General features: G+C 38.1%; 3 protein-coding genes across 3 annotated transcripts; 2 read left to right on the top strand and 1 right to left on the bottom strand.

The window, feature by feature from the left end:
* The first annotated feature begins 13036 nt into the window (after window positions 1-13036).
* Window positions 13037-14987, top strand: LOC114301501 (crocetin glucosyltransferase, chloroplastic). The gene has a single exon (XM_028246451.2). It carries the CDS (start codon window positions 13362-13364, stop codon window positions 14721-14723), a length of 1362 nt encoding a protein of 453 aa, XP_028102252.2. The 5' UTR covers window positions 13037-13361; the 3' UTR covers window positions 14724-14987.
* A 10136-nt stretch (window positions 14988-25123) lies between these two features.
* Window positions 25124-27077, top strand: LOC114301500 (crocetin glucosyltransferase, chloroplastic). The gene has a single exon (XM_028246450.2). The coding sequence runs from the start codon at window positions 25553-25555 to the stop codon at window positions 26930-26932; it is 1380 nt and encodes a 459-aa protein (XP_028102251.2). The 5' UTR covers window positions 25124-25552; the 3' UTR covers window positions 26933-27077.
* A 14514-nt stretch (window positions 27078-41591) lies between these two features.
* LOC145793713 (uncharacterized) lies at window positions 41592-44528 on the bottom strand. Its single transcript, XM_082876582.1, has 5 exons — window positions 43724-44528; window positions 42959-43355; window positions 42659-42875; window positions 42280-42562; window positions 41592-41674 (listed from the first exon to the last, which is right to left on the bottom strand). The coding sequence occupies exons 1-5, from the start codon at window positions 44526-44528 to the stop codon at window positions 41592-41594; spliced, it is 1785 nt and encodes a 594-aa protein (XP_082732708.1).
* Between the last annotated feature and the right edge of the window lie 27561 nt (window positions 44529-72089).

Genomic DNA, 72089 nt, shown 5'->3' with positions numbered 1-72089 from the left:
TTTCATGCATATAGTGAGTAAGTAAGAAGTTGTGCATTCCGGAATATGTATATGTGTTTGTGTAATACGTTTCAGTATTGAAATTAAGAATTAAGAACTAATGTGGACTTTTGATAATTATAAGGAAACCAGATATGTTTAATAAGTTTAGTAATGAGGCTAAAAGCTAAGAATTATTGTAGGATTCCCAATGCTACAAGGAAATCAGAATTTGTGACATGAACATTGGTGAGTACAAGTTTGTTGATTTGTGGTCGTATTATGAGGGAATTAGACTCTTTAATGGAAGTCATGAAAGCTATATGGGTTATATGTCAAATTAGACTATGAGAATATTTGGGAAATTGAGGAATTTGATGATCAATGAAGTATGTGAAACTATGGTAAGTGAGGATGAGAGAGTTATTTGATATGTAAGACAGTATATTTTGGCGGGAAACCTATTATGTGAAATATTAAACTGTAAAGTCTCATGCCTTTGTTGAATGACCTTGAAAGTTCGATTGGAATCACGTTTAGCCAGCGTAGCTTTGAATCGGAAATTCTTGTTAAATTCCATGGGAATGAATAGGTTACCCTACTATTGTCCTTATATCCCTATATGTGTATGTCTACTTGTATATAAGATGTGCTTTGTGTTATAATTTTAAATCAGTTAAATTAACCCAAGTGTTATTAACCATTTTCTTGTGTTTAACCCTTCTCTTCTGTTATTAGGAAAAGATAATGAAAGGGGCCGGGCCAAGTCAAGTTTGCTGTGGTTACCATTAATTACTTCACCAAATGGGTGGAAGCATAACCTCTTACTACAATCACTGAACAAAATGCCACCAAGTTCATCTGGTAATCAATTGTGTGCTGATTCGAAATGCCCCAAGCCATCGTCTTAGATAATGAAAAACAATTCGACAACACCAAATTCAGGAAATTTTGTGAAGAGCTTTACATCAGACCATGTTTTTCCTCTCTAAGCCATCCCCAAGCTAGTGGTCAAGTCGAAGTCACCAATCACTCCCTTTTGAAGATCATCAAGCCTAAATTAGAAGCCACCAAAGGACTCTGGGCTGAGCAATTACCAAACGTACCCCCAAAGGAGAGACCCTTTTTCACCTAACATACGGCGCCGAGGTGGTCGTCCCAGTGGAGATCGGTCTACCGACTCCCTGGGTACTACATCCGAACCCAAAACTAAATGAAAAGCTGCGACGGGCTGACCTGGACCTAATCGAAGAGCTCCGAGATTCAGCTACTGTCAGGCTGTCATCATACCAAAAGAGAATGAGAACATATTATAACCGTAGAGTCAGATCCCGAGAATTCGCAGTAGGCGACTTAGTCTTATATGAAGCCACTCTCGCCACCAAAAACCCAATCGAGAGCAAGCTAGAAGCTAAGTGGGAAGGACCTTACATCGTCACAGCCAGACCCTATCCGGGCACTTACCGTCTCCAAGACATGACGAGCAGAGACCTCCCTCATCCATAGAATGCAGAGCACTTGAAGCACTATTATCAATAAAACGGTTTCTGCTGCCTTTTGTATAGTTCAACCTATTGTATGGTCCATTTTGCTATTTAGAACACTTGTTCATTTTTGCTTTTGCCATATGATGTGTAAATCTATAATTGCAGGACTATGCTTTAATAATAAACATTTTAAACCTGCATTTTTGGTGTTGTACCCCTCTTTCTGAAGAACAAGCCTCAGCTAGACTGAGCACCATAAGCCTTAGCCAGACTGAGACACATAAGCCTTAGACAGACTGAGCACCATAAGCCTTGGCCAGCCTGAGCCTGAAGCGCTCGACCAAGACTAAGTCTCACGCTCAGCCACATTTGCGCGTGCGACATTTAACTCAACATCAAAAATAATTCGTGACTGGCAAATTCAAAGGCAAAACCAACAAAGCGACAATTTATAACAAAAGCAAAGTTTTATCATTTCATTAATATTGTACAATTTTTTATCAACACAACATAAACCTTTATACAAATACCACCAAAAAAAAAAAAAAAAAAAACAGTAACATAACGCAATCCACCCCAGCTCAGGACGCGAGGTTTGGGCGATGTCCTCCTCTCATGGCTTCACCAAGTTAAAGTCTACGTCTGGAACAGCTCCTGCACCATTTACTTAAAGCTTGTCCAATCACTATCCCAATATGTGCTCAGTTCATACTTGTAATAGTCGGACTCTTGGAAGTTTTGTATTATCTCCACTTTGGTCTGCCTTTATATCAACTTCACCACCACGTTCGAAGCCCAACTTCCCTTCCTCCCTCCCTAGCCAGATTTGTGGCCACAACAGCATCAATGGCTATTTGGAACTCTGGGGTCTGCTTGTACTGCTCCACCGCTGTGATGTACATATCTAGGTAGGTCGCTCTCTCTGCTTGTAAAGTCCTGGCCAGATCCGCTGACTTCTTCTTCTCATCTTCTAATGACCTTTGTGTAGCAGCCGGTGCCATTTTTAACTCAGCTATTCATGCATCTGCCTCTTCCTTGTCCTTCAGAACCAGACCACGCAGCTCTTCGTTATTTACCAGGGCCTCTTCCAACCTCTCCTTAGTGGTGGCACAAGCTTCCTAGGCTTCGTTAGCTTTCTTCTATTCACTTGCCAATTCAAACTCCATCGACACCGCCTTATGGTGTGTCACTTCGAGCTCTGCCTTGGCGATTGACAGTTTGGCGACAACCTCAGTTTGGTCTACTGTGGCGCGCTCAGCCAAGTAACTTTGCACCACCGCTAGCACTTCCATCTTCTTCACTCTTTAAGCATATGATAAGCCCTTCGCACAAGCACTCCTCGCCGCCTTCCTCCAACCTGCTGTTTCCGCTTTTATACACTGCAACTGCTCCTGTGCCTCCTTCAATTGGGCCTTAAACGGCTCCATTTTCGTCATCGCCTCCATTTTCTTGCCCAGTAATGTAGCCGCCAGGGTTACCACTTCCATTTACGCAGCCCTCTCATGAGGTTTGCTTTTGTGAACTGTGACACCCCTTTCACTTCTGCATCCTCAATGGCCCCTAGCACGCGGTTTATAGCAGCCCTGGCCTTACCACCGTCACCAATCGAGCGGCTGACCACGGTGCACAAATGATGAGTGGCGGTCCCCAACGACCCCAACTTCTGCCTTGGGGGCTCTTTTCTTGAGGGCACGTCCTTGCATGGCAGGTCGGTTGATTGGTCAGCCTTTGGCGACCCCTTTTGCTCGTCCGTTTCACTTGTTACTTGGGCGACCGGGGGCTCAACCAAACCTCCCTCTGCCTCTGCCCTAACCCCAATCTCTTCTCCCTCTACTTTTAGGGGCACTTCCACTACCCCCTCTTTGGCCTTCTTCGGCAACGGTCTTTTTTCACTCCTCTCCGCCACCACATCCTGCTTCTTTTTCTTCTTCACCACTAACTCTATCTCCTTCTTACTCCTCTCCCTTAATGAATCCTCCAGCGCCCACAGGGGCACAAATGTTGCTATGTCCTTGTCTCCCAAGGGTTGGGGTTGTGGTCAAACAGACCTTTTTGCGACCAACTTCAACGCTGGACCTAAATTTTTCTCCTTGTACTTGTCCGCCATGGCAAACGCCCGTGCATCCTCTGCCTCTTGCGCTTTCCTCCTTGCCTCCACCTCCTCTGGGGCAAGATATTCCCCAGTCGGTTGAAGCCCCAGATTCAGAGCAAACAGGGCTGAGGACTGGACAAGGTCGTCCCGTTTTAACCGTTCATTCTCTTACCACTCCTTCACTTGTTTAACCCTTCTCTCCGCCGCAGCGTCTAACTTTGGTTCCAACGACTTAGTGGGGACCTTCCAAATCGTGCGCACTCCCCCTTCACCACTGGCTGACAAAAAAAACCACTTTGGCAACCAACCCTTTACTGATGAGGGTAGTCCCATCACCAATCCCCATTCCCGTTATGGCTTGAAGAGTCACCCAAGTCTCTTGTTACCCTGACGCCTTATAGTAGAAAAAAAATTCGTCCACTATCATTTCCTCTCCTCCCGTCGCCTGTGGCCACGCGATTGTGCAGGCAAATAAAATCTTCCACGCGTTCGGCATTAGTTGTCCTGGGGCCATCTCCAAGTGATTCAGCACGTCGACCATTAGCTGTGCGAGGGGCAACCTCAGACCCCCCCACAGCGCTTCTTTGTACAAAGTGAATTCCATCGGTCGTGCATCAGACGCCCTCTCCTTCGTAGTGGGCAATCTTAACCCTACATCGGCCGAAATCTGGTATTTGTAACGTAACTCCTCCAGATCCTTTGCTGTTACCGTGGATTTGTTCGCTTTGGTATGCTAGTGGTCAGGCACCACTTGGCTAGTCGACTGGGCTGCCGAGATCATCATTGACGAGATAGGTCGCACCGGTCGCTCCACACCCCTTTCCCCATGCCTCTCTGCTCTGTACTGTTCTGCCCGAGCCACTCTGTCATCCTTTCTTAACGTATCTGTCGCCATGGTAGGCGCTTCGTCTTGTGACATCCCCCTCACATTTCTGTATATCACTTCGATTACGAGGGCTAAGAAATCTGCAATATGAAAGATGGGTGAATCCCCCGAGATGTAAGAGCTAAAATCTGGAATGTGCTAATTTTTCGTAATTAGGTAAGAAAAGCGCACAAGTCCGAATCCCTAGGGTTTGCCTATGTTCCAAGGGTCGTGGTTAAACTTTGCCAGTTTGAAAATCACACAAAAGTTTAAAATTCCCGCCTCTCCCCGTATCCACCATTTCCCCTTCTATAGCCAATTCGACATTCGTCACTAGCGACTTCAATTGCTCCACGTGTACGACCACGATCCCTCCCTTTTCCACTAATGCTCTTTTCCCTCTCCTGTCTATTCCATTTCACATCACCACGTGCTTACCTACCCCTCGAGCCCTGTGCACCATCAATGCGCTTACGGTAGCCTTCACAGTCAGCCAGCCTGACTATCATCTTTCACGCTTGGCCACTTTCACGATCGAGCAGCCCGACCATCATCCTTTACGATTGGCAACCTTCACGGTCGGCCAGCCTGAATGTCATCTTTCACGCTTGGCCATCTTCACGGTCGGCTAGCCTGACTGTTATCTTTCATGCTCAACTACCTTCACAGTCAGCCAGCCTGACTGTTATCTTTCATGCTCGGCTACCTTCACGGTCGGCCAACCCGGCCATCATCCTTTACGATCGGCAGCCTTTATAGTCAGCTAGCCTAACTGTCATCTTTCACGCTCGGCTACCTTTATGGTCGGGCAACCTGACCATCATCCTTTACGATTGGCAGCCTTTACGATCAGCTAGCCAGCTTGTCATCTTTAACGCTTGGCCACCTTCACGGTCAGCCAACCCGATCATCATCCTTTACTATCGGCCACCTTCATGGTTGGCCAGCCTAGCTGTCACCTTTTACGCTCGGCCGCCTTCACAATCAGCCAGCCCGACCATCATCTTCAGTGCTCGGTCGCCTCCACGGTCGGCCAGCCCGACCATCTTCTCTCGAGTTCGGCCACCTTTCCGGTCGGCCAGCCTGACCACCATCTTTCACGCTTGGTCTCCTTCGAGGTCGTCCATCTTGGAGTTCAGTTAGCCTTTTCTCATCACTCTACCACCCCCTCGCCCCACCCTTACCCATCCCTGGCCCTTCAGGACTCCCGGCACCTTCCTTATTCTATTCGTTAGACTAAAGCTGCACTTGGAAATAGAGGACTATTGATACTGCTGGACACCTAAGAAAGCCCAGCCCACGGTCTGGGTAATACTGGACCAGGACTAACAACATAATGGGCATCCAAGAGGGCCCAGTCCGCGACTTAGGGCCCATCCCACAGTCTGGGTAATGCTAGACCAGGACCAATAGCACACAAACACAGGCAGGAAAATAGCCACGTAAGTAGACAAAGATCTTGCAAAGTTATTACACTTACACATCAGTCATTTAATGAGATCCTCGCAGCATTAAATGCAGCAAGCTCTTCGCGTCATAAGGGGGTAGACTCACCACGAACGATGTAAACTAAACTATAGACTTTCGGCCAACAAGACAGTCTAGAATGGACAAGGAAATGAAGAGCAAAGGATATAAGGAAGCTTTCGAGATATGTTAAAGGTTAAGTTCTTCCTCCATCACTTCTATCTATCAATAATCAATCTCCCCTAACCTAACTTGGTTGTCGGAGAGTCCGTCAAGGGATCCCTTCCTCCTCTAAACCTTTTTGCAGGCTCGTCTGGGAAACACCGAGGTTAGGAGATCCGTTGGAAGCATGAATCAGTCCGACCCATCCTCCATTGAAACCGTTGCATCATCAAAGGGTTTTGCGTTTTTTGATCAGAAATATTTCTGATATCATCAAAAAAAATATTAATTGACCAAATAGGGATGAAATTTTTAAATTTGAAGAGATAGGGATGAAAATTTTTAAACCATTTGAACAATTTGTATATTAAATAAATTTTAAAAAGTGTATTTATAATTTGGAGGAACACTACAAGAAAAAACACTTTCCGTGACCAACATTTTTGGTCGCGAAAAGTACCATATTTGGTCTCTAAAATCTTTTCGTGACCAAAACATGTTGGTCGCGAGTTGGTCGCTAAAGCCTCGTCACAGATAGTTTTCTGCGACCAAAAAAATCTTTGGTCGCTAAAAGTGACCATTCGCGACCAACTTTTTTGGTCGCGGACAGTCCAATTCATATTAGCCAAAAGTAAACTTTTAGCGACCAAAGATAAGTTGGTCGCCAAAAGTCAGTGCCTTGACCCAAAAAAAATAATTCTTTTGTGCTACCTGGGACTTGAACTCCTGACCAAGGAATCACCATGCACCAAATCCACTCTACCAATACCATGCTTTTTGTCCATATTTGGCAAAAAATATATATAACCCATAAAAATTGGGTTATATATTATTTTATAAAACTTTTAATGCCTAAACAGAAAAATAGCATGTAATTACAATAGTATCATTTTTTAAAAAAATTTATCCCGCCATAACTTTCCACGACCAACTTTTTTTTTTTTGGTCACCAAAGGGTAATCTTCTGCGACCAAAAAAGCCTTTGGTCGCCAATAGTATACTTTCCGTGACCAACTTTTTTTTTGGTCGCCAAAAGGTGATCTTCTGCGACCAAAAAGCCTTTGGTCGCCAATAGTATACTTTCCGCGACCAACTTTTTTTTTTGGTCGCCAAAGGGTAATCTTTCGCGACAAAAAAAGCCTTTGGTCGCCAATAGTATACTTTCCGCGACCAACTCTTTTTTTTGGTTGCCAAAGGGTATACTTTCTGTGACCAACTTTTTTTTTTGGTCGCCAAAAGGTGATCTTTTGCGACCAAAAAAGCCTTTGGTCGCAAATAGGTATACTTTTCGCTACCAACTTTTTTTTTGGTCGCCAAAAGGTGATTTTCCGCGACCAAAAAATTGTGGTCGCCAAAAGTGTTTTTTCTTGTAGTGGAAGATCCCTTCGAGTCCAAAAGCTGGACTGGAGGGCCCCGTTTTGATGACTCGAGTCGTTCATTTTGTCAGGGATTTCGTGTATTTCGTCCAAAAAAAAAAAGTATATCCAATAACTGTAACTTATTCAATTTATTATGTTTGTCATTAAAAAAATGTATGGTTTATTTTTAAAAACACAATTGTTGTATTTTTTTAGTGAAAAATTGAATAAGTTACAATTATCGAATCGACCTAATTTTTTGTGTAGATAAAATATACGAATTACTCAACAAAATGAAAAGTTCGAATTATTGAAACGAGCTCGTGGTGGAAAAAAATAGTTTATTTGGTGAAGGTTTTTGTGATCAAATATTTAATTGTTGCGCCAAATGGATTTTTAGTCAAAAAATTAAAAAAATTATTAAAAAAATTAATTCATTCTCTTTATTTTTTTGTTAAAAAAAATAAAAAAATCACTAAAAACAAATTAATTTCGCAACAAAACTTGAGTGACAATTCATATGTACTAGAATAATATTGTGTACATCAAACTAGTAGTACAAGTTAAAAATAATAATACAAAAAAATCAGGAGCTTGACTATCAAATAGGATTTTCAGTAGATTTGAATATAAATGTGAAATAAAATAAAATAAAATAAAGAAAATGACATTTTATGTTAAGATCAAAATTAATTTTAAAAAAAGAAAGAAAGGAAGATTGAAGTTGCTGGATTTGTCACATAGGCTCTATTTGTTTTGACGTAAAATATGTTACACAAATTAACTTTTTTTTTTTTTTTGTAATTTGATTTTTTAGAAAAAAAATGTTTTTTTGTTTTTGTTTTTTGGCATTTGGTTCATACTTGAAACAAAAATATTTTATTACTTAAAAGAGAAATTTTGATTAAATAAAGTATCATTTATGATTTTTTAGTAAGCTAAGATATTTATTTAAAAATGCTAAATGTATTGAAAAAATAGTAAGTGAGAATTAACTTTGTAAAAATAGACTTACGAATTTTTTTAAAATACGTCATTTTTAAAAGAAATGGTGTAAAAATATTTTCTTATAAAATGTTTTACTTGATTTTTGTTCAACCAAACAGTGAAAAATAAATACAATATTTTTGACAAAAATATTTTAGTCCAAATAAACGGAGTTTAGGCATAAACTATACACCTAATTCAGAAGATAAAGTAATATTCCTAGTTTATCTTTATTAATATACATCTACAAGCATTCAAAATTAAAAGGATTGTTCTATAAGAATATCATTGTTTATTACTATGTAACCCCCAAAAAATAAATATAATTGATTAATATACGCCGTAAGACGTGAAGTGTCGGGTTTGAAGGTGTCCAACTCGAGTTTCTAATTTATTTTTGTCAACAGAAAAATAGTTTACGTAAATTTTTTTTTTATTTTAAAAAAAAGGGCTTAATGAGAGTTGATTGTGAAACTAGCGTCAAAACATAATTCATATGGAGATTAAATTATGGAAAATTCCTTTTTTTGGTTTCAAAAAAAAAAAAAAAGGCACTACAGCATAAGCAAAACGTGGGCTTACTGTAATTTTGTTCCTATCCACTCTAGTAAAACTATATAATCTGTAATTTTATTTTTATTTTTCTTAATCATCAATTAATTATCTCTTCTTATACATAACTGGATCTAAAACGTGAATTTTAAAAACAATAGATTTTTCCATAATTTTTCTTTCACTTTTTAGGACAAGATTTTAAGACTATTTGTATTTTTAGTTTTAATATTTTTGATAAATTATTTTATTAGGAATCTTGTAATTTAGTATAAATAATTTAGAATTATTAGGTTTCTTAATTTTATTATTTTAGAATTAGATTTTGACTAGGATTTTAAATAGTTAAGAATTCTAGTTTCCTATTCTCCTAGGTCTCCTAATTTATGTTGATTTAACTTTCCTAGTTTATTTTAGAATTATTTTTCCTACAAGTATTAGATTTAGTTTATTATAAATAGCTATGTAAGCCTCATGGCAAAGACAACTTTTATACAATTTTTATTCATTCATTCAATAATATTTCTCTTCCTTGTGGATTCAAGGTTCTATTTTTCTCGTGGATTCGAGAGCCCCTCTCGTCTACTAGAACGATATCTAGTCTCCGTGTATTCCGCTGCGTCAAGTGGTATCAGAGCATGGATTCGTCTAGCTCAATTACACAAGACAATGGAGCACACACAATCCTTATTGACGTTGATCGTAGGGTGGAAGCCATATGGGATGCGATTGAGGAACATCGACTAGAGGTGCACGAACTTCGCAATGAGATTTGTAATCTACTTGCCGATTTGGGACTAATCGTCAACCAGAGGCAACCAATAGTTGACAGCAATTGCGCCGAAGGATTCACCCGAGGCCAACCTGTTAGCTTACGTTATTTTGCAGAAATTTCATATTTTAACGGTTCAAGTAAGTTTTAAAAAGAAGATTTTCTTGATTGGTTGCTTGATCTTGAAAATTTCTTTGAAATCATGAAGATTCCTCATGAAAAGAAGGTTATATTTGCATCCTACAAACTTGATAAAATTGCATTGAAGTAGTGGAATGGATTACAAGATTATCGAGTTTGCAAAGGTAAAGACAAATTTCATTCATGGTTAACAATGAAAAAGTTTTTGGCAACAAAATTTTACTTTCATGATCATGAAGATATATTGTCATATACAAATCAAGATACTTCTATGGAGTTGGTAAACATTGCCATGAAATTGTAGTTGAAAAAGAAAAAAATTTGCATCAAAATATTATTTGTGGTGATATTGGTTGTAAAACTAATAAAGAAGATACAAAATCTTGTTCGAGTGTTAATAATGCATCAACACATGGTAATTTGAATATTGAGGAGAAAGTTTTACAAACAAATCATAAAAATATTAAAGAAGAAGGAGATCTGATTGAGACCAGTAACAAAGAGAAAACAGATGAAGAGATAATACAACCGTTGTGTGCAAAAAAGAAATCGGTTGATGCTACACTTGATATTCCAAAGTTGATAGTTGAAGGATCAATTGAATCTGAGATGGTGCAACATCAAGAGAGCATACAAGTTCTACACAAAGTAAATTTGGTTGATTTTCTTGGTATAGAGCAATTTAATTTGATTTTCAATGCTTGTTTAATTAATTTTGTCAACCAGTTGAAGCATAGAGAAGAACCTTTAGAAAGAAAACTTTCCTATATACAACTTTTGGAAGAGGGGCAAGCAACAGAAAAATTCAAAATATCTGTTTATTTGGCATGGAAGATGGCAGATCTCTAATATGAACTCAAGGGCGAGTTCTTTCAAAGAAGAGGAGACTGATGTAAGACGAGATTTTAAGACTTTTTGTATTGTTAGTTTTAATATTTTTTATAAATTATTTTATTAGGAATCTTGTAATTTAGTATAAATAATTTAGAATTATTAGGTTTCTTAATTTTATTATTTTAGAATTAGATTTGGACTAAGTTTTTAAGTAGTTAAGAATTCTAGTTTCCTATTCTCTTAGGTCTCCTAATTTATGTTGATTTAACTTTCCTAGTTTATTTTCGAATTATTTTTCCTACAAGTATTAGATTTAGTTTATTATAAATAGCTATGTAAGCCTCATGGCAAAGACAACTTTTATACAACTTTTATTCATTCATTCAATAATATTTCTCTTCCTTGTGGATTCAAGGTTCTATTTTTCTCGTGGATTCGAGAGCTCTTTTCGTCTACTAGAATGATATCTAGTCCCCGTGTATTCCGCTGCGTCACCCACCCATGAATCATCAATTGTAACCTCGCACCCTTTTCGTTGAAGCCCTTCCCCTCCAAAATCCATGGCTGAGGGTCTTTAAAATAAATTATGTGTTTAAACAGTCCCAGCTTAACATTAAACTATTAAAGTCACTAAAAATGACAATTAACTTTCATGTTGCTCGAGTTTTGAGAGTGGCGAGAGTGAGGGATTTGAGAGCAGTTTAATCGATGAAAATGTATTTAATTAAGGTTGTGTTTGGTTAAAGGATTTGATAAAAATAAGAAATAGAAAGGAAAATAAAAATAAAAATAAAAGAGAGAGAGAGAAAAAAAAAATTGATAGGATTCGAATTCGAAACTATATTTAGTTGGGTTGGGAAATGAAGAAAGAAAATAGCCTAAGGCTGTGTTTGGTTTATAAATTTAAGAAGAGATTTAGAATGTGAAAAGGAAAATATATGTAAAATGTAATTATATTTCATTCACATTTCACTTATTTTTTCACTTTCCCTTTTCAAACTTCTATCCAAATCTATAAACCAAACATAACCTAAGTGAACTCAAAAAACAAAAAAAGAAATTGCTTTTTTCCTCACTTTCTTTTTCCATGTGTTTTCCTTTATTATCAAATAAAAAGTGAAATTACATTTCATTTTTTTTTTTTATTTCTTTCATCAAATCCTCTAACTAAATCCAGCTTCAACGATTTAAATTCTCTCTTGCGCACTAAATTATCAAACCTAAATATTCTAAAACTCATTACTGTCGAATTCTTACTCCTCTCCTCTTACAAATTTTGAACTAAAGACAAACCAAACTCAAAAAATTTAAAAGAAAATACATATCAACAAGATTTTGAAAAAAATATTACAAATTAATAGTAAATTTTATAAATATTAATAATTAAAATCATAATTTTTTTTATTGATTTATAATAATTTTTTCAAACACCACTTGCAAATATTTTCCTCAAAAATTTATATGGATTCTGGTGGATTAGCCACGTTCGTATGCCAAGTAAATCATTAGAGGAGCCAATGTGTGGATTTCATCTCTCATCACTTAAAGATAGAACGATGAGAATCTCATATTCAACGACAATAGTATTATAAATTTATTTTTATCAACTTAGAATTTATTTTAAAAAAAATATTAATTTAAATTTATTTTACTCATAAATTACATATTTTATTAAATTAATTTCTATCACACAAACATTTGTCATCCAAAGCTGAAAATCCACGCATTCGGCATAGGCATTAGGTAGACGACAAGAGACAGACCAACTCCATTGAATTATTGCCCGTTTGCTTATCATCTTTGGCTAAAAAATTAAAAATAAATAAAAAATAAAAAAGTCAAAAAATTATCGAAAGACAAAAAAAAAAAAAAAATTATCATTCCAAAATTAAAAAGTCAAAAAATCCAAATAAGAAAACCAAATAACTAAAAAAGTCTGAAACTAAAATAGTTAAAAAAAAAAAAAAAAAACTCAATTAAAAAAATCATTGGGAAACGAGCTTAATCAGCAATTGTCCATTAAACTTGTTCAGTAATGCTAGGGATCATGAAAAATATATCATGAATATTATCATGAAAGATTCTCAACCTTTGGATTACCCATATAATAAAACACCACACACTAATCAAGACTAATCAAGAGATAAAAAATTTTCATGATATATTTCATAATATATTTTTTGATCCCTAACATTACCCAAACTTGTTTGCTGTGTTTAGCTCCCTCGTATAAGATTTGTCAGAAAAGCAATGTTAGGTATTATAAAAAATCTTTCATGAAAATAATCATGAAAATTTTGTGATCCTTGGATTACACTTAGAATAAAGTACCACACATTAATCAAGATAATCCAAGAATCATAACTCTTTCATGATCATTTTCATGAGAAAATTTTGATAATCCTTAACTTTTCTCTTGTAAACAAATATCATCAAGCCGTGACAATTCGTCACCACTAACGTCATAGACTCCATGAATGTCAATCAACCTCCTTGTAAATTTCGTCACCACTAACGTCAAGTTTCCATCCCTAGCTCTAATCTGCATGCATATAAAAACCTCTTTAACTCAATTCAAATTCACTCACCCATCAAACACTCACTTCTAATACTCAAACGAGTTCCAAGAACTTGTATACTGATATATCGTCTGATATTGACTGATATGGATCATCATTGGCGAATACTCATGGTGACCTTTCCCGGTCAAGGCCACATTAACCCATCTCTCCAATTCGCCAAACGCCTCATAAAAATGGGCGTTGAGGTCACCCTCCTAACAGCCTTCTCCGCCCTCAATCGCATGTCGAAAACCACCCCTAATCCACAAGGCTTAACCATGGTGGGTTTCTCCGATGGCTATGACAATGGCTGGACCGACAAATATGATATCGAACACCTTATGTCTGAGCTCAAGAGATGTGGTTCGGAGGCGGTTCGAGCCCTCGTCACTTCTAGCTTCGACAAAGGCGAACCTTTTAGCCGTGTGGTGTACACCACTCTCCTCCCATGGGTAGGCAAAGTGGCTCATGATCTTCAAATCCCATCAACATTTCTATGGATTCAACCAGCCACAATCTTGGATGTTTACTACTATTACCACAATGGTTATGCCGATTCGATTAGAAGGCTCGGCAATGAGCCCTCAAGCTCAATTGAATTACCCGGATTGCCACCTCTCGCTAGCCGAGACCTCCCTTCTTTTCTAGTTGTTGCAAACGTGTACAATTTCGCTGTTCCACTGTTCAAAGAACACCTAGAGGTACTCGATGAGGAAACCAATCCGAAAGTACTCGTAAACACGTTCGACGCATTGGAAGATGGACCCTTGCGAGCTGTCAAGAGGCTCAACTTGGTCGGTGTGGGACCGTTAATCCCATCCGCTTTCTTAGATGGAAAAGACCCATCAGACACTTCTTTCGGAGGAGATTTGCTTCAGAAATCAAGCGATTATATTGAATGGTTAAATTTAAAGCAAAAAGAATCGGTTGTTTACGTATCGTTTGGAAGCTACTCCGTGTTGTCGAAGCAACAAATGGAGGAGATTGCACGAGGATTGTTGGAAAGCGGCAGGCCATTTTTGTGGGTGGTGAGGCCGGAGCAAAATGGAGAGCAATTGAGTTGCAAAGAGGAATTGGGGAAACACGGGATGATAGTGCCGTGGTGTTCGCAAGTTGAGGTTCTTTCGCACCCGTCTTTGGGATGTTTCGTCACTCACTGTGGGTGGAATTCTTCGTTGGAGAGCTTGGTTTCGGGGGTTCCAGTGGTGGCTTTTCCACTTTGGACCGATCAAGGGACGAATGCGAAGCTGATTGAAGATGTGTGGAAGACTGGGGTGAGAGTGGTGAGAAATGAGGAAGGGATTGTTGAGAGTGATGAGATTTTGAGGTGCATAGAATTGGTGATGGGAGGGGAAGAATTGAGAAGTAATGCTAAGAAGTGGAAGGATTTGGCAAGGGAAGCTGCAAAGGAAGGTGGATCGTCGGATTTGAATCTTAAAGCTTTTTTGGAAGAAGTCAGAGAGTGACAGAGTTCTGAAGTGGATTGAACAAGTTCAAAGAAAATAGTCCTGTTTGATTGATAAGATGGGGTTCATTAATGGTTCTATACTATTTTGTTGTGTTTTGTAATTTTTTTGGTATCACTTTGTGGGTCAATTATTCGATAGGTAAGGTACGTGTAGGGTTTGATTTTCCTTCTATATCATATTGTTGTATTACTTAGAAGTGTCAATTGGCACACTATAGATTTGTAGTCTTTGAAATTTTAATGAAAATAAGATAGTTATTAACTTTTTATAATTATCAAAAATTGTGTTGGACGTGTTTGGAGTTAGGAGTTAGGATCTTCTAGAGTTTTTTTTCTCTTAAAGTTTCTTAGAGTGGTGTGTTGTATGGTTGAGATTTAATGACAAGTCAGATTAATTTTTTAGCATTAAATCTCACCCATACAATACACTACTTTAGGAAACTTTAGGAAAAAAAACTCTAGAGGATCCTTGGTGTGGAGTTAGTTGGTTACTACATACTAGATCCCTTACCACATGTAGACTCGTAAAATTGCAATTAAAATTATTTTCTTTTTCTTATTTTTTTTTATTTGATTTAATTTTAATAATTCAATTGATAATTAATGGTCTCAAAAGTGAAGTGCACATGGTCCAATTATGACGTGATAGTGTGTTTAATATTATGATTGAATTATATGATGTCATAATCGTAATAAAATTATGATCTAATATAGATATCGTCAAAACATAACATAGACCATGTAATGTTACATTCGTTCCAATATCGAATGAATAAAAATAAAAGGATAAATTATGATTACTCCTACGTGATAAGATTTAATTATTTAACAATTTTATACTTTTTTAAAGTACTACTAAGTTTTAAAATATTTATTTTATCTTAATTTTTTTAAAAAATATTAATAAGTAAAAAAATTAGTGTGACTTATAGATAAATAAGACTAATAAATACGAGTTACAATTACTACACCTAATATAAAATCAAGGATTTCTGGGTATAATTCTAAGGCCCAATGTCAGGTTCAGGTTGTGTCCACAAGGTGTGAGCCCAATTCATAATCAGTAACAGACCCAAATGTGTTGGGCCTAATTGCCCGTTGGTTTCCCCTCGGTCGAGCTTCAACATTAAATACTAAAGCCTTTTGTGGGTCATGTACATGTTTTAAAACCATCTAATGGGTTTTGGGTTAGGTTAACCTTTTTCTCAAGTTCAGACCGATGTGTTGAGGCCCGTGAGATCTGTCACGGCCTATTTTAATGATCTAATTTATTCATTTTGTAAAATTCACCATACGTAGCGTTTACAAAAAAAAATTAGATTTACTTTTTAAACTTAGTGATGTGTTAAGAAGATAATTAATTGACCAATCACTAGGTCTAGAAAGTGAGACTAAAAATTAAATGTGTATCATTTTTTCTATAGCATTTATGTACAAAAAAAATAGATGATAAATGTATTTTTGAAAATAAGCCATATTTTTTTAACTTATATTTTATTCATATTTCACTTATCAAAATTTTTTTCTTCATTTTTTTTTAGTATTGCTATTCAAGACCAAAAAGTGGACCAAATTTCCAAGCCTAATGATGTGGTAATTAATTAAGATATTAAAGGTAATACTTTCTCTCATATTTTATTTATTTATCAATTAATCATATTACTTACACATCATTGAGTGCCGTTTTGGGAACCAAAATAAAAGGCCACGTTTTTTATCTTTGGTCCAAAAACGCAAGTGGCAAAAACGTAACAAAATTGGTTTGGGAAGTTATAAAAACGCAAGTGTGAAATTACAAATTAGGGCGTATGACAAAAAAAAAATAAAAAAATAAAAATTTTATGTTAGGTAAAGATATTTTAGTCATTTTAATTTGATTTGACACCATAAACAAATATTAAACTAAAAAGTCAAAAGTCAACTTTTTACCAACTTCTCAAATCACTTTTCAAAAAGCTAAAAAGCTTGGTAAAAAGTCAAAAATTAACTTTTTACCAACTTCTCAAAACATCTCTAAGTCTAGAAAATAGGTCTAGATTTTGGGCTTGTACATCATTTTCTTTTTTCAAATCTCTATTCAAATTAATAATCAAAAGACAACATAAAAATCATGTGTCGAATGGGGATTGTGATTTGCTTTAAAATTTAAATAATTATAAATTTATATTCTTATTTCATAACTACTAAATTTGTAATAAAAATTCTCCATTACATATATAGGATCGAACTCCGTAAGGCTGAGCCTAACCATATAGCAGTGGACATACACCAGCAATGCCACTAGTACACAACAACATATAAAAATTTTAAATATTAATTTTTTTTTTCTTTCTTGAAAGTATAAATTTTGTTATAAAAAATATTTGGACATTAATTTGAATTATTGCGAGAACAGTCACTAAAAAATCGTCACGAAAAGTCAAAAAATAAGCTTTTAGGAATAAAATTTTGAAAATGTCGTTCATAAATACACTTTTAGAGACAACATAACTTGGTTAAAAAATGTTTATAATTCATCACCAAATAACTAATTTTTTTACTAAAAATAAAATAATAACACTTTTTACGACAAAAATATTTTATTTTTAAAAATTGATTTTATTTATAAATTTTTGTCTCTAAACTTTCTTGCATTGGTATAAGGTTTGATGCAACAAAAACAAATTGCAGTAAAGATATACTTGTATAGCACTGGAATTATTTTTTGGTGAATATATATAGCACTGAAATTAGAATAATCTTGGAACATTTAATATCACAAGCTAAGTCGTGATCGTTGAATTTTTATCAATTGTTAGGTATCATTTAGAAAAATTTCACAACATTAAACAATGGAAGAGAAACATTTGATGCTTTCCTCCTCTACTTAACCAATTAAAATAAGAATTAAAATATTAAACAGTGGCAGAGAAACTATTTCTTCCATCTTCTAGATATATGATTTATAAAATAACAATTCATCAAAGAAAAATGAATGGAGTTAGTCCATAAGCAGCAGCCACCAATTATTGACATTAGATTTGGATGAGGATTGTGCATTTTATTCTACGTGAATTCACTTTTCCAAGTAAGAAAATTAGAAATTTGGCCTATTTGGTATTCGTTTGAGAAGTGGATTGATTTTTTAATTATTTTAATTTGAAATTAAAAAATTTTGTTTGGGAAAGATTTTTAATTTTTTTGTGAGAGGAAGAATATAATGATTATGAGTTAAATGTTATATTTTGTCTTATTAGACTAATTTTTTTTAAAATTTTTTGTGACTAAAATATCCAAAAAAATCTCAAACTTGACTTTCCAAACGAAGCATTTGACAACATATAGTTAAAAGTCAAATTTTTAATTTTTTTTTTTTTAATTTTTTAAAATTATATCACCTCGTTATTTTTTCAAACATTTTTTCAAAATAATAAAAAAAGACAAAAAATTAACTTTTAACTTACATTTCAAAATAGTCCAAAAAACCCATGTACTCATGGTACAAAATAGAAAGTATTCCGGATCTCAAATCTGTAGCTTATGGGCTATTTTAAGAAGATGATTAAAAGTTATTTTTTATTTTTTAACGTATTTTGGATTATATTATTTCTCTATTTTTTATATGTTTTTTTTAAAAGGTAAAAAAGAAAAAGAAAAACAAAAACAAAATATTTTAAACTAATTTTTCAAAACCACCCTATGGGCTATTTTGGGAAGTTGGCTTTTAGTCACTTTTTTTGGTTTGTAGCAAAAGTCAAAAGTTGGCTTTTTTCTCTTTTTTTTCATTTGGGAAGTTGGTTTTTAGCCAACGGTGAAATTACAATTTTACCCTCATGAGTCAAAATGTGTTACATAGGTGAAGTTGTAAATATTTTAAATAAATAGGGGTAGTTTGGTCATTTTATTATGATTTGACATCATAAACAAACATTAATTAAAAAAGTCAAAAAGTCACTTTTTACCAACTTCCCAAATCATTTGTCTAAAAAAGCCAAAAACTTGGTTAAAAGTCAAAAAATTACTTTTTACCATCTTCCCAAAATAAGTATATAATTAAAGTTGTTATTCGTATCACACTGTCAATAAATCTTAATTTTGAATTACAAATTTTGAACTATTTTTGGTGCAACCTCGTGATACATTTCATGTCAATTGATTTTTTTTTTTTTTTTTTTGTTAATTTTGTATGTCTGAATATAATTATCATTACCTTGGAGTAGGGCCTTTTGAGAAGTAAAGTTTTTAATTAAAGAATTATTATAAATTATTAAATTACTTATTTTATTTTATTTATTTATTTGTTTCGTAAGAAGTAAAAAAAAAAAAAAAAATAAAAAATAAAAAAAAATAAAATTATAAAGCATCTCTAACTTTTAAACATAAGTGTTATACACTCCCACACTCTACGACCTCTACGCATCCGTGAGGCAGAGGGGAGAGGAGTGGAAAAAAAATATATCTATACTATATATTAAGTAAAAAAGGATTTTTAACCCTAAGGTTTGTGGGAGCTCCAATCTCTTAGTCCTAATTTTTTAATTTTTTGATTTAAAAAAAAAAACTCAGTATTTATTGACTTCTCCCAACCCAACCTCAGCATTTATTGACTTCTTCCAACCCACAATCCCTTTTGACTTCTCTCATAATTATTGCAATACCATTTTCAATTTCTTCCATACACTATGGTTACACACAAAAATAAAAATAAAAAAAGATAAGAATTTAGTTATAGATCTTAAAAAGATATAACATCTAAATTTGCATTATGATTTAATAATATAATTATGTATTTTTTTATGTATATCTATCAAAATTTTAAATCACTTAATCGGACAAATCAATCAATTTTCCAAAACTATTGATTTTTAATTTACAAAATAAATTAAAAAAAACTATTGACTGATTTATTTATTTAATAACAAAAATATTTCATAATCTCTCCCTCCTAATCTCTCTCACAAATTTTCAAAAAAAAATATTAAAACTTGCATTCCTTTTCTCTTCTCCAAAATATCAGATAATATTTTTTTATTAAAATTGTAGATATCTACCTATATTTTATATATTATATTATAACATAACAAAAAAAAAACTAAAAAACTAAAAAAACAATCTTTAAAGTTTATTAATAAACTTTAAATCAATAAAACTCACATGTCTATCACATATCTAACTCACATCATAACTTACATAAATAATAATAATTAAAAACAAATGGGAACCACAGATAAATTAAATTTAAAAAAAAAAGATACCCACAACGCCATCTTAAATAAATTGAAAAAAAATATCCGAATAGAAACCACACGAAAATAAAAAGATATATATATCTATCTATCTATACTCTATATTAAGCAAAATGAGATTTTTAATCCCAAGCCTTGTGAGAACTCCAATCACCCAATCTAAATTTTCTAATTTTTTGATTTAAAAAAAAAATCTTAACATTTATTAACTTCTTCCAACTCCCAAGTCTTACCCTCATAATAACACTTTAATGCATTAAGAACAAGCATAAAAAAAATTATTTGAAATCCAACACATAAATTCCTTGAAAAGTCCCAACACATATGATTATTATCCCTCATAATAACACTTTAATGCATTAAGAATAAGTATAAAAGAAATTTCTTGAAAAGTCTAACACATCTATCTATATCTATACTATATATTAAGCAAAAGGAAATTTTTAACCCCAAGGCCTGTGAGAGGTTCAATATCCCAATATGAATTTTTTAAATTTTTTATTAAAAAAAAAAAACTCAGCATTTATTGATTTGGTCAAAATTCTCTGATCACTATTTATTAACTTTTTTCAATTCACATGTTTTTCCACATGCCTGCATTTATTGATTTGGTCAAAATTCCCTGATTAGCATTTAAAATCCCCTCATACAAATAATTATAGATACAATCTGTGTATAGTTACTGCAGTATCCTTTTTAACTTCTTTTATACACTATAGTTAGTGATAAGATTGTTAAATTATTTTTACAAAAAATCTTAAAAAACATAATTTATATATTAAAAAAATTTAAAATAAATATAATTATTTATAATTATCCTATGCATAGCACGGGTGATGGGCTAATATATATATATACATAATGGAGTGATGATCACTAGACATCATGAGTTCACAAAGTTTGGGTCTCAAGCTTCATTGATTTCGAAATGTTGATTCCAAGTAGAACGAGGTCATGGCATGCGATGGAGTGATGATCACTAGACATCATGAGGTCACAAAGTTTGGGTCTCAAGCTTCATTGACTTCGAAATGTTGATTACAAGTAGAATGAGGTCATGGCATGCGTCAGCAACATCAACATCAACATCAACATCTAACATCATGATCTTCTGTACATTCATAAATTTCATTGGGAAAACCATTAAGCCTCCGTTTGGGAAGTGGGTTGGCTTTTTGGCTTTTTGGCTTTTTTGGCTATTTTAGCCTGGGCTTAAAAGCTTGGTTTGGGAAGGGCTTTTTGGCTTTTTGGCTTTTTTGAGTTTTTTTGTGAGAAAAGAATGTAATGATTATGGATTGGATGTGATGTTTTGTTTGTTATGGCTAAAATAGCCTATTTTGTTTTTTGTGACTAAAATAGCCAAAAAAGCCTGCAAACCCACTTGCCAAACACAGGCTAAGGCTAATCAGACCAACATGTGCGAAGGGTTGTTTTCGCAACATCGTTAAAAATTAATTTTAAAATTTTAAAATTTTTTCAATCAAAAAAATTATGAAAAAGTTAGGTCTTGTTTGGTTTATATTTCGAGAGTAATTAAATTGAACAAATTTATTTTTAAAAAAATCTCAAAATTTTGTTTGATTACTTATTTTTCAAAATCATTCTCTCTCTCATACACATCAAATCAATCACTTTCTTTTAAAACTCTTTCCCTAAAATAATATTTCAAAATCATTTTTGAAAAAAGGCAAACCAAATAAGTTTTTGTATTTTTTATCTAAAAAATTACTCTACAAACACAAACCAAACACACTCTTAGTTTTTTTTGGTATAAAAATACAAAAAAATTAAAAAAATCAAAAAATCAATTTCTAATAACTATCTTTTCAAAACATTCCGAAACATAGGGTTCTTTTTGAAAAGAGAAAAAAAATAGGGGAATTTTTTTTCAGGTCCCTGGTATTAAGACTTTACAGCATAAATGACACTTAATATTTTCATAATGTCTAAGGTCCCTCAAGTTGATCCAGAAAAAATTGGTCCAGAGAAAATTGATCCAGAGAAAATTTGTCCAGAGAAAATTGGTCTAGGAAAAATTCCTCAATATTTTCATAATTTCTTCACCTGTTTGAATTTACAGCATTACCACCATGGGTTTGTTTACATGGTCCAGAGAAATTCTTTGGTTTAGACTGAATTTTCTTTGGTCTAAACTGAATTTTTTCTAGACTTTCTCTGGGTTGATCGAGAGAATTTCTCTGGTTTGGTTGGTCTGAATTTTCTCTGGATTGTTGGACTAAAATTTGAGAAGCTGATGCATACTTACCTTGATTGAATTATCCATGAGATTTGTGATGATTTGACGAAATCTATCTGGATCTCCATAATACTGAAATTTTTGAATTGGGAAAATTCAGTTTAAAAACTAAAGAATTTCTCTGGATCAACCCTGAGAAACTTCAGTAAAACCAAAGAATTTCTCTGAACCAACCCAGAGAAAATTCAGTTAAAAAATCAAAGAATTTCTCTGGTTTCAACCTAGAGAAAATTTAGTTTAAAAACCAAAGAAAATTCAGCTGAAATCACCTCATCATGCAGAGACAATGATTCGTTTGCTCGTCCATGCTGGGCCATCCCAACTATAATTGAAGTCCAAGAAACTATATCTCTTCGGCACATAGTATCAAAAATGGTCTTTGCTGTTAGTATGTCACTACATTTAGCATACATATCAACAAGTGCATTACTAACAAATAAACTAGATTCATAACCAAGAGATAAAACTAAGCAATGAATCTGTTCTCCAAGCTCCAATGCTGCTAAATTAGTTGAGGCTCCAACAATGCTTGAAAGAATAAAAGGGTCTACAATATCAACCCCTGCTCTCCTCATTTCAATGAAGAGATTAAACCCATCAATCCATTGTCCACTCTGTACCAACCCAGATATCAAAGCCGTCCAAGAAAACAAATTCTTCTCCGCCATACCACGCAAGAGTTTAATAGCTTCCGATTTTTATCCACTTCGGGCATACCCAGAAATCATAGCTGTCGAAGAAACCAAATTCTCCGCCAAACCAAAGAATTTCTTTGGATTAACCCAGAGAAAATTCAGTTCAAATCATAGAATTTCTCTAGAGCAATCCGGAGAAAATTCACTTTAAGCCAGAAAATTTCTCCAGACCAACCCAAAGAAATTTCAATTTAAACTAGAGAATTTCTCTGGTTTCAACCTAGAGAAAATTCAGTTCAGGTGATCGTGATTTACCATTTCTTTCTGATAATGGATCATCTGAATCAGCTTTTCACTGCCACTGCAAACCTGCCATTCCTTTGGTTCTTCATGTGAGGATTGAGCCTTAAAAGCTTCAGATACTTCTGGACCACATCCTTGGCGAAACGCTTCGACGAACCGTTCTCAAAGCTCTGCTTCCGTGAATTGCTTCTCAAACTGTTCACTCTCGCAAGCAGTGAGAAAATCGAAACTTCCTCAACCTTACATTTCTCAGCGAAACGCTTGCTCTGCTGGTGAGTCGCTGGCGACGCATCGGCGGACTCGATTTTCTCTAATTTCGGCTTCTTAAACAGCATAAACACACGAAACTTCGGCGGAGATCTCAGGAACGAAATCGGAGACAAAGGCTTGGTTCCTTTAAAAAACATATCGTTAGGAGATTCAACGAAATCAGACTCGATCACGCCGTCCTTTTTGTAGCCAAATCGTTGTACGAATCTTCGTAGTGTCCGAACCATCGTCCTTGTCTTCCTTCTCGTCAGAACCTGGCACAGCAAATTCCAAATCGAAGAAACTCTCTTCTTCCTCATCGGATTCAACCGGCTGACGGTGGTAGAGCGGAGGGAGGAGTCGGAGGAGAAGGTGTTGAGGAAGATGTCGTACAGGATGGGGGAGAGGAGGGTGGAGGAGCAGAGAAGAGAGAGAGAGGAGAGACAAATTTCTCTGATATATGTTTAGGGACCTTAGACATCAGAAAATAATTTTGTGGATCTCTTTCATTAAGAAAAGTGGGAGAGGACCCTACACTAATTTTTCCAAAAAAATAAATAATAATTAAAAATTCATTTTTAATTCATTTTATGTCATATATTTTTTTATATTTTTTCAAAAAAATTAAAAAAATTAAAAAATTAACTTTTAATTATCTTCTCAAAATAAATCATATAGTTAATTTTAGTAAGTCGGAAAGAGCTTATGTTTGAAAATCAAGCTACCCAGCGTGCTATACCACAAACATCCTACTATCTTTGTAAAATTATAGCATTTGTTTATTTTACCTTGCGTAGGTTTATCTCTATGTTATAAAAATGCACATTCATTAAGAGCTTGTTTGGAAAGTCTTCGTTTGAGATTTTTTGGCTAAAATAATTAAAAAAAATAAAATATATTTTTTAGTTCAATATGACAAAATATCACATATAAATCATAATTATTATATTCTTTATCTCATAAAAAAGTCAAAAAATCTTTCTCAAATGAGACTTTCACTATAACAAATATGAATTTTAGAGACCAAATATTTTGGTCTTTAAAAATGAAAATTTTGTTACAAAAAATATTTAAAAATCAATTTCTATCGTCATGAGAATAATCGCTAAAAGGTCATTCCAAAAAGTCCAAAACAAGGCTTTAAGCGACAAAATTTAAAAATGTCACTAATAAATAGACTTTTAAGGACTAAATAATTTGGTTTCAAAATGATTTATTTTTTAGACAAAAAATTTGATCCCAAAAGGATAATAATTCATCACAAATGTCTAATTTTTGTTGTTAAAAATATAATAACGATACTTTTCGCAACAAAAATATTTGGTCCCTAAAAGATAATTTTGTTCTTAAATTTTGATTTCTAAAACCTTAATTTTTTATAATATTTTTAGCTCCAAGTTAAAATAGCTAAAAAGACAAAAAAACTAATCCACTCCCCCAAATCAACACTAAATTATGTCATAATTTTCAATATTTAACGGTTAGAGTTGTTTTGAGACAAAGGATCCTTAGCTAGTTTAATCACAGAGAACTAAATGTTAGATTTCATGAAAAATATTTTATGTAGACGATTATGAAATAGTCTTCATTCTTGTATTATATCTTGTAACTTATTACATATGAAATCTATAATAAAAAAATATTTCATAATCATCTTCATGAAATATTTTTCATGATATCTAACATTAGTCAATCACAAAATTAATTGTTAACACAATTTTAAGTAGAATAATCTCTTTATGTTGTGTTTAGACCAAAAATTACACAAAGTATTTGTGAAGGGAAAACAACAATGTAAAGAAAATGAAGAAAATGAGGTTAAAAGTGAACAAAACATATATATTTTTTCACTTTTATTTTCTCTACAAATCATTTTCAAATTTTTTATCCAAACAGACTCTTAATAAAAGTCCTCACATCTAATGTGCATTTTTTGAATTACCTTTTGCAATAATGTTGGGCATCATCAAAGTTGTCCAATCATATATTTTCCTTTTGTTACTAATTTTGTGACACCAAACTGATTCATGTATATAAGAACACTAATTTCACACTCACCTATCCCTTACTCCTAAACTAAACACGCACAAACAAGCAAGTACTTTAACATCATCAAGTAGTCCCACCCCACCACACCCCACCCCACCGCACCGCCGACATGGACCACCAGCCTCACATACTCCTCGTAACCTTTCCAGGCCAAGGCCACATCAACCCATCCCTCCAATTCTCAAAACGCCTCATAAAAATGGGTGTCAAGGTCACCTTATTGACTGCCTTCTCTGCCCTCAATCGCATGACCAAAGCCATCCCAACCCCACAAGGCCTAACCATTCTAGGCTTCTCCGATGGCTACGACGACGGTTTCAAACCCGGTTACGACCGCCTTCACTTCTTCTCCGAGCTGACTAAACTCGGCTCACAAGCAGTCACAAATCTCATCACAGAGAGCTCCAACAATGGCCGACCTTTCACACGTCTCGTCTACACTACCCTTCTCCCCTGGGTAGGTCAAGTGGCACGTAGACTAAACTTCCCTTCCACATTTCTTTGGATTCAACCAGCCATCACTTTGGATATCTATTACTATTACTTCAATGGTTATAGTGATGATATTCAAAAAAATGGAAATGATTCTTCGTGGTCGATTGAGTTACCGGGACTTCCACCACTCTCTAGCCGTGACCTTCCTTCGTTTTTACTCCCTTCGAATCAGCTCGCTTTCGCAGTTTCTTTGTTCAAAGAACATATTGAGTTTCTTGAAGCAGAAACAAATTCAACAGTACTCGTGAATTCATTTGACAAGTTGGAACCAGGGGCTTTGCGAGCAATTGAGAAGCTTAATTTGGTTGCGATTGGACCCTTGATTCCTTCTGCTTTCTTGGATGAGAAGGACCCATCGGACACTGCTTTTGGGGGTGATCTCTTCAAAACATCAAGAAATTGCATTGAATGGTTGGATTCGAAGGAGGACTCATCTGTGGTGTACGTATCATTTGGAAGCGTTTGCGAGTTGTCGAAGAACCAAATTGAGGAGATTGCACGCGGGTTGTTAAAAAGTCAACGACCATTCTTGTGGGTGATCAGAGCGACAGCAACGAATAGTGAGAATGAAGAAGAACATAAATTGAGCTGCGAAGAGGAATTGGAAAAACAAGGGATGATAGTGCCGTGGTGTTCTCAAGTGGAGGTTCTTTCGCACCCGTCTTTGGGATGCTTCGTGACTCATTGTGGGTGGAATTCTACGTTGGAGGGCTTGGTTTGCGGGGTTCCTGTGGTGGCGTTTCCACAGTGGTCTGATCAAGCAACGAATGCGAAACTTATTAAAGATGTGTGGAAAACAGGGGTGAGGGTGACTGTGAATGAAGAAGGGGTAGTCGAAGGTGAAGAGATTGAGAGGTGCATAGAGATGGTGATGGAAAGTGAAGAAATGAGGAGGAATGCTAAGAAATGTAGAGTTATGGCAAGGGAAGCTGTCAAGGAAGGTGGATCTTCGGACTTCAATCTTAAGGCTTTTCTAAGTGAGATTGGAATCTAGACGGTTTACTTGATACATGTGGGAATGGTGTATTTTGTTTGGGGCTTGGCTTCTTTTTAGTTGCCCATCTTAACGTGCGAATATTTGGGTTTGGTAGGTGTATTTTGAGACTAATTTTAATAATTTAAATCGTTTATTTTTAGAATTTTTTGAGTAAAATATTAATGTAAAAAATTAAGACGATCGGACATAAGTAGTTATATATTTAAATTAAATTTGTATTATAAAAAATAGATGGTCATTTTTAAAAATTATACTTGTCATCTATTTTTTTAAAACAAATATAATTCAAACTTATAGTTACTGATATTCAATCATTTTGATTTTTTTCATGAATATTATATTTAACGAATTTTAAAATGTGAACGATTTGAATTACTAAAATTGATTACAAAATAAGATTATCAAGTCTAAATATTCTCTTAAATTAAGATAACAATTTAAAAGAACGGAAACTCATTTGTTAAATAATAATGTGTTAATAATGTTTCATATCAGATTTCTACTCATACGAATAGTACCTTCAAAAACACCTATGTCACATAATGTTTTTTAATGTTATAAGTTAATGATACCTCAGTTCGTGTAGTGGTTCTGTCATAGTTTCTTGCAGTGGTTCTTGTAGTGATCTTTAAAACGACGTCGTTTTATTTAGTAATTTTTTTTTTTAATTCAAAATTTTGATTTCCTTCTCTTTTCACTTCTCTGTATCATCTTCTTTGCTTTGCATCATTGATTTGAGTCAATGAACCCTAGCACAGAGAGAGAGAAGCATCGCAAGAGGCGACTGAAAGTCAAAGTGAGGAACTAAGAGAGAGACGGAGAAACGAACGCGATATATATATATATATATATGATTCTTGGGTTAAATTTGTTATTGATTTTTGATATGGGTTCACTGGCTGAAACTGGCCATATAGTTTTGAAGTGGGTTTGATGATTGATTTGTTGTAGTTAAATTTAATGTTCTCTCTCTATATATATATATATGTGTGTGATTTAGATTTTCGGGCATTCATATATAAATTATATTTGATTCTTGGGTTTGATATATGTAACAACTCGAAAATTTAAATTGTCCCTTAAATTTTATACTAGTATTATGGTTGTATATGATAATATATTATTAAATAAATAATAATAAATACAGAATCTAATTTGGCATTGGATTATCAAATATGAGATTAATTAGAGATTATTATTTGGGGCCAAATTAACAAAAATATGAAATTATAATACTAGTTGGGCCAAATTAAAGTTAAAGATAGTAAATAAATAAATATAAAAGTAAGAGTAAATAATAATAATAATAATAATAATAATAATAATAATAATAATAATAGGTGTGGTAGTAAAATAAATAATTAATCTTCTATTGGTATACGATAGAGTGTAATTTAATTAGGGATTAATTTATTTATATAGTTATATTAGAAAATTGGGTCAAAGTGTAATTATCTTAAATATTTATTAAGATAAGTATAAATCTATGTAATTTATGATCAAATCTGAGAAGGGATTTGAGCTACCACATGTTGGACTCAGGAGGCTTTTACCTCCCCATAAATAGGGAGGAGTTGATCAACTCTGTGGAAAAGAAAAGGAAAAAAATAAAAGGAGAGAGACACGTGCTAGTAGTAGGAACTTATAGTAGGAAGGTTGTGATAGTGTAGTAAGGTTAAGGGTCAATATTAAGGTGAGTTATATTATAACTTAGGTCACCATAATATATTTTATGAATGTTTTGAGTTACCATAATTTATTTTATACAAGTTGTATTTTATCAGTTATATTAATACAAGTTATGTTTTATAAATATTTCAGTTACGTGGATTAATTTCTGAATTCTATTTGTTTAAAATGAAACTCATGAATATGTTTATTTAAATTTTAAAGAATATTTAACTATAACCTTATAAACAATTATGTTTTGTAAGTACCACCATGGGAGTCCTACGCCTTGGGGGACTTAAATAACCATCGGCTTCTGTTTGGTCAATTTGTGCCCCTCTATTGTCATGGATCTATTGACCTCTGTTCTGTGCGGAGATAAGCGCTACACTATTGTGGGAGCCACCTCTATAATCCGGACGAGCCACCTATTGAATCCGTACCTCTATTCTGACTGTCACTTATGTGACCTCTGTTCTGTTCGGTACCGTGGTTATGGTTATTTATTTACATAATCTCAGTTTTGCTACTTAAATGATTATTTGTTCAGACTAAGTTATCTTAAATATTTTAGTTTCATAACTATCCATGATTATTTTGTGTCCCTTATACTCTTGACATAATATTTCTTACTTTGCCATGTGCTTATAGCTATTTACCAATTTTCAGGAAACAGTACAATTCATAGATAAATTTTGGAAAGTCTTAGACGCAGGGCTGCGGAATAGACACACACAGCATTTTTATGATATTTTTATATGTAAATATCGGTTTTTTTTGTCAATAAATTTCTTAATAAAAATAGAAGCTTCGATAATTATTTTGATACCCTCATTTAAATATTATTTCTGTTCGCGCTTATTAATTTGTTCAAGAATTGGCCGGAGGTAACTTCAGTTACTAGCCATCGCGATGCTTAACCCTTGGGTACGGGGAGCGGGTCGTGACAATATATTTGATTCTTGGGTTTGATGATTAATCTGTTGTAGTTAAATTTGTTGTTCTATATATATATATATATATATATATATGATTCAGATTTTTGAGGATTCATATATGATTTATATTTGATTCTTGGGTTTGATATATTTGATCCTTGGGTTTGATGATTGATCTGTTGTAGTTAAATTCAGATTTGTTGTTCTATATATTATTTTCTGTGTTGATAGATAGTGAATCACATTTATTTGTTAGATAGTGAATCACATTTATTTGTTAGATATATAGTAAATAACATTTATATGTTAGATAGTGAATCACATTGATCTGTTGTAGTGGATTCATATTTGTTAGATAGTGAATCACATTTATTTGTAAATATTATTTTTGGGGTATTCATATATAATTTTCTTCCATTATATATATATATATATATATGATTCAAATTTGTGCAATTCACTTCTAGTACCTGTAATTTAGTATAAATGTGGTTAAACCTTGTTGTTATATATATACGAGAGAGATGTGTAAAAAATAGCAATAACAGAGAAATTGATTATTAATGACCTAGTTATTTGTGGAAAAAAATAGCAAGAACATAGATGGGTAAAATTTGTTATTTGTATGATACTGAATTGTAGGCAATGGAAGAAAATAATATTATTGATGAGTTGGCCAATTATGATTGGAAGCCGAAAGTAGAAATGTCATTTGACTCTGAACAAGCCTGTTAGACTTATTTATTTTAATGATTTATTTAATTATATTTTTAATTTATTTGGAAGAGAAAAATAGAATCAAAAATTTATTTTGATGTTTTATTTGAAAAAGAAAAATAGAATCCAAAATTTATTTTGATGATTTATTTAATTATGTTTTAATTTATTTGAAAGAGAAAAATAGAATCAAAATTTATTTTGTCCCATTATTTCTTACCTAATTTTTATCCTAAATATTGTTTGAATGTATTTAATATTTGCTTAAATCAGGAGTTCATTTCAACCCAAAAATAATGCCCAAACCAGAGGTTCAAACAATATTTAATATTTGATTAAATCAGGAGTTTAAATAGCCCAAAACAGAGGTTCAAACAGCCCAGCACAGCAGCAGGTCAAAAGGTTTAAGTGAAAGATAATCAAATTAGTAATGATGAAGTGGAAGATATTCGAATTAGTAATGATGGAGTACAATGGTTATAAATTCAAATGAATACAACGGCTATAAACGGCTATGAGTTTCATTATATATACCAAAGTCTCAAATGTAAACAAGTTACAAAAACAAAAAACCAGAAAATATTCTTTAATCTATAATCAATCACTTCTATTCTCTAAAAAATTCTCTGAGGAGTGTTCTTCAATTTTTGTTTACATTCTCTTTCAGAAATTATACACTGAGACGTATAGCTTTAAGCCTATCTTTCTTGTGTGAGGTTTACAGAAAAACTAGAGTTTCATTTTGTATATCCATCTGGGAGAGATATTTATTGTAAGCTTTCTTTGAAAGCCAAAAATACCATTTCAACTTGTAAAAGTGTTGCAAATACTGTGTTCTTGAAATCTTGAGAGTGATTGTGAATCATCTAAGATTTGCAAGGGTTTGGGTATGTGAAGCCTGTGTAAAATCTATGGAGGATTGCTCTATGTTTATGAGGTTGTTAGCACCCCTGTGAAGCTAGAAGATAGTGAAAAATCTCAAGTGAAGCTTAAGGAGTGGATGTAGGCTTGGTTGAAACCGAGCCACTATAAATCTGTTTGTCTCCTCTTCTCTAATCTCTTTACTTTCTTACTACTGCTATAGCTATCTAATATTCATATGTTAATCATTTGATTTACCCTGTATGTTAGTTATACTTCATTGTTATTTTGCTTGATCATTTACTGCTAAGTTCATCATTGTGCTTGTTAATAATTTGTTGTACTAGTTGTTAATTTTATTGGGGTATTATTAATTTTAATTTGTCGAAGACTAATTCACCCCCCTCTTAGGTTGCTTTTTGGGTAACAAAATCGCATATGACTTTTACAACACCTATGGGGGAAATGTGGGCTTTAGTACTAGAAAGGCCTATGCAAACAAGAACAAATATACAAAAGAAATAACATCATGAACGTTTGTATGTTACAAAGAGAGAAGTCGGGGTATTGACAAATGAGATTCACTTGTCAAAAATCCGAGACAAGAGGTAAGATGTGGTTATGGTGGCCGATTTAGTATCAAGTTAGATAGAATTTTAAAAAAATATATTACTTGTGATTTTGTTGAACATCATAATCATGACTTTGTGCCCCAAGATTGCATTCATATGTTTCCATCCCAAAGAAAAATATTTACCACCCAAGCAATTGAAATAGAATTGGTTTCAGAATCTGGAATTCCTCTTAGGTCTGCTTATGAGCTATTTGGTAGGGAATCTGGTGGACGAGCATCACTTGGCTTCCCAAAATTGGACCAAAAAAATTACTTAAGATCAAAGAGACAAAAAGATTTGGAATATGGAGAAGCAGGCAGTGTGTTGCATTACTTTCGTAAGAAAACTATAGAAAATCCATCCTTTTTTTATGCAGTCCAATTAGATTGTGAAGAGCAGATAAGTAATATATTTTGGGCCGATGCTCAAATGATTATAGACTATGCTCAGTTTGGTGATGTAGTGACCTTTGACACTACTTACAAATTAAATAACGAGCATAGACCTTTTGGATCATTTGTTGGATTTAATCATCATCGAGAAACAGTTATATTTGGTGCATCGTTGATGTATGATGAGACTGCTGAATCTTTTACGTGGTTGTTTCAAATTTTTCTGGTTTACAAATTAAATAACGAGCATAGACCTTTTGGATCATTTGTTGAATTTAATCATCATTGAGAAACAGTTATATTTGGTGCATCGTTGATGTATGATGAGACTGCTGAATTTTTTACATGGTTGTTTCAAATTTTTTTGGAGGTAATGTCAAACGAAGCTCTGAAATTACATGGTTGTTTAATTGAGTTCGTTCACTAGTATGAAATTATGAACTATCCGGGTGGCATTTAATTTTTCTTATCTTTAATTGGTTTGCCTGGCAATGTAGTCGGGTGCTGCTGTTTATACTTTCCAAGGTCAATCACAATCTCGTTTCATCATAGATAGTAACTCTAATAAGGTAATATTTATTTGTGTGCAAGCTTTTAAGAAAATGTTAAATAATGTTTCTTGTTTTTTCAAAATTTTTGTTTACATACTTTATATTGGTTGTATTTAGGATCATGGTGTTGGTGTCTATATTTTTCAATCACAACCTCGTTTCGTCATGGGTAGTATTTCTAATCAGGTAATATTTATTTGTGTGCAATCTTTTAAGAAAATGTTAAATAATGTTTCTTTTTTTTTTTTCAAATTTTTTGTTTACATACTTTATATTGGTTGTATTTACGATCATGGTTATGGTGTCTATATTTCTCAATCTGAACCTCGATCTCAAATTCTCATGGGTGGTACAAGTGATCCTTTTCTTATGTATGGTACATATGATGTAAGTTATCATTGGTTACATAGTTTACATTAAAAGGGTAGTATACATTGTAATCAAAATTTAATAAATTTAGCTCTATTGCAGGAAAATAACATGCTTTAGTCAATGCCTTCTGTCTATTCCACTCACAGATCTTTTCAGGAGTTGCTTCGAGGTACAAGTGTTCAACACTTTGCAGTTCAAGTCTCGCAAGCCTTACATAGTCCTGCTAACAGTCATGTAGATGGACATCCCTAAGAAGTTGATTTTATCTATGTTGGAGACCTTTTGTCCTAATATTTGTTTTGGAGAGATTTATTCCAATTAATATGCAATTAAATTATTATAGGATAATATTTTTCCTAAGTATTAAGATTTTTATGTGGACATCATATTGATAATGTTTGAAATTAGAGGTTGTAGAATATTGTAATTCTGTTTCTGGATTCAAATCTAGGATGTTTAGACATGCTTGTGCAACTTTATAGTTGGGTGGCAATTTCATTTGACTTAATTTGAATGTCTTATGTTCAAAATTTTCAGGTTGTTGCCAGCAGGTGTTATTTGAATGTCATATGTTGAAAATTTTCAGCTTGCTGCCAACAATATACATTTGACAAATTTGTTCAATGTGTTATGCTCAATGTCTTGTTCAGCTTACTGCCAGCAATATGCAGTTGTTGGTGGACTACTACTGATCAAGTATAAATTGACAAGTTTCAAGTATCAATTGACAAGTTTTATTTAGAAAATTTTCCTTTTTGAATGAATTTACTTTATTTTCCTTTTTTATAGACAAATTCATCAAATGGACTTCCTCAATTTTAATAAGGCATGGAGTTCACATCTCTAATTTGAATTGATTTGCATTCCAAATAACACCTGCCTCAGGCATAAAAAATCTTAATATCCTGTTTATAACAAATCTCAATATCCTTTTGCATTAGAAAAGATTGAATCAGAAAGCAACTTCAAAACCCATAGGTTCAAAGTTGTACAACATTCATTGACAGAAACAAAAAAGAGGCACATCACTATTGACACAGTATAGGTAATTTCATTAAGCTTTACATATCAAAACTCATAGTTTAAGGTTCACTAAATTCAAAACAAAAATACAACCAAAAAAAAGAAGACGTTACATTAACTTCAATAGTGCTATTAGTATGGTAAAACCAACCAACACTATGATTGTCAACATAATCAATTTCATAGCTTCTTGGTTTGCCTCAACTCGTTCCAATCTATTTATAATTTCATTGATTCTGTCAAAATCATAATCATACCCTCTCTCATCTTCATTCTTCGTATGAATAACTTTACTTCTCCTTTGGATATTTGATGCATTCCCAATAGGAGCCGCTCTCCACACAAAGTACTCATACATCTTATTTGCACACTTGAAATACAGCCTTCCTGAATTTTTCTCTGTTTCTGGTATGTATACTGCTGCTTTTTTTCCACATTTGCATCTTTTATTTCGCAAATATCTAACATTATGTTTGAACCCATGAACATGTTAATCCTAGTAAGAGCATTTTATGACACAATCAGTCTATTACAACTCAAGACAACATTACAACAAATATGTAAAATAAAATAATGATCAATGCTTTGTTTAGTCCATATATTCAAATAATCTATTTTCTGTCAATAGCCATTGTTAGCATTTTCATGGTTGATAATGAATCAAGATTTTCAAATGAATCAAGATTTTCCTCTCCTCGCCTCTGTCGCCTCGCTGTAGGAGTCACATCGCCTAGTCGCGTCGTCTTCTCCGTTCGTCGCCTCTCTATTCGTCTCACTGAAAGAGGCTAGGGTTCAAACACCAGACAAAACAAAAAGAGGCTGAAAAGCAAAATAAGAGAAGAGAGAGAGAGAGAGAGAGGTTTAAAACAACGTCGTTTTGAACCACTGTAGGGGCCACTGCAGGAAACAACGACAGAGGATCTGAACTCGTTCTCTCGTGAAACTTATGATTTACGGACAACAAATAGAGTGTTGCCACATCACTAAACTTTGAAAATAAAGTGGGATATCCTATTGAAAAGTTTGTTCAACTTAACTCCAATTTGAACTATTTATGTGGCCAACTCTCATTCTCTCTACGCACTGTTTTCCCAAATCACTACTCTCTTCATTCTTACTTTCTCTTCCTATAAGCCCCAACAGCCATCCACCATTATCACGGGCTATTTGCACCACCTTTGCACCAACGTCATGGACACATTATATTTTTTTCAATTAATAAAAATAATTTTGCATAATAACAAATAGATAAATTACACTTTATCCTTTTTATGTTTGATCACTTTTTCACTTTACCCTTTAAAATTTATTTATTTATTTTTATTTTGGCCGTTCATATTTTGAGTTTTTCTTAATTTACTACTAAAGTTAATTTCTGTTAAAAATTAAACATAAAATCGCACATTAACAATTATGTGACATAAAAATATTTTATTATATATAACTCACATTTTTACCATAAACTTTATCTCCAATATAATATATTATTTATGTTATATAATGGGAGAAGCACCAATAAATCCCAAATTATAAACTTATACACTGATTAGTCCTGAGTTTTTTCTCTGTAATCGAAAGGTCCTGACGTTTGGGAAATGTCAATGTTATCCTGAAGAATGGGTGTTTCAAAGTTTGAATTGGGGGGCCAAAATGGGTATATAGTATTGGTAAAATTACTAATTTAGACACAGAACACACTATAGGCGTTTTTTCTTTTTCCCTCGTTTTGCATTGAATCTTCTAGGCTGTATTAGGAAACATTGGCGATTAACATTCCCAAACTTGTAACATTTCCATTCATAAGGTTTGAAACCGTAATCGGGGATTCGTGTATATCCAAATCATATTTCAACGTTAGTACATTGTGTGAAGGCCAAAACCCTAAATGAAAATATTAGGGAGGGTTGTGTTCGATACGGAGTTGCGTCATACACCGCGGCAATGCAATGTTAACGGATGGTTAGTCGCCGATTTGATTATAGGGAAGGAGGTCTGTGCTTTATATACATTACTTCAATTCCGAGCGGTGTCGAACCTAATGACGATGACGATGTAGGACGAAGGTGTGTCTTCATTTTTCGTTTGGTAATTCCCAAGGTTATGTATGTATGTATATACGATTATCGATATCGAAATGTGTGATTGTGTGTTTGTTGTTGATTGTAGCATGTTTGACTGATGTTTACCACATTTTGGCATTAGGGCATGTCTCACACATTTGAATTGAAACTCATGTTATATAGTAGATTACATAGTAGTGTACATTGGAAGAGTGGTTGGGAATGTGTGTTAGTAGATGAACGCCAAAACTGTGTTGTGGTGGTCTGGGCAGTGACATTGTGTTGTGAATGTAACAGGGAAAGGTCGTGATGTAAATGTGCATGGTAGTCATGGATGGTATAATGAACACCATCCATCGTGATAATGTTTGAGTGTGGAGTAACAAATGTGTGATTGTGTGTTTTGTGTTGAATGTATCATGTTTGACTGATGTTTACCACATTTTTGGTTTAGGGCATATGTCTCACACATTTGAATTGAAACTCATATTATATATAAGATTACACGGTATTGTTTATATAAACAGTGGTTGGATATGTGTGTGTTAGCAGCTGAACATCGAAACTGTGGTTTGGTGGTCTGTGAAGTCAATTTTTGTTTGTGAATATAACAAGGAATGGTTGTAAGTGTGCATGGAAGTCATTGATGGTATGATGAACATCATCACTCGTGATGTTACGTAGTAAGTAAATTTCTGGTTTTGTTCAGACTTGGACGAAATGGAAAGGAAATTGCGGGACTTGTTGAACGGTAGTTTGATTAATTTTCATTGGAAATTTTTAACGTTCATTTTAGCATGGATTTCCAAATGTCTGATGCAATGTTTTGTGTTGAATGTATCATGTTTGTTTGATGTTTACTATGTTTTTGGTTTAGGGAATATGCGTCACACATGTTGGGTGTATCATATTTGTTGCATTAATGTTTTGTCATGACATGTTGCCGCACAACCGTAACATACAATGTTGTCTGATTGTTGCAGTGAGCTCTCGACAACAGACCCCTCGTAGGAGAAGTGATATATGCAGGTGAGGTTCCCTGGTGAAAGAATGGACGTTAACACGACTTGCAGTTAAAAAACAGTCTAGGCTACCATTCAAGTGTACAAAAGCACAGTCAGCTGTGGAAAAACCAATGCATATCGACACAACGAAACTGATGTACCGTTCAAACATTGCTGGTGTAATCAAGACCGTTCTTGAGGTGAACTTGGATGAGAGACACATCCGGCATCTTAAAAAACACACAATTTTAGCTGATGATTGAATCTACCTGGACACACAATTTGGAAGCAAATACGTTCAAGAAGTGTGATGAAACCGTATGCCGGATCATCAAAACATATAATTCAAGAGACGAGAAATTTTACATTGGAGGGCATGGGTTGGCACTACGAAACAGCGATATCCAACTGATTTTTGGTATTCAATGTGGCAAGGATAAGTTGGACGTATTGTCCTCACCTAAACCAACATCAGATTTCATGCAACGGAGATGCCCCACCGTCGGGTGAATATCGTATAAGCTTGTAAAGGATTTGCTGGTTGATGCCTTGAAAGGAAGAACTGAACATGATGAGGAGGACGTAGTGAAGCTTCTTTGTCTCTATATTTGTGGTAAGCTGTTTTTTGCAATGACTGGAGAATCAATTGGTTGGTCTCTCGTCCGTGTGATTGACAAGCTGGATACGTTGCGACGATTGGACAGCAACCATATGGAACACTCTAGTTAATTCCCTGAACGCTTTCCACATCAGGCTTGAGAAGGTTACCAGCAGCGTCGTTGCGCTGTTGGTAGGTTAACTACATAACCCGTGCACATTGACCGTGTGCTCTCGTAAGTTTCCAACCTATGATTGTCTTGCATCATACAACTAATGTTGCATACTATTTTGTGTTGTAGTTTATGATTTGTGAACACAAAAATCTCATAGAACCAGACCACGCAGTTGCCTTCCCAAGATTTTGTAAGTGGAACGCTGGATCACTCATATGTAAGACGAAAGGGCTGGACTTGACATGTATGGAATCGTTGCAGGTACAATTTGAAAATTCTTGTTGCCCTACCTGTTTGTTTGATCTTTTTCGTATAATGCACTGAGTTTGGCATGGCAGGTGAACTATGACTAGTTATGTAGGACTATACTTGAGCGATACACTCTGAGTGTATCAAATGATGAACAAATGCCAATACGAAATGAGAACACTGAGTTGATGGTGCAGATGGAGGAACACATGCATGAAATAGGCAATGTTGTTGTTGACTTGGAAAATATAGAGCCCAGTTTTGATTGTTGGAAGCCAGACTCTCCAAACCATGGTCATGTTGACAGCGAACCCCCACGTCAGGTCAGGACAGCAGTTAGCAAAGTGGTCCAGCAAACAGGAAAATGGTGTAGAAGGATGGCTGCACTGGATGACTGTTTGCTGAACTTGTTTCTCGACCTGATTGAGTTGTCAAGCACACCTGCAACAGAAGGTGATGGGGACAGTGAAAGTTTGGTAGCAGATCTCAAAAACGTGTTACTGAAAAACAAAGAGTTAGAAGACGGTAATAGAAGGAAATCAATTCGGATTTATGAATTGGAAGCCAGGGTCGACGTTATGGAACGTATGATTGGTGCGAAAGCAGTTAACATGTTCATTGGGTTTGAAAACGTTATTATTGCAAAAGATGCAGAGATTGCGCGATTAAGCACATTGGTGACACAGTTGGATGGTAAGGTAGCAACCTTACAGGACCACCTTGATGACCACGAAATGCATGCAGTGGCACAAGCAACTACAAAAAATGAATCCTGCGAAAGGCAACCAAGTGGAGACAAAGTAGAAAAGCATGGCAGCTGTAATAACAGCCACATTAATAGGAGTGAACAGAGTGGTGTGAACAAGACACCGAAAACCAAGTCCACAGTACCGATGGGGGCAGTGTGCATCGATGTAAGAGACACAGTGGAGGTTGATTCTTTGTTGAAATAACTTCACTTACAAATTCCTCACGAGAGTGACCCGCAACAATGTCCACTTGCAGTGGTTATGCACTCATTCGCAGATTATGTAGGGGTCGTGGGAGGGGATGCAAATGCAAATTTTTCTGATACTGTGGGGGCAGTCGAGGGTTTGTAGAGTAATGTGGCAGCAGTGTCGTCTTTGGTATGGCGTGTTAAGAACAAGCCGAGGCGCGAGCTAAGATTGGCTGATTACGAATACCCCAAGATGGTTGGGCATGAGAGACATGTTAGAAAAATTTGTAATGTTCCTGTGCTGGGGCATCGATATGTTGTTAACATTGACGAAGTGGAGCATGAACAGAAAATGTGGAATGGATTTGGTATGACTCACAGGGACGTCGTGTGGACAATGTTGTCAGCAGATGATCAGCAACGATTGAAAGATGTATACAATTTTCATGGAGATGGGTAATGCAATTGTTGGTAATGAAAGTAACGGCAATGTGTTTTCGATTTAATATGAAGTCTACTGACTAGGTGTGGATTAAAATATGCAGGGTTGTCATCTGAGATGGTGGAGAAAATGGTATTCGTGTCTAATTTTCTGATATTCAGGCATTGGTCCAACAATCATGTGTGAGCGGGAAGGTTCGTGTTGAAATAACCTTGGGTGGGGTGAGGGGGAAGTTGTGAATTGTATTGTGTAATATATTTTAGATGTTAATACGTAATTTGACACTGTGCAAATTATTGTCGGCAGGTAACCGATGCGTACGCTGCAACCCTAACAGATTTGCAACGGAAATGTGTTGATGAAGACAACAATGTGGGCACCTGTTATTTTTTTAGTAGCATTTGTGCAGTATGAATTGACAAGCTATTGTAAATGGTATGGTCTTGTTTGTTGAATGAGACTAACAACTTTGAAATTGAAATGGCAGGACATGATGCGAAATCCGAGTGAGACATCGAGAGATAAGTTCCTAAAGGTGAATATGAAAGCTGCATCAGGACACCGGTACATTCATTACCCGATTTACCACGACAACCATTGGACGCTAATGGTGTACGATACCAAAAGTGGGAATTGGAAACACTACAATTCAATTAGGCAGAGACGTGGCCTCCGTGACACTCATTTCACCGAGGCGCTTAAAGTGGTACGTACACCCCTGTATTTGGAAAACTGGTATTCTGTAAGTAACCTATGTGGTTAGGATGGAAATGTCTAAAAATTAGGAAGATATAGTTACATGAATTGGAATGATTTTGAATGTGATTGATAATTGTGAAATTTTAGACGCTTAAAGTGTCTGCATGAAATTGGTGTTTTGCATTTAGTTTATTGGTGTACATGTAAGAGTAATTTGAATGTTACTTGTCACTTTGCCAGAAACAGTTGGTGGTGAAATATCATAACCACATTGTGGATGTTGGTGCGAGGACAACAAATGTGGCACCCCCATACATCGATGGGACGTTGGAATCTGTTATAGACTGCCCTCAACAAGCGGCTTACACGTAAGTGCTACGAAGAAATATCACAAACATATTTATTAGGGAGTACAATTTGGAATTTGTAACAAAGCCAAGTGAGTTTTATTGTGTTATAGGGCTGACTGTGCAATGATAGTGTGCTTTCTCATGCAACAATATGTGCACAACGTGAGAATTAATACCACTATGGATGGCGTGACGACTATTGCTTACTGTGCATCAATGGTGAAGATATTTGTGAATGATCTAGTCGGAGGGCTACGCTACAAGGCCATCTGATGTACGTACCACCAAAATCAGAAGTTGATGCGTAAATCATTTTGAAGTCGATGCGGGACAAAAATGCAGACATAGTTATTTAAGTTATTATTAGTTAATGTTTTTTTTTTTTTTTTTCAAAATAGTAGCTGCTGAACTTGGTTGTAAGTTTTGGTAATGTACAAATTATGCTTGGTAGCCACTTGTATAATATGGTTTGATGGTATTTTATGCACTTAAATAACGAATAAGCGTGTGATGGAATTTTCATAAGCTGTGGTGCACTGTTAACTTGAATGGCAACACAGAATTTGATGGTATTAGTCTATTGATGGTATTATGCTATTGTGACAATTCGGCGATTGATGGCAATTGGCCAATTGATGGTATGTTATGCATTTTTATGTGTGAATAAGAGCGTGATGGTATAAGACAGTTGTGTTACAATGTTAACTTCAGTATCCACACAGAAATTGATCGTATTAAGCAATTGTGGCAATTAGCTAATTGATGGTATTAGCCAGTTATGGCAATTGAGGTACATGCATAAATGACATTAGTTCCAACGGCAAATAAACACATTACTCAGTCCCTAATTGCAGTACCCACAAAGAGAACGAGTGGATGTAACGGTGCAACAGAAATAATGACCCAGCAGCAGCAAACTACAAGCAAACAAATGTAATGCAGCCATGCTAATTTAATTCAGGACCATATGATTTTACCACATTAGTTCCAACGGCAAATAAACACATTACTCAGTCCTGATTGCAGTACCCACATAGAGAGCGACTGGATGTAACGGTGCAACATAAATAATGACCATACAGTAACAAACTACAAAGCAAACAAATGTTGCAGCCACACTAATTTAATTCAGGACCATATGATTTTAGCACATTATCTCCAATGAAAAACATTCGCAACAAATGGCAAGTGCACGAAGTTTACCATAGTACGATGAATCATAGGAAGAAGCGACTTGCACAAATAATGTTGTAAAACCCAATGACCAAGTTTTTAAAAATAATGCTGAAAGCAAACGTTTGGGAAACAATCACCCGAGAAACGAAAAACAAAATGCAACTGCGATCATTTCAAAAACGACCATGTAAAGAGACAAACTAATTTTAAACAAATTGGGAAAAGCATACAAGGCTGAAAATATGAAGATACTGAATGTGGGTGCAAATAATTTAGACGTGCACTAATGCATCACCAACATGTTTATCAATTGTACCCCAAACATTAATTTAGATGTGCGCTAATTGCACCACAAATAATTTAGACATGCGCTAATTGCACTACAAATTACAAAGGACGATTTATGAAAATGGTTCAATGGCTGGTGTAATGATAAATTGATTTGGGATGTATACTGGTTCCTTGTATGTCCTCCCGTATCTAAATCGGTTCGTTGCATGTCTTCCTATTATGGTTACCTATCTTCCCACATCGTCCACACTGAATACGTTGCACGACCTCCCCCCTAGATGGGATCCTCTTCTGCTTCAGCCTCCCAGGTGGACGCTTAACAACGGGCGGTGCTATGAGGTAATCAGCGGGCGTGGCAATGGGTTTCTCAACCGTTGGAATAAGGTGAATGGACTCGGAATATGACGCCTTGAACTCAGAAACATGGTGGTAAGGTTCAATTGAATCATATATATTTCTCCCGTTATTCCAAAATGAGACCACTGCGTGTGAACACGGAAACCCATTCACCTGCCAGTGACAACATGAACAAGTGCGCCTGTTAACGTCAACTAAAACCAATGGATTCAAGTGCACCTCATACACATTTTCATCGGCTTGGCTTACAATCCATGGCCTGCTGGTTTTGCATTCGGCCTCCAACTTCTTCTCCATCTTTGGACAAAGTTGGCCACCCCATTTGTTACCCACGCTTCGACATTTACTCATAGTTTGACCCCTAATAGCATCAACCAACTGCGTAATAGGAAGGTGGCGTGCTTCCCGAATCCTGTTATTGAACAACTCGGCAGCGTTTGACGACATCTCCTCATACCGCCTATCACTGCCCAGAACAAAAATCAAATACAAACTTTTCATGCAAGTTCGTAAAAATGTAACAAACTGAAAATTGAAAAATGTACATACTCGAAGTGCGCATTGGCCCAATGTTTTGGGTCCAAATCTTTTAGAAACTCCCCAACAACAGCCGGACTACACAATTTCGAGACCTCAATCTTCTGGTTGAATGAAGTGACGGTGGATGCGTACGCACATTCGCGTAACTTGTGCATCAAACCCAACTTATGCTCGGCATTGACGTATTTCATTCGGTCTCTCAAATTCATTTGAAGATGTACGAGACAAAATGCATGATGAGCCAATGGAAATACTTTTGACATGGATTGTAACAGCCCAATGTGACGATCAGAAACAAATGTCAAACTCTGACCACGATCAACAACCTCCGACAATTGCCGAAGAAACCACTCCCAGTTGGCTGCGTTTTCAGAATCAACAATAACAAACGCGACTGGGAACAAACCTGTTTTCATCTGGTATGGCAATAAAAAACATCACACCAACCACATTAACCCCATATATTAGCCCACTGAACCCATATGAATAACATCAAACAAAAAGCCAATGGAACAGGACAAATTGTGTGATATTTAAAAAAACTATATATGTATATAGTTTCCCCACAAACCAAGCTGCCATTACCCCACCAACGGAAAGACCGGGAAAAAAAAACCCACTACTAACTAGTGGAAACCAATATGTATATATATATATAGCTTGCACACAACCAAATTGTCATTACCCGCAAAACACATTACCCTTGGTTGAACACATATTTAAAGACACCAATGCAAATGAATGTAACCAATTACCAGACGCAAAACACATTACCTTGGTTCCCATACTTCACGGTAGCTGCAAATAAATTCCCCTTAAACCGGCCCTTAAGAAATGTACTGTCAAGAAATAACAAGGGGCGACAGTGCTTGAATCCATTTATGCAAGCACGAAATGATATGAAATACCGAACAAATCTTCCGGTTTGCTGCTGAAAATCGAGGTTGATGTAGCTATTTGGGTTATTTTCCATCAAAGCATCACTGTACCACCTAAGCTGATCAAACGACACAGCGTAGTCACCATACACTTCACTTCTTGCTTTCTTAACACCAAGCCAAGCAACACGGTAACGAATATCCATTCCGTAATCATTTTTCAAACCAAAAACAACGTCAGTAGGGCATGTCAATGGCTGAGCACGCACATGATCCGCAACAACATCGGCCACCAAATCGGACCCGGTACTTGGGTTCCTGGACATACGAATAGCAGCACCACACGTGTGCACATTATTAAACCTCTTCAGACAAAAGACACCATTGGATGCGTACACCCTGGCGTGTATCGACCACGAACACCCCGTTGACCCTGCAAACTTACAAATAGCTGTAACACGCATCGAATCCTTCTTCACGCATTTGAACTGAAACCCACATTCAACAGCGTATTTGGAAAGGACAGTCCAAAATTCATCAGTCCCACCCATAAAACACTGACCCACATTTGCAACGCCGCTTGCGCACCCAACCAACAAGTATGTCTTCGACTTATGCTGACAATACGACTGTAACAGATCCGTCCAGTCATCCAAGCCGAACATCCCATAACTCGCGGCCTTCTTGCTGGCGTCAGCCATACACACTCCGTCAACACCATTGCCACCGTCCCCCCATTCCGTAATTGAATAATGACATCAACATGATCGAGACCAAAAGACTTCGCAAGAGAAAACATATTCCGAACATCTGCATCGCACAAAACACAGAACTTGTTATATCCAGGAACTTTGAAGAATAAGACGACCATCTCAAAGTCCAACCCTTGAAACTTTTTAAATATCCCACTGATCAATTCGGCAAACGTCAATGCTTGATGAAGACGAATGACTGCGTTCGTTCGTCCGTAAGAACATAACATCAAGACTGCACCCTTCATACCTGCAAGGAAAAACCTCAATTAGAATTGTGACTTACATTAACCGACGATATACACATCCAAACAACAACCTCAACACTGCAACAGAGTTACGAATAAACAAAATACAAAAAACCCCCAAACCCCCTATGCAAACACATCACCCAAAAAGGGAACAAACTCCCCCGTAAATCACTGCAACGAATCTACGAAAAAAGGGTAATGTACATATACGTTACCCCAACAAATGTGGCCACATCAGTGAATAAGAAGGATAAGAATGTAAAATCCAAACATATCAAATCAGAATAAAAATTCCTCCCAAATCAAATAGGACTGAATGGTTCATAAGAAAACATTAAGGACTATTTGGAGCAACATTTCAGAAATTAGGATTTATTAGTAATTTTTCCTTATATAATAGTCATTATAATATTTTTTGTTTAATTTTGAACATAAATTAATTTTAGACGCAAATTAGAAAAAAAATTGAAACATAAAGGGTCAAAGTTAAAATAAAAAAATAAATAACTAAATAAATAAATTAATGGCCAAAGTGGAAAAGTGGTTAAACATAAAGAGGATAAAGTATAATTCCCCCTGAACAAATCTATATCACAATGCAGTTATGTAAATCCACTTAAAGTAGGAAAATGAAATATAAGGCCACTTTTTAGACATACTTTCTAGAACCAATGTTGTGTTAACAAGTTGATTAATTAATAATTAGAGAAAAATGCGGGAGATGGTTCATTTAGATATTTTAATAGAATATTACATCACTGATTTTAAAAAATGAGTTTAATTTTTTAATTTGAATAGCAATACTTAAGGGAGATTAACGGGAGGTATTTGCGGTTAGTAGAGAAAGAAAATAGGGTTACATAAGAAAGAAAATTTAAGACGTGAATGATTTAAATTATGGTTAAATTAAACTTGCCACTCAAATGTTGTGCTCTTAATTTTTGTTGAGGTGACAAAACGATATTGGTTATCTGTAATGTAAGTTTCACGTCTCCACCTTATAAAATCCATATTCAATTACTAAATATTTTTAAAGTAATTCTTCATATCATTCATTAATTAATACATTTTATATTATCTTTCAAAACATTAATATAAAAGTAATCGACTCACTACATAAATTAAGAATTATCAAACTAAAACACCACATAAATTTATTCTAAGATCACACTATAACTTGTTTGAAATGGCTAATTATTCCAAGGCTTAGATTCCAGGGAGAGGATGGTTCATTGTATCTACTCAGGTACTGTCGTGAATGCACCGAGACTTTTTGTACTGCTTAAAGCAACTTCAATAATTCAAGGTTCATTCATATCATTGGCATTAGAATTCAAGGCCGTTGTTGGACTTTTGAGACAGCATGCCAAGGCCACGTCTACTCAAAATTAGAAGTAAATTATGAGTAAGAACCTCTCCAATAGTAATATGTATTTTATTTATTTAAATATTATTATAAATGTACATACATGTTTTTATTCATCTAAATACTATTAATTTTATAAAATGTCACATTAGTAACAAAAATAAAGGAAAATGATCCTAATGATTAAATGTATTTTATCTAACCTTAAAGGCTAGCTACATGTAGGTAGTGAATGTGAGTTAAGTTAAAATGCTTCATCATATGCCTAGTGCATCGAAGTTGAAAAAAGTGAATCATACTAGACATTTTGACTAACAAGTATTATATACCTAGTGAGTTGAAAATGCTTTAATGATAAATAAATTAATATATATGTTCCTTTGTTTGGTTCATTAGAATTGTGAGAGGGTAATTTGTATGTAAATTGGGCCGAGCTGAGTAATGGGCCATTTTGTGGGCCACAGTAAAAAGGAGCCCTGCAGATAGCCCGGTCCGAAAGAGCTTGGTGGTTAGCTCGGTCGTCGCTCGGCACGGTGACAGTTAGTTCAGTCAGACCATCTTGTGCCAGCATGTTGAGCTTTTCTCAAAACCATGCTATGGGTTAGTTCGGTCCTAGCTCGGTGTGGTTAGCATGGTCTCAACAGCCTGGTTGGAATATGTTAAATCGAGGTACGCGTAGTAAAAGGAAGAACCAATCTAGGTGGAGCTCGGTCCAGTCTGCAGCTTTAGCGTGGCCGTGTTATCTCGGTCGTATTGACATCTAACCGAGGTAAAACTATCTCACTTGGTTTAAGCAGTGAGGGAGGTGTTGAAGGATAGACATTATCTTTCAGGAGAGTGACTCCTAGGAGGACTTTACATGGAGGAGTAAGAGTCCTACTAGGATTGTACCACGCGGAACCTATAAAAGCTCACAGCATCACCCATGGAGAGGTAACACACAACTTTGATTTTCGAATACACAGAGCTTTTTGTCTAATTGTCTATTTTACTGACTTAGGCATCAGAGAGGTATCCGGCACACAGCCGTTGGCAAGCTCACGTTTGTGTTTTCAGGGAGTAAAGCGGCGACGTTTGGAGGAGCGCAGACTTGATCAACAGGATTATACGACAAGATTATTTCTTTCCCGTACAATTGGCGCCGTCTGTGGGAAGTGCAGAATGAACAAAACCTCTTGATCAAGTTTTCCTCGCTGATTGAAAACAATGACGCACAACGAAGATTTGCCGCAATCCGCCATCGACGGACAAACTCCTGAGGGGGGTGAAAGGCGCGAAGGATTACTTTCTATCCGTCCCATGGCAGACTTAGAACCCCAGCGACAGAATCCCCGGAGGGATGCAAGGAGGCGGACTAACAGACCCCGTCGCTCCCAGAGTCCTGATAGACAGAGGCAAAAAATCGATCCTCAAATTCTAAAGGATCGCGTGAAGGAACATGACGAACTAATAAGGAAGATGGCGGCGGATATGGAGTCTATGAAGCGCCAAATCAAAGGAAAAAGAGTAGCGACAGGAAAGGGGCGCAAAAGCAAGACGCCCCCTCACCACTCGGCGGATCGCGGTAGGAATACCACACCATCACAAACAGAGAGTAGGAGCCTCAGAACAGGCGATACTCAATCAAGGACTTCCAGGACTCGTTGCTCTAGGTCTGAGAGAACAAGAACACTAAGGTCCTATACTGATGGAAACACTTATCGGCCCTCACGCACGCACCAAACGTTATCCAGGCAAACGGAGTTACCTAGATCGTCCGACTTACAAACTGTGCTTGAAGAAAGAGCACGATGGAAGGAGAAAACCAGGGCACGTGACCCGCGCAGAGTTTCAGCTCTCCAGCGCTTGGCTCCTCGGTCGCATGGAAGCGTCGAGGTAGAAATGCCAGTAGCGCGCCCTGCTTACGAACCAACAGACAAAGCATTGGCAAGGCTGCAAGCCTCGCCGTTCGTTCCAGTAATTGAGAACGCACCATTACCTGTGGGCTTTCTCCAGCCCAAATTCACCACTTATAAGGGGAAGACGGACCCCTACATGCACCTAAGCCACTTTCGCAAGGTCATGGCAGTATACCGGCGAAACGAGGCCTTAATGTGCATCTTGTTCCCATCCAGCCTAGGTGACCTAGGATTAACTTGGTTCGAAAGGTTACCAGAGGGCAGCATCGCCTCCTGGGCACAATTAGCAGAGGCGTTCGTAACAAGGTTTAGATCAAACACCAAGACGCCAGTGGAGATCAATCAACTTCTCTCCATTCACATGGGCGAAAAAGAGACACTAAGATCCTACAACAGTCGTTACTGGGAGACTTTCAACCAGATAAGAGATTGCCCCACAAATCTTGCCATCGCGCAATACAAAAGAGGCCTGCCAGTCGGCAACAAATTGAGGGATTCAATCACTATGATGCCACCCCTCACGATGGAGGCCTTGATGGAAAGAGTGCACCAGTACATTCGGGTGGAAGAAGATGGCAACCGCGCTAAAGCAAAATCTAGTACGACAGTAGCGCCAGACAAAAAGACTTCGACAAAAGTCAACACGGTAGAATGACCAAGTAAGAATGGGCGAGACAGGCGGTCTAGCAAAGAAGATCCAGATAAAAGGTGGCTAAGAGTTCGCACTGCCATCACCACGGTGTTCAAAAAACCAATCTACCGAATCCTCAGCGAGAAACGCAACGAACCTTTCGTCTAATGGCCAGCTAAGTTGGGAGAGGCACAGAAGGACTATGACGAAAGATCCCGGTGCACTTTCCATAATGAAAAAGGGCACCTCACAGAGAATTGCACGCCGTTAAGACAACACTTGAAGGAGTTTATGGCAGCGGGGCACCTGGACCGGTACATTGAAGAAGGGACATAACCAGCCCCCCAGAACCATGACAATCCAAACAGAATGCCAATCGACGCACCACCTCAAGGTGTGATTAATGTCATACATGGGGTATTCGAGCCTGAGCGGGTATGTGCGCTCAGGGAAATGATCAAAAAGGTTGAGCACTTGAGAGAGATATTAAGTGCACAACCCACCATAAAGAAGGGAAAAACGGAGGCCACGAATGTCATATCTTTTTCAGACAGAGACTTTGCAAAGATATATTACCTCTACAATGATGCCCTGGTTGTCACTCTCCGCGTCAAGGATTACGACGTCAAGCGGATTTTGATTGACCAAGGCAGCTCATGTGAGATAATGTACTACGAAACCTTCGAACAACTAAAACTGGAGGACAAAGACTTGGCGCCTACCGTATCCCCCCTGATCGGATTCAACTCAATGCCAGAGTGGCCAGTCGGCAAGATAATCCTCCCATTCAGAGCAAGAAGCATGACGAAACAAGTGGAATTCTGGGTATTGAAAGTACCCTCCACATACAACATAATCTTGGGAAGGACATGGCTGCATGCCATGAGAGCGGTAGCTTCAACCTACCATCAAGTAATGCGGTTCCCCAACGAAGCCGGGAAAATTGAAGAGGTCTTCGGAGACCAAATCATGTCCAAGCAATGCTTCGTCACGGTAAATGGCAGCCGTGCTGCCAAGGGGTTTGTTCAGATGGTGGAAGAACCCGAGAGCAACGAATTATTTGCGGATGTTGGCAAAGCAGCCGAACAGAAGGCGGTGGAAGACTTGGTACAGGTAAGAATAGATAAAGAGAAGCCAAAAAAGTTCTTCTTGCTTGGCTCGTTGTTGTCCAGCACTGAGAGAATAGAGGTCATGGAATTCTTGACCTCTAACATCGAAGTGTTTGCATGGACGCCATACGACATGCCAGGCATTGATCCAAACTTCATCTGGCACCAACTGAATGTCCACCCCTCCGCCAGACCAATTATACGGCGCACTCACAGATCAGCACTCCACCATGCCGAGATAGTGGCAGAAGAAGTGGGAAACCTGCTGGAAGCAGGAGCTATCAGGGAGGTACACTACCCTAGATGGATCTCCAATACAGTAGTGTTGCCTAAGAAGAATGGAAAATGGCGTGTCTGCGTAGACTATAAAACAGTCAACAAGGCATGCCCAAAAGACAGCTTTTCCCTTCCATGAATAGACCAACTGGTAGATCTGACAGTAGGACACAACAGGTTTAGCTTTTTTGATGCGTATAGAGGTTACCATCAGATCGCGATATATGAACTAGACCAGGAGGTCACCTCTTTTACGACGCCAAGAGGACTGTATTATTACAAGGTCATGCCCTTTGGCCTAAAGAATAAAAGGGTAACATTCCAGTGGATGGTCACCAAGATGTTCGAACCATTATTAGGCAGAACAATGGAAGCTTACATCGACGATATGGTGGTCAAAAGAAAGGATGCAAACGACCATCTCAGGGACCTTGGTGAAATGTTGCAGATTCTAAAGAAGCACAAATTCCGTCTAAATGCATCCAAGTGTGCATTCGGCGTAGGATCAGGTAAATTCCTTGGCTTCCTGGTAACCAACCGAGGTATAGAGGCTGACCCCTCTCAGATCAAAGCAATCCAGGATCTGGAGAGGCCCAACTCAGTAAAAGAAGTGCAACATCTCACTGGCATTGCAGCCGCACTCAATCGGTTCATAAGTCGATCGTCAGACAGATGTCGCCCATTCTTCCAAGCATTAAAAGCCAAGTTTGAGTGGAATGAAGAATGCGACCGCGCTCTGGAAAGCCTAAAAGAATACATGTCTTCTCCACCATTGCTGGTAACCCTAATACCAGGAGAAGAACTCTTTTTGTAACTGGCAGTTTCACAGCACGCAATCAGTGCAATGTTGGTCAGAACGGAAGGAATCCAACACTTGCCTATTTTTTATGTTAGCAAAACCTTGCTGGACGCAGAAACCCAGGCACTTACCATTGGAAAAGCTTGCCTTGGCCTTAATGATGGCCTTAAGGAAGTTATCACACTACTTCCATGCCCACACCATAATCGTCCTAACGACTGTTCCCTTAAAAGCCTTGTTTGAAAGGACAGATTTTTCTGAGCGAATCTTCAAGTGGGCAGTAGAGCTAGGACAGTTTGACATCAAGTTCCAACGTAGAGCTGCAATAAAAGCCCAAGCTTTGGAAAATTTCGTGGCAGAATTCACACCAGGAAGTCATCACATCTGTCTAGTCGACTTGACTGGAACAACCGAAGTGGGGATGGAAAGCGTCACAGGAAGCACGCAGCCCCTGGTACAGAATGCCAAAACAGACCAGAATGAAGACAGGCGGGAAGAAGCAAACCATGCTACACCAGGCAAAGATTCATCAATAAGCAAAAGCCTGGTACAATCAGATAGAGAGGGGCAAACAGTAAGCAGGGAACTTGACAAAGATACCAGGAACACTCATGACCCCAAGGCATCATCTGATCCCTCCACTTCCTGGAAAATCTTTGTTGGGGAGATGTGGAAGCTCTTCGTGGATGGAGCGTCCAACAGGCACGGCGCAGGACTCGGCATAGTCCTCATCTCTCAAAGCGGCCTAGTAGTGGAGCAAGCAGTCAACCTTGGCTTTCTAGCATCAAACAACGAAGCAGAGTACGAAGCACTTCTTGCAGGACTAAAATCAGCATTCTACATGAAGGCCACCGAGCTGATGGTTTACAGCGACTCACAGTTGGTGGTAAACCAAATTTCAGGCGACTACGAGGCAAATGATGAAAGGATGGCCAAGTACAAAGAGTTAGTCAGAAAGGAGATCATGAAGTTTGAAGTAGTACAGATAGAGTAGATTGGCATGGAAGAAAATAGCAGAGCGGACGAACTAACAGGCTTTGCTTCGATGGCAGATACATCCATCCCTCATCCATTGTTGATTGACTACTTACCGAGGCCCAGCATCGAAGAACCTGAAGTAGCTGAGGTATGTTGCACTGAATTAGGCCCCTCATGGATGGATCCCATTATACTGTTCTTAAAAGACGGCGCCTTACCTGAAGAGAAGAAAGAGGCCAACAGAATAAGAGCAAAGTCACAACGATTCTGGCTCTCCCCATCTATGGCATTGTACAAAAAGTCATTTACAGGACCTTACCTAAAATGTGTCCATCCCAGCAAAGTTGAAGCATTCTTATTCGAGATACACGAAGGCGTATGTGGAAGCCACCAAGGGGGAAGATCATTAGCTTACAGAGCCATTTCGCAAGGATATTGGTGGCTATACATGCAAGCAGATTCTGAGAAGTATGTCAAGAAGTACGAGAAATGCCAGAAGTTCGCACACCAAATACATCAACCAGCTAGAGAGCTTCTACCTTTAACTAGTCCATGGCCCTTCACAATGTGGGGCATGGACATAGTAGGACCACTTCTAACGGCACCCGGCAACAGAAAGTTCTTTCTTGCAGCAACAGACTACTTCACAAAGTGGGTGGAGGTAGAAGCACTAGCACCAATAAAAGAGAAAGATGTAAAGAAGTTCATCTGGCAAAATATCATCACTCGGTTTGGCATACCGAAAACTCTAATACCTGACAACGGCACTCAGTTCGACGGTAAAATTTTCAGAGGCTTTTGTGAAGAGTACAAGATAGAGTTCTACAATTCTACACCAGCATACCCCCAAGCGAATGGCCAGGCGGAAGCATCAAACAAAGTCGTCTTGGATGCATTAAAGAAAAGGTTAGAAAAATCAAAAGGCAAGTGGGCGGAGGAGCTCTCCCAAGTTTTATGGGCTTACCGCACCACACCACGGCGGTCAACTGGCAAAACACCATTTTCCTTAGCCTGTGGCATGGAAGCAGTAATACCACTAAAAGTTGGCCTCCCCACCATTAGAAGCGAAAATTTTGATCCAGACTTAAATAAAGAAGCCATAGCATTGGAGCTCGACCTTGCAGAAGAAAGAAGAGAAAGAGCACTGGTTCACATTGCTTCATACCAGCAAGAGTTGTCTAGAAAGTATAACAAGACAGTGCACCCAAGGCAATTCAAGATTGGAGATTGGGTATTGCGCAAAGTAATGGGAAACACTGTGGTACCCGGAGATGGTAAGCTGGGGCCCAATTGGGAAGGACCTTACAAAGTGGTCGGATTACCAAGAAAAGGGACATACCACTTGGAAGATAAGGACAACAAAGCCATTTCCAGGCCATGGAACACTGCCAATCTCAAACTATTTTATTTTTAGCTTTTCTTCTAAGTATTTGTAATTTTGTTTTTCTTTCTCAATAAAACAAGTAGCTTCTTTTCAGCATAGTTGCTTCATTATGTAAAAGATTGTTTTAGTGAGTTAGGGACATTGTAAGCATAGTTAGCCGAAATAACCAACTTTGCACCACTCCTAAGCCCAGGATAAGGATCCAGGCTGCAGGACGTTTGGTCGGAATAACCAAACACTTTGCTCTAAGTTGGTAGGAATAACCAATTTAGAGGTTGGCTGGAATAACCAACACCCCTCCTAAGCCCAGGATAAGGATCGAGGCTGCAGGACGTTTGGTCGGAATAACCAAACACTTTACTCCGAGTTGGTAGGAATAACCAACTTAGAGGTTGGTTGGAATAACCAACACCCCTCCTAAGCCTAGGATAAGGATCCAGGCTACAGGACATTTGGTTGGAATAACCAAACACTTTACTCCGAGTTGGCAGGAATAACCAACTTAGAGCTTGGCTGGAATAACCAACACCCTTCCTAAGCCCAGGATAAGGATCCAGGCTGTAAGACGTTTGGTCGGAATAACCAAACACCTTACTCTAAGTTGACAGGAATAACCAACTTAGAGGTTGGCTGGAATAACCAACACTTATTATTCTTCAGCCAAGTTGAGGATCAAGGCTAAAGAATGGTTGGCTTGAAAAACCAACACTTAGCACTCCTCCGCTGAGATAAGGAGCAAGGCTGAAAGAATGGTTGGCTGGATAAACCAACTTTTGTTATTCTTCAACCGAGGTAAGGAGCAAGGCTTGTTATGATCTTCAGCCGAAGTAAAGACCTAGACTGAAGAGGTTGGCTGACATGGTAAGAGGTATCGAGATTACGACCGAGATAAGTATCTCGGCTGGAAACTGCTATACTTCATTCAGACTACAGTTAGAAAGAAAAACATATGCATAAAAGCAAACCGAGATAACAGTTGAAAAAAACAAAAGAAGCTTTCATTGAAGATTCAAAACAAGTACAAATGAGGGGCCTCAGCCCGGCTACAAATTTTTTGTCCAAAAGCAAAAAGAAGAAAGTACATGATCAAGCAAAAAGATCATCTAAATAAGCATCCAAAATAATGCGGTCTTCACCTAGAGGTAGCTCAATTGTGGCAAGCACCTCTGGGTGAAGCTCGGTTGAAACAACGGCATCAAACACTGTTGGCAAAGGAGGGATAGAGACCTCTGGAGTAGGGGAGGTAGACTGGCGACCGGGCTGAGTGTTGTCCTTGGGAGCCTCATCTTCTTCCTCCTCTTCCAGAAATTGTTGCTGAATGGCAGCGGCATACTGCACCATTGAGCTCGGTATGAAATACGGAGGAGGATTGAAGACTTCGGTCTCTGGACCTTGACCGAGCTGCGCCACAGCTGCCCTCCAACCACATTTGAAGAAAAGGTCTTTTGCCACCTCGCATTGCTTGATATAGGTGGCCTCTCCGCGGTCTTCTGCGTCGCTAGCCTTTTTCTCTAGCTCGACAATTTCAGCACTTTTCTTACCTTCGAGCTTGGCCAGCTCACGCAGGTATTTGTCTTTCATCATGGCCAGGGCCTTTTGTTTATCAGCATTAGCTGAGGTAACTAGTCCGGTGAGCCGAGCCACCTCGGTCTGTAGCTCGGCCATCTTTTGTTGGGCATCCTTTAGCTCAGCCGTTTTTTCTTGTACTTCGGCCAAAGCCTACCTGTTGGTTCTTCGAAGTTCCAACACTCGCTTGTGAGTAATGTGGTTTTTCTGTATGGCCTGCGAAAAGATTGCAAGAAACTTTTTTAAGTAAAACCGAGCAGAAAGATGTAAAAATCTGAAAGATAAGCAAAAAGCTACTTACAAGCACCATTGACTTTGTGGCCGAGCGAATGGCATTCAGCTCGGTTAGGTGATCGTACTGCTCCATGTCAGCTGGAAGGCAAACGCTTTTGTCCAGGTTGAATGCCATCAAGTGGTCTTTTTCTGAGACTACTGAATCAGAGTCCTTGATAGCTCGGTTCTGAAAAGTGAGCTTTGGCACCCACTTGGAGGCCCTAGCTCGATCCGAGCGCTCCAGTTGTGGGCTTGGTGGAGTAGATTGTGGGGCTATGGTTTCTTCTTCGTCAACAAGGCGTGGCTTGGTTGTGGAAATCTGAGCACGCTTGTTTGGACGAAATGAAGAGGGCTGATGGAATGGAAGGACCACCACGGTCTCCTGAGTCTGACCGGCTAGTGGTACCTCGGCCTGGTTTGTTTCGTTCATGAGGGCCCTTACAGCTCGTTTTTTGGCCATCTCTTGCTCAGCGGTTAGAGGAATCAAATTAATTTGGGGCACGGTTGGGTCCGATTTAGGGGAGGCTTTCAACAAAAAGTTAGTTACCTTGGACTTTCGTCTGCTGCTGCATCGATAGGTCGGCTCAAAATTCAATAGCTCGGTCCAACTTCGGTTTGGATATCGCAGTGCATCGCGAAGAACATTCAAGTTGTGGTAGCTGTATTGGGACTTGAGAAAATCTAAATCTGCATTAAGGAAGACATCAGTCAGTACGGTTCAAGATAGGAAAACTGAAGTAAAGAAACGCATGGAATCAATCCGAGGTAATCCTACCGGCTACACCCTTGTTTCAATTTATTCTGTCTCCAAGGATTTGGGCTTGGTGGTCCTCAAAGTTCCCAGATACCTAGAAAAAATCGTCATCATTCACATCTTTATCCGAGGTATTTTTTATTATCTTTTCACGACGGCATCTTATTCTTAGATAGTAAACCCAGCCATCTTTAGCCGATCCTATGGAGTATTGATGGAAGAGCTCGGCTAGACCGAGAATAAGGCCAGCCCGGCGATTTAACTCGACGATGCGGTTTATTATACGGTAAGAATTGGTGGAAAGTTGGGTAGGACAAAGGTTTGTTTGTCTGAGGAATTCACAAAGTAAAGGTTGTACAGGGAATCTTAGGCCGGTTTCTACAATGGAAAGAAGGGTAAAAGGAACAAAACCGGGGTTTCCCGAAGGTGCGACATTTAGCCCGGCTAAGGTAAGATGAATGTCATCAGGGATATGGTAGTCCCTTCGGAACTCGACCATACCACTTGGGGTACTTACTAAAAATCTGTATTTACCCATAAAGTTTTAAGTTATGTATAAATTAACAGAGTACTAACTCGGTCGTGAAATGACGCTGAGTAGCTCGGTCGAGCGTTGAAGGGAGTGTCTGGCAACCTAAGTCTGCAAAGTGAAAAAGAAAAGTGTTAAGCACAAATCATTGGACCGTGCTACAAGAAACATAGGCAAGATAAAAGAAGTCCTAGCTCGGCTGCGCGGGATATTATCCATTTTTTTAGCTCGATTTGAGCGAGGGAATTTAGCTCGGTTGAGTTTTTGGGGCAGCATTCTTAGTTTCGTTTAACTAATGAGTTGGTTTAGTTCCAAGTTTTAGCTCGGTCGGTGGATAGGTCTTTCTAGCGTGGTGTTGTGCAAACTTAGTGCAGTTCGGTAGCCTGGCTACGAGGTAAGGCCTATTACAACTACGAGAAGGGTATGTGAAGTTTTAGTCCGGTTGTTTAGTCCGGCCTAGGTCGTACCTATTGCAAACAGTATCCTAGTTCGGTTGAGTAGTGATTTTGGATTAAAATTATCATTTCCCAGGTTATTCATATACATAGTGGTTATGTTATAGAGGTTTTTTTTTTAGAAAGATGAAAGCAAAAATGGAATAGGTGTTTTGAAAACCTTACAAACACGCATGTTGTGTATTGCAAAAATAGTGCAAAATAAATGAAAGGGAAACTGATTCGAACCACTTGCCAGATTAAGATAAAGGAACTGAAGAAGGGAGCAATGGCAGCAAGAACACGAGTTTTGCAGATACTGTGTTTGAGAAAAGTGAAAATTCAGAGAAGAGAATGAGAAGAAGGTGAATAGTGTAAGTATTGATTCAAAAAACAAAGGGTTTGGTTTTGTGGAAAGAGAGAGAGAAATGTCGGGACTGTTCAAAAAATGAGAGGTACGAAGACGGCGTGACAGCTGTACGTGACCAATGAGAGTTTGCCACGTGTCCATGGAAGAGAAATCGATTCAGTTACAGCGACAGAAAAGACGTTCTGATCGGACAGATGGAGCCCGATGTGAATTTAGCTCGGTTGAAAAACCTAAGCTTTTAGCTCGGCTGGTAGCAGGTAATCCTTATCATGCTGCGCAGATGGAATTAAGGGGCAATTGAGAGGGTAATTTGTATGTAAATTGGGCCGAGTTGGGTAATGGGCCATTTTGTGGGCCACAGTAAAAAGGAGCCCTACAGATAGCCCGGTCCAAAAGAGCTTGGTGGTTAGCTCGGTCGTCGCTCTGTACGGTGACAGTTAGTTCGGTCAGACCATCTTGTGCCAGTATGTTGAGCTTTTCTCAGAACCATGCTATGGGTTAGTTCGGTCCTAGCTCGGTGTGGTTAGCATGGTCTCAACAGCCTGGTTGGAATATGTTAAACCGAGGTACGCGCAGTAAAAGGAAGAACCAATTTAGGTAGAGCTCGGTCCAGTCTGCAGCTTTAGCATGGCCGTGTTATCTCGGTCGTATTGACATCCAACCGAGGTAAAACCATCTCACTTGGTTTAAGCAGTGAGGGGGTGTTGAAGAATAGGCATTATCTTTCAGGAGAGTGACTCCTAGGAGGACTTTACATGGAAGAGTAAGAGTCCTACTAAGATTGTGCCACGCAGAACCTATAAAAGCTCACAACATCACCCATGGAGAGGTAACACACAACTTTGATTCTCGAATACACAGAGTTTTTTGTCTAATAGTCTATATTACTGACTTAGGCATCGGAGAGGTATCCGGCACACACCCGCCGGCTAGCTCACGTTTGTGTTTTCAGAGAGTAAAGCGACGACGTTTGGAGGAGCGCAGACTTGATCAATAAGATTATACGAGAAGATTATTTCTTTCTCGTACAATTGGCGCCGTCTATGGGAAGTTCAGAATGAACAAAACCTCTTGATCAAGTTTTCTTCGCTGATTGAAAGCAATGACGCACAACGAAGATTTGCCGCAATCCGCCATCGACGGACAAACTCCTGAGGGGGGTGAAAGGCGCGAAGGATTACTTTCTATCCCTCTCATGGTTGACTTAGAACCCCAGCGACAGAATCCCCAGAGGGATGCAACGAGGCGGGCTAACAGCCCTCATTGCTCCCAGAGTCCTGACAGACAAAGGTGAAAAATCGATCCTCAAATTCTAAAGGATCGCGTGCAGGAACATGACGAACTAATAAGGAAGATGGCGGCGGATATGGAGTCTATGAAGCGCCAAATCAAAGGAAAAAGAGTGGCGACAGGAAAGGGGCGCAAAAGTATGACGCCCTCTCACCACTCGAAGGATCGCGGTAGGAATACCACACCATCACAAATAGAGAGTAGGAGCCTCAGAACAGGCGATACTCAATCAAGGACTTCCAGGACTCGTTGCTCCAGGTCTGAGAGAATGAGAACACTAAGGTTCTATACTAAGGGAAGCGCCTATCGGCCCTCATGCACGCACCAAATGTCATCCAGGCAAACGGAGTTACCTAGATCGTCCGACTTACGAACTGTGCTTGAAGAAAGAGCACGATGGAAGGAGGAAACAGGGCACGCGACCCGCGCAGAGTTTCAGCTCTCTAGCAGTTGGCTCCTCGATTGCATGGAAGTGTCGAAGTAGGAATGCCATTAGCGCACCCTGCTTACGAGCCAACAGACAAAGCATTGGCAAGGCTGCAGGCCTCGCCGTTCGTTCCAGCAATCGAGAATGCACCATTACCTGTGGGCTTTCTCTAGCCTAAATTCACCACTTATGAGGGGAAGACGGATCCCTACACGCACCTAAGCCACTTTCGCCAGGTCATGGCAGTATACCGGCGAAATGAGGCCTTAATGTGCATCTTGTTCCCATCCAGCCTAGGCGACCTAGGATTAACTTGGTTCGAAAGGTTACCAGAGGGCAGCATCGCCTCCTGGGCACAATTAGCAGAGGCGTTCGTAACAAGGTTTAGGATGAACACCAAGACGCCAGTGGAGATCGATCAACTTCTCTCCATTGACATGGGCGAAAAAGAGACACTAAGATCCTACAACAGTCGTTACTGGGAGACTTTCAACCAGATAGGAGATTGCCCCACAAATCTTGCCATCGCGCAATACAAAAGAGGCCTGCCAGTCGACAACAAATTGAGGGATTCAATCACTATGATGCCACCCCTCACGATGGAGGCCTTGATGGAAAGAGTGCAGCAGCACATTCGGGTGGAAGAAGATGGCAACCGTGCTAAAGCAAAATCTAGTGCGACAGTAGCGCCAGACAAAAAGACTTTGGCAAAAGTCAACACGGTAAAACGACCAAGTAAGAATGGGCGAGGCAGGCGGTCTAGCAAAGAAGATCCAGATAAAAGGTGGCTAAAAGTCCGCACTGCCATCACCACGGTGTTCAAAAAACCAATCTACCGAATCCTCAGCGAGATACGCGACGAACCTTTCGTTCGATGGCCAGGTAAGTTGGGAGAGGCACAGAAGGACTATGACGAAAGATCCCGGTGCACCTTCCATAATGAAAAGGGGCACCTCACAGAGAATTGCACACTGTTAAGACAACACTTGGAGGAGTTAGTGGCAGCGAGGCACCTGGACCGGTACATTGAAGGAGGGACACAACCAGCCCCCCAGAACCATGACAATCCAAACAGAATGCCAATCGACGTACCACCTCAAGGCGTGATTAATGTCATACATGGGGTACTCGAGCCTGAGCGGATATGCGAGCTCAGGGGAATGATCAAGAAGGCTGAGCACTTGAGAGAGATATTAAGTGCACAAACCACCATAAAAAAGGGGAAAACGGAGGCCACGAATGTCATATCTTTTTCAGACAGAGACTTGGCAAGGATATATTGCCCCCACAATGATGCCCTGGTTGTCACTCTCCGCGTCAAGGATTACGACGTTCAGCGGATTTTGATTGACCAAGGCAGCTCATGTGAGATAATGTACTACGAAACCTTCGAACAACTAAAACTGGAGGACAAAGACTTGGCGCTTGCCGTATCCCCCCTGATCGGATTCAACTCAATGCCAGAGTGGCCAGTCGGCAAGATAATCCTCCCAGTCAGAGCAGGAAGCATGACAAAACAAGTGGAATTCTAGGTATTGAAAGTACCCTCCACATACAACATAATCTTGGGAAGGACATGGCTGCATGGCATGAGAGCGGTAGCATCAACCTATCATCAAGTAAGCGGTTCCCCAACGAAGCCGGGGAAATTGAAGTGGTCTTCGGAGACCAAATCATGTCCAAGCAATGCTTCGTCACGGTAAATGGCAGCCGTGCTGCTAAGGGATTTGTTCAGATGGTGGAAGAACCCGAGAGCAACGAATTGTTTGCGGATATTGGCAAGGCAGCCGAACAGAAGGCAAAGGAAGACTTGGTACATGTAAGAATAGATGAAGAGAACCCAAAAAAGTTCTTCTTGCTTGGCTCGTCGTTGTCTAGCACTGAGAGAATAGAGGTCATGGAATTCTTGACCTTTAACATCGAAGTGTTTGCATGGATGCCATACGACATGCCAGGCATTGATCCAAACTTCATCTGTCACTAACTGAATGTCCACTCCTCCGCCAGACCAATTATACGGCGCACTCGCAGATTAGCACTCCACCACGCCGAGATAGTGGCAAAAGAAGTGGGAAACCTGCTAGAAGCAGGAGCTATCAGGGAGGTACACTACCCTAGATGGATCTCTAATACAGTAGTGGTGCCTAAGAAGAATGGAAAATGGCGTGTCTGCGTAGACTATAAAACAGTTAACAAGGCATGCTCAAAAGACAGCTTTCCCCTCCCATGAATAGACCAACTGGTAGATCTGACTGCAGGACACAACAGGCTTAACTTTCTTGATGCGTATAGAAGTTACCATCAGATCGCGATGTATGAACCAGACTAGGAGGTCACCTCTTTTACGACGCCAAGAGGACTGTATTGTTATAAGGTCATGCCCTTTGGCCTAAAGAACGCAGGGGCAATATTCCAGCAGATGGTCACCAAGATGTTCGAACCATTGTTAGGCAGAACAATGGAAGCTTACATCGACGATATGGTGGTCAAAAGAAAAGATGCAAACGACCATCTCAGGGACCTTGGTGAAATGTTCCAGATTCTAAAGAAGCACAAATTGCGCCTAAATGCATCTAAGCGTGCATTCGGCGTAGGATTAGGCAAATTCCTTGGCTTCCTGGCAACCAACCGAGGTATAGAGGCTGACCCCTCTCAGATCAAAGCAATCTAGGATCTGGAGAGGCCCAACTCAGTAAAAGAAGTGCAATATCTCACCGGCATGGCAGCCACACTCAATTGGTTCATAAGTCGATCGTCAGACAGATATCAACCATTCTTCCAAGCATTAAAAGCCAGGTTTGAGTGCGATGAAGAATGCAACCGCGCTCTGGAAATCCTAAAAGAATACATGTCTTCTCTACCATTGCTGGTAACCCCAATACCAGGAGAAGAACTCTTTTTGTACCTGGCAGTTTCACAGCACGCAATCAGCGCAGTGTTGGTCAGAGCGGAAGGAATCCAACACTTGCCCATTTTTTATGTTAGCAAAACCTTGTTGGACGCAGAAGCCAGGTACTTACCATTGGAAAAGTTTGCCTTGGCCTTAATGATGGCCTTAAGGAAGTTATCACACTACTTCTACGCCCACACCATAATCATCCTAACGGCTTTTCCCTTAAAAGCCTTGTTTGAGAAGGCAGATTTTTCTGAGCGAATCTTGAAGTGGGCTGTAGAGCTGGGACAGTTTGACATCAAGTTCCAACCTAGAACTGCAATAAAAGCCCAAGCTTTGGCAGATTTCGTGGCAGAATTCACACCAGAAAGTCATCACATCTGTCCAGTCGACTTGACTGGAACAACCGAAGTGGGGATGAAAAGCGTCGCAGGAAGCACGCAGTCCCTGGTACAGAATGCCAAAACAGACCAGAATGAAGACAGGCAGGAAGAAGCAAACCATGCTACACCAGGCAAAGATTCATCAATAAGCAAAAGCCCGGTACAATCAGATAGTGAGAGGCAAACAGTAAGTAGGGAACTTGACAAAGATACCTGGAACACTCATGACCCCAAGGCATCATCCGATCCCTCCACTTGCTGGAAACTTTTTGTTGGAGAGATGTGGAAGCTCTTCGTGGATGGAGCGTCCAACAGGCACGGCACAGGACTCGACATAGTCCTCATCTCTCCAGGCGGCCTAGTAGTGGAGCAAGCAGTCAACCTTGGTTTTTTAGCATCAAACAATGAAGCAGAGTACGAAGCACTTCTTGCAGGACTAAAATCAGCATTCTACATGAAGGCCACCGAGCTAATGGTTTACAGCGACTCACAGTTGGTGGTAAACCAAATTTCAGGCGACTACGAGGCAAAGGATGAAACGATGGCCAAGTACTAAGAGTTAGTCAGAAAGGAGATCATAAAGTTTGAAGTAGTACGGATAGAGTAGATTGGCATGGAAGAAAATAGCAGAGCGGACGAACTAACAGGCTTTGCTTCGATGGCAGATACATCCATCCCTTATCCATTGTTGATTGACTACTTATCGAGGCCCAGCATCGAAGAACCTGAAGTAGCTGAGGTATGTTGCGCCGAATTAGGCCCCTCATGGATGGATCCAATTATACTGTTCTTAAAAAACGGCGCCTTACCTGAAGAGAAGAAAGAGGCCAACAGAATAAGAGCAAAGTCAACGATTCTGGCTCTCCCCATCTATGGCATTGTACAAAAAGTCATTTACAGGACCTTACCTAAAATGTGTCCATCCCAGCAAAGTTGAATCATTCTTATTTGAGATACATGAAGACGTATGTGGAAGCCACCAAGGAGGAAGATCATTAGCTTACAGAGCCATTTCGCAAAGATATTGGTGGCTATACATGCAAGCAGATTCTGAGAAGTATGTCAAGAAGTACGAGAAATGCCAGAAGTTCACACACCAAATACATCAACCAGCCAGAGAGCTTCTACCTTTAAATAGTCCATGGCCCTTCGCAATGTGGGGCATGGACATAGTAGGACCACTTCCAACGGCATCCGGCAACAGAAAGTTTTTTCTTGCAGCAACAGACTACTTCACAAAGTGGGTGGAGGCAGAAGCACTAGCATCAATAAAAGAGAAAGATGTAAAGAAATTCGTCTGGCAAAATATCATCACTCGGTTTGGCATACTGAAAACTTTGATATCTGACAACGGCACTCAGTTTGATGGCAAAATTTTCAGAGGCTTTTGTGAAGAGTACAAGATAGAGTTCTACAATTCTACACCAGCATACCCCCAAGAGAATGGCCAGGCGGAAGCATCAAACAAAGTCTTCTTGGATGGACTAAAGAAAAGGTTAGAAAAAGCAAAAGGCAAGTGGGCGGAGGAGCTTCTCCATGTTTTATGGGCTTACCGCACCACACCATGGCGGTCAACTGGCAAAACACCATTTTCCTTGGCCTATGGCATGAAAGCAGTAATACCACTGGAAGTTGGCCTCCCCACCATTAGAAGCGAAAATTTTAATCCAGACTTAAATAGAGAAGCCATAGCAATGGAGTTCGACCTTGTAGAAGAAAGAAGAGAAAGAGCACTGGTTCACATTGCTTCATACCAGCAAGAGTTGTCCAGAAAGTATAACAAGACAGTGCACCCAAAGCAATTCAAGATTGGAGATTGGGTACTGTACAAAGTAATGGGAAACACTGTGGTACCCGGAGATGGCAAGCTGGGGCCCAATTGGGAAGGACCTTACAAAGTGGTCGGATTACTAGGAAAATGGGCATACCACTTGGAAGATAAGGACAACAAAGCCATTTCCAGGCCATGGAACACTGTCAATCTCAAACTATTTTATTTTTAGCTTTTCTTCTAAGTATTTGTAATTTTGTTTTTCTTTCTCAATAAAACAAGTAACTTTTTTTCAGCATAGTTATTTCATTCTGTAAAAAATTGTTTTAGTGAGTTAGGGACATTGTAAGCATAGTTGGCTGGAATAACCAACTTTGCACCCCTCCTAAGCCCAGGATAAGGATCCAGGCTGCAGGACATTTGGTCGGAATAACCAAACACTTTGCTCTAAGTTGGTAGGAATAACCAACTTAGAGGTTGGCTGAAATAACCAACACCCCTCCTAAGCCCAGGATAAGGATCGAGACTGCAGGACGTTTGGTCGGAATAACCAAACACTTTACTCCGAGTTGGCAGGAATAACCAACTTAGATGTTGGTTGGAATAACCAACACCCCTCCTAAGCCCAAGATAAGGATCCAGGCTGCAGGACGTTTGGTCGGAATAACCAAACACTTTACTCCGAGTTGGCAGAAATAACCAACTTAGAGGTTGGCTGGAATAACCAACACCCCTCCTAAGCCCAGGATAAGGATCCAGGCTGCAGGACGTTTGGTTGGAATAACCAAACACCTTACTCTCAGTTGGCAGGAATAACCAACTTAGAGGTTGGCTGGAATAACCAACACTTATTATTCTTCAGCCAAGATGAGGATCAAGGATGAAGAATGGTTGGCTGAAAAAACCAACATTTAGCACTCCTTAGCCGAGATAAGGAGCAAGGCTGAAAGAATGGTTGGCTGGATAAACCAACTTTTGTTACTCTTCAACCGAGGTAAGGAGCAAGGCTTGTTTTGATCTTCAGCCGAAGTAAAGACCAAGGCTGAAGAGGTTGGCTGGCATGGTAAGAGGTATCGAGATTAAGACAGAGATAAGTATCTCGGCTGGAAACTACTATACTTCATTCAGACTACAGTTAGAAAGAAAAACATATGCATAAAAGCAAACCAAGATAACAGTTAAAAAAAACAAAAGAAGCTTTCATTGAAGATTCAAAACAAGTACAAAGGAGGGACCTCAGCCTGATTACAAATTTTTTGTCCAGAAGCAAAAAGAAGAAAGAACAGGATCAAGCAAAAAGATCATCTAAATCAGCATTCAAAATAACCCGGTCTTCACGTAGAGGTAGCTCGGTTGTGGCAAGCACCTCTGGGTTAAGCTCGGTTGAAACCACGGCATCAGACACAGCTAGCAAAGGAGGGATGGAGACCTCTGGAGTAGGGGAGGTAGACTGGCGACCGGGCTGAATGTTGTCCTTGGGACCTTCATCTTCTTCCTCCTCGTCCAGAAATTGTTGCTGAATGGCAGCAGCATACTCCACCATTGAGCTCGGTATGAAATACGGAGGAGGGTTGAAGACTTCGGTCTCTGGACCTTGACCGAGCTGCGCCACGGCTGCCCTCCAACCACATTTGAAGAAAAGGTCTTTTGCCACCTCGCATTGCTTGATATAGGTGGCCTCTCCCTCTTTAAAACCGTGGTCTTCTGCGTCGCTAGCCTTCTTCTCCAGCTCGGCAATTTCAGCACTTTTCTTACCTTCGAGCTTGGCCAGCTCACGCAGGTATTTGTCTTTCATCACGGCCAGGGCCTTTTGTTTATCAGCATCAGCCGAGGTAACTAGCTCGGTGAGCCGAGCCACCTCAGTTTGTAGCTCGGCCATCTTTTGTTGGGCATCCTTTAGTTGACCGTTTTTTCTTGTACCTCGGCCAAAGCCTGCCTGGTGGTTTTTCGAAGTTCCAACACTCGCTTGTGAGCGATGTGGTTTTTCTGTATGGCCTGCGAAAGGATTGCAAGAAACTTTTTTAAGTAAAACCGAGCAGAAAGATGTAAAAATTTGAAAGATAAGCAAAGAGCTACTTACAAGCACCATTGACTTTGTGGTCGAGCGAATGGCCTTCAGTTCAGTTACGTGATCGTGGTGCTCCATGTCGGCTGGAAGGCAAACGCTTTTGGCCAGGTTGAATGCCATCAAGTGGTCTTTTTCTGAGACCACTGAATCAGAGCCCTTGATAGCTCGATTTTGAAAAGTGAGCTTTGGCACCCACTTGGAGGCACTAGCTCGGTCTGAGCGCTCCGGTTGTGGGCTTGGTGGAGTGGATTGTGGGGCTATGGCTTCTTCGTCAACAAGGCATGGCTTGGTTGTGGAAATCTGAGCACGCCTGTTTGGACGAGATGAAGAGGGATAATGGGATGGAAGGGCCACCACGGTCTCCTGAGTTTGGCCGACTGGTGGTACCTCGGGCTAGTTTATTTCGGTCAGGAGGGCCTTTACAGCTCGTTTTTTGGCCATCTCTTGCTCAGCGGTTAGAGGAATCAAATTAATTTGGGACAAGGTTGGGTCCGGTTCGGGGGAGGCTTCCAACAAAAAGTCAATTACCTTGGACTTTCGTCTGCTGCTGTATCGATAGGTCGGCTCAAAATTTAGTAGCTCGGTCCAACTTCGATTTGGATATCGCAGTGCGGCGCGAAGAACATTCAAGTTGGGGTAGCTGTATTGGGACTTGAGAAAGTCCAAATCTGCATAAAGGAAGACATCAGTCAGTACGGTTCAAGATAGGAAAACCGAAGTAAAGAAAAGCATGGAATCAAGCTGAGGTAATCCTACCGGCTACACCCTTGTTCCAATTTATTCTTTCGCCAGGGATCTGGACTTGGTGGTCCTCAAAGTTCCCAGATACCCAGAAGAAATCGTCATCATTCACATCTTTATCCGGGGTATTTTTTATTATCTTTTACGACAGCATCTTATTCTTAGATAGTAAACCCAGCCATCTTCAGCCGATCCTATGGAGTATTGATGGAAGAGCTCGGCTAGACCGAGATTAAGGCCAGCCCGGCGGTTTAACTCAGCAATGCCGTTTATTATACGGTAAGAATTGGTGGAAAGTCGGGTAGGACAAAGGTTTGTTTGTCTGAGGAATTCACAAAGTAAAGGTTGTACAGGGAATCTTAGGCCGGTTTCTATAATGGAAAGAAGGATAAAAGAAACAAAACCGGGGTTTCCCCAAGTTGCAATATCTAGTCCGGCTAAGGTAAGATAAACGTCGTCAGGGATATGGTAGTCCCTTCGGAACTCGGCCATACCACCTGGGGTACTTACTAAAAATCTGTATTTACCCATAAAGTTTTAAGTTATGTATAAATTAACAGAGTACTAGCTCGGTCGTGAAATGACGCTGAGTAGCTCGGTTGAGCGTTGAAGGGAGTGCCTGGCAACCTAAGTCTGCAAAGTGAAAAAGAAAGGTGTTAAGCACAGATCGTTGGATCGTGCTACAAGAAACATAAGCAAGATAAAAGAAGTCCTAGCTCGGCTGCGCGGGATATTATCCATTTTTTTAGCTCGGTTTGAGCGAGGGCATTTAGCCTGGTTGAGCTTGTGGGGCAGCTTTCTTAGTTTGGTTTAACTAATGAGTTGGTTTAGTTTCAAGTTTTAGCTCGGTCGGTGGATAGGTCTTTCTAGCGTGGCGTTGCGCAAACTTAGTGCAGTTCAGCAGCCCGGCTACGAGGTAAGGCCTATTACAACTACGAGAAGGGTATGTGAAGTTTTAGTTTGGTTGTTTAGTCCAGCCTGGGTCGTACCTATTGCAAACAGGATCCTAGTTCGGTTAAGTAGTGATTTTGGATCAAAATTATCATTTCCCAGGTTATTCATATACACAGTGGTTATGTTATAGAGGTTTTTTCTTTTAGAAAGATGAAAGCAAAAATGGAATAGGTGTTTTGAAAACCTTACAAACATGCATGCTGTGTATTGCAAAAACAGTGCAAAATAAATGAAAGGGAAACAGATTCGAACCATTTACCAGATTAAGATGAAGGAACTGCAGAAGGGAGCGATGGCAGCAAGAACACGAGTTTTGTAGATACTGTGTTTGAGAAAAGTGAAAATTCAGAGAAGAGAATGAGAAGAAGGTGAATAATGCAAGTAATGATTCAAAAAACAAAGGGTTTGGTTTTGTGGAAAGAGAGAGAGAAATGGCGGGACTGTTCAAAAAACGCGAGGTACGAAGACGGCGTGACAAATGTACGTGGCCAATGAGAGTTTGCCACGTGTCCATGGAAGAGAAATCGATTCAGTTACAGCGACTGAAGAGACGTTGTGACCGGATAGATGGAGCCCGGTGTGAATTTAGCTCGGTTGAAAAACCTAAGCTTTTAGCTCGGCTGGTTACAGGTAATCCCTATCATGGTGCGCAGATGGAATTAAGGGGCAATTGAGAGGGTAATTTGTATGTAAATTGGGCCGAGCTGGGTAATGGGCCATTTTGTGGGCCACAGTAAAAAGGAGCCCTACAGATAGCCCGGTCCGAAAGAGCTTGGTGGTTAGCTCGGTCGTCGCTCGGCACGGTGACAGTTAGTTCAGTCAGACTGTCTTGTGCCAGTATGTTGAGCTTTTCTCAGAACCATGCTATGGGTTAGTTCGGTCCTAGCTCGATGTGGTTAGCATGGTCTCAACAGCCTGGTTGGAATATGTTAAACCGAGGTACACGCAGTAAAAGGAAGAACCAATCTAGGTGGAGCTCGGTCCAGTCTGCAGATTTAGTATGGTCGTGTTATCTCGGTCGTATTGACATCCAACCGAGGTAAAACCATCTCACTTGGTTTAAGCAGTGAGGGGGGTGTTGAAAGATAGGCATTATCGTTTAGGAGAGTGACTCTCAGGAGGACTTTACATGGAGGAGTAAGAGTCCTACTAGGATTGTGCCGCGCGGAACCTATAAAAGCTCACAACATCACCCATGGAGAGGTGGCACACAACTTTGATTCTCGAATACACAGAGCTTTTTGTCTAATTGTTTATTTTACTGACTTAGGCATTGGAGAGGTATCCGGCACACACCCGCCGGCTAGTTCACGTTTGTGTTTCAGGGAGTAAAGCGACGACGTTTGGAGGAGCGCAAACTTGATCAACAGGATTATACTTGATCAATAGTAATATGTATTTTATTTATTTAAATATTATTAAAAATGTACATACATGTTTTTATTCATCTAAATATTATTAATTTTATAAAATGTCACATCAGTAACAAAAATAGAGAAAAATGATCCTAATGATTAAATGTATTTTATCTAACCTTGAAGGCTAGCTACATGTAGGTAGTGAATGTGAGTTGAGTTAAAATGCTTAATCATATGCCTAGTGCATCGAAGTTGAAAAAAGTGAATTATATTAGACATTTTAACTAATAAGTATTATATATCTAGTGAGTTGAAAATGCTTTAATGATAAATAAATTAATATATATGTTCCCTTGTTTGGTTCATTAGAATTGAATGAAGTAGAATGATTGTTTTATTATTATATTTAAAGAGTTACTATTGTTACCCTATTTTGCTCTAAATAAACTCCATTTTATATATAATAAAGACAAAAAAAAAAATGTATTTGAAACAAAGCAAAATAAAAATAACGGCTACCTATATTTATTATCAAGTTTGATTTACTAAAAAAAAAGTATATTAAAAATTATAAGACAAATAAAGTTATCATTCATAATGACCATTCAATTACCTCCACTCTTCGGCTCTGAATCCATTTTGTGAAAATTCCCACTTTTTTTGCTTTGGTGGAACTTTTTGATGGTCTATGTTTGTTATGGATATATGTATATTAGAGATGTATATCACATACATGTAGGATTTTTAGAATCTATATATCAGGATTTAAAATATCATAATAATCTAATTAAATTAAATTATAATAGATTTAAATACGTAACATTTAATCTTTTCATCATCATGAGATACTGAAAAATGATTTATACAATTGGAAAATCCTAGCATAGTCTCTTCCCCTTCTTCTCCTAATCTTTATATTATCTTCTCAATAGGACTGACAACTATTTGATTCACATATATATAAATATATGCAAACCCTAATAGGATAGGAGAGGGGACCGGGCCTAAATAAAACAATCATTGGGCCCTCCCATTAAGGAACCCAAATAATTTAAAACAGGCCTTACACCTCCATACCACATATCAACATATAAAATAATAAACACGCTAAGATGGACTATGGCCTAAAACTTTATGGATCACAATAATAATTTTGGAATCATACCAATCAATCTTCTGAATCACTTCAACCTGTATTTCGCAAATCAAACAAAATATAGTCAATGGCAGTACATTCTCCCACTTAGGCAACATTGACTACTAATTTAAGAAAATATTTTATTTAATAAAATGACTCTCAGGTTGAATAACTTTAATGGCCACATAAATATCATTAAGAAAAGAAACACCTCAACACAGAATCCCGTTCAATGAGAAATATTAATATTGAACTGTAGTAGTAATCATGTTATTGAACAATATAACACTTTCTACAATTACAAGTACTAATATCTCACCAACATGAATTCCTATATGTGGTAAAGTGTAGTGTGGAATTTCAACACAGTTTTACCAAAAATTGTGTAACATTCTAATTCCACATTCAGTTCCCAATATGGTCTTAAAAAGACTCTGCAAGGAATCTCATTCCTTTTTTCACTTCTAAAAGAAGCATTAATACCTCTAAACCGAGGTCTTTCATGCTTTAAACCAAGCATCACACTTTATGGATCCATATAAACTTCTAAACCGAAGCATTATACAATTCTAAACCAAAGTGTTAATATTTATATCTCAAAATTTAAATATAACTGTAAGAGCTCATACAAGAGGAATACATACATAACAGTTGCCATTTATGTGTACATACATAATTATAAACAAAATGTGAATAAACACATTAAACTTTATTAACTGAAATACACCATAGTTAATATTTATGGATAAAAAATTTCTTTAATCAAGCATATAAAAAATTGTAAAGTATCCATATGCACAATATATTTAGCAAACTAAAATTTGGCCTAAACCCTTTATTTAGAGGATCAACTAGTATGTATTATGTAATATGTGCTCATAAAGAATATCATTTTTAACAACTCTCTAATTTTGAAGTACTTTAAATTTATATATTAAACACATCAGAGTTTTTTCTATTCTTCATAGAAAAAAAAAAATTTTAAACCATGTATACATCTTTATAGATTTGAAGATGAAATTAACAATTCTAAGCTTCCAAATAATTTTTTTTAATTATATATATGACTCAAGTCGAACTCTGAAACATGTTTGGATAGTGAATAATTATAAGAGGTTTTATGCAACTCTTCCATGAAATAACACCTCATGCAAACATAAAATATAACTAGTAATAGATATTATATATCATTTGAGCAACTACCAAAGTTGACATTGTACAACCAATAACATTAAGATTATTAATTCTTTCATAGACAATCATATAATCTTTAATTCTCTATAAATATCATAGCACTTTATGTGTTCCGACCCAATGGTCAATGCTTAAATTAAAATAATAATTGTCTAACAAACTAATCACATATGCACTAAGTTTAATTCAAATTTCATAATTCATTAAACTCCCACTGTCACGACCCGAACCCGCCCCCGTGGGTTGAGGACGTAACCGGCCAGTAATCATGAGATTACCTACGGCCTCAAACTGTCGGAAACATATTTTAACAGAGTTAATGGGGGCCAAACGGAAGCAAAATTAAAAAAACTTTGTCCATAGAGCCGTGCTTATATGCACATCAAACAAACCATACTCAGATACGTTAATAACTCACATCAGAAGTACGGTTTCACAAATTCATTACAGACAGGATCGTCCAAGACGAGTCAACCTATAACAAACTATGTACAGACATGCACTAGGTCCTTGCCGACGGGACAAAACATAGGTACATAGTAAAAGGGCAAGGATGGTCTCGTGCGCGAGGCACAAGGCTGACTCTCCCAAAACTCCTGTTGTTTCTAGCAGACTTCACTGGGGCTGGATTTGGACTTCCCTTGGCTCACCTACAAATACATGAATGAGCGTGAG

The sequence above is a fragment of the Camellia sinensis genome, chromosome 6 (assembly GCF_055761805.1).
Source record: "Camellia sinensis isolate YWXY chromosome 6, ASM5576180v1, whole genome shotgun sequence".
In the NCBI taxonomy this organism is placed as follows: domain Eukaryota; kingdom Viridiplantae; phylum Streptophyta; class Magnoliopsida; order Ericales; family Theaceae; genus Camellia; species Camellia sinensis.
The sequence above is the reverse complement of the archived record's forward strand: the minus strand, read 5'-3'. Positions and strand labels throughout refer to the sequence as shown.

Bases quoted from the DNA above. Each gene is read 5' to 3' on its own strand.
- LOC114301501 (XM_028246451.2), top strand. From the start codon at position 13,362: ATGGATCATCATTGGCGAATACTCATGGTGACCTTTCCCGGTCAAGGC.
- LOC114301500 (XM_028246450.2), top strand. From the start codon at position 25,553: ATGGACCACCAGCCTCACATACTCCTCGTAACCTTTCCAGGCCAAGGC.
- LOC145793713 (XM_082876582.1), bottom strand. From the start codon at position 44,528: ATGGCTGACGCCAGCAAGAAGGCCGCGAGTTATGGGATGTTCGGCTTG. The intron at 42,563-42,658 runs GTAAGCCAAGCC...TGTCACTGGCAG, and splicing joins AAACCAGCAGGCCATGGATT to GTGAATGGGTTTCCGTGTTC. The intron at 41,675-42,279 runs GTAACCATAATA...TTTGCTTTGTAG, and splicing joins TGGACGATGTGGGAAGATAG to TTTGTTACTGTATGGTCATT.